The 72,089-nt window shown below is 48.8% G+C and overlaps 1 protein-coding gene and 1 non-coding gene across 2 annotated transcripts; both read right to left on the bottom strand.

Moving 5' to 3' along the window:
• Positions 1-6,937: 6,937 nt before the first annotated feature.
• On the bottom strand, positions 6,938-7,072 carry LOC147679027 (small nucleolar RNA SNORA57). The gene has a single exon (XR_015301969.1). It is a non-coding gene; the product is annotated as a small nucleolar RNA SNORA57 (small nucleolar RNA).
• A 5,228-nt stretch (positions 7,073-12,300) lies between these two features.
• Positions 12,301-49,553, bottom strand: MIF (macrophage migration inhibitory factor). Its single transcript, XM_086942760.1, has 3 exons — positions 49,224-49,553; positions 23,455-23,627; positions 12,301-12,499 (listed from the first exon to the last, which is right to left on the bottom strand). Exons 1-3 carry the CDS (start codon positions 49,329-49,331, stop codon positions 12,433-12,435), a joined length of 348 nt encoding a protein of 115 aa, XP_086798886.1. The 5' UTR covers positions 49,332-49,553; the 3' UTR covers positions 12,301-12,432.
• Positions 49,554-72,089: the final 22,536 nt, after the last annotated feature.

Raw genomic sequence — 72,089 nt, 5'->3', positions numbered from 1 at the left:
GCAGATAGGAATACTGGAGAGGGAAAGACTAGCTAAACAGCAGACGTTCTTCATAAATTGCAAAGCACGTGGCCTAGATGGAATGTTCAGAATGTTTATGGTCTCACCTATGGGAAATGCGGCCCAGAAAAGCCTGTAGTGACTGCGGTCGCCAGCTGAGTTAGAAAATGAATTTTACAAATCAGACTACCATCAATATCGCACATACCTAGAGAGAAAATGCTGACAACATGAGATTTTAGATAAACAAAATATAAGCACTTTGGAGATGCAATTAGTGGCACAAAACCAAAGCACATTTTTGACACATGAGAAGCTCAACAAGTGCAAAGAGAAAGTGAAAGGAAAGAGATAAAAAGATAAGAGGCGAGAGAAAGGAACAGGCAAAAGAAAAAGACAGATCCACGAGAGGAGTGAAAATGAAGCAGACGAGGAGGGAGTGGGAGAAGGGAGGGGGGAGGGGATCACGCGCTGTAAGGCTTGAGCCATTACATAAAGCCAGATGTTATGTTATGTTATTTATGTCTTTTATAGCGCTCGGCTACTCAAATGAGTGTCCTGGCGCTTTATTGACAACCTGAGAAAAAGCCAACACAACACAGACATTAAAAGAGAAACGGGATCAGCAGTAAAAGGCCCGCGCACGTTCACGCTCACATGCAAGCAAACTTTAGGCCAGCAAAAGCTTCTCTGGTAGCACTTTGAAAACCCGCTTACTAAAGGTCTCGCCTGAGCTAGAACATGCCCTAGCGCTCTGGCGAGACCTACCAAGTCAGCGAACTGCAAGATCAGCAAGCAGCGATGGCAATACAGCTGAATGACAATGAAGGACAGGCATGGAGAAACAACATACGCATCCTAGGTGTGCCATACCGCACAAATGGGCCTGCGGCAGAGCTCTACATTGAAGAACTCATCACAAAACACCTACAACCCAAAATACTTTTGAGCTATTTCTCTATTGACAGAGCCCATCAGGTCCCTGGGAGGGGCGTGGGGGGGCATCCTAAGCCGGTGCCCCTCCCCCACGTCCGCTCATCACCCGCGTCTTTAACTACAGAGACATAATCTTGCAGACGGCAAAAGCCAATCCTTCACTCAAAATAGACAATAATGTAGCCACATTCTTCCCAGACTTCACAGCAAAGGTCCAAGCCTAACGGCACAGTTTTTTGGCAGTGAAAAAAGAACTCTGAGAGCGTGAAGTGAAATATGCCATGCGGTTTCTGGCAAAGCTGCGGGTAGAATCGGAGGGTAAGACGTGGTTCTCCTTACTGGAGGACACTTGGGACTGGCTGGTCGGTTGGCGCAGAGTTGGGGGTCCACGTAGGGGTGGGAATGGTGGACTCCATCTGCTCAACTCCACTCAGGGGACAAAGCAGGAAGAAGGTCTATCCAGGGCTGAAAAGGGAGCATGATACTCAGTGGAACGGATTGATCCCCAGATTGGTACGGACATGTACTGTTTGCAGATAAGTGACCAATTGGGGTAGGCGAACTAGGGGGGACTTCTACACGCTTCTCCCGATTGCAGGGCTTCACAGGCCGGCTGATATGACTTAAACGGTCTGCCCTTGTTTAGTGGTGCACTGCCGGGTTTAGAAGGGACATGGGTGAAGCTAAAATGCAGGCCTCAGATACTAAATTGACTGACACAATATATCCAGCATAAGGCAAGGGTGGGAGAGCTGCCAGCCAACACCCACAAGTATTCGGGGTGGGGGGGTGTGGGGAGGAGGAAGGGGCACTCTGCCTAGTTGGGGTGGGTAGTTCTAAATCCACCAGCGGGAGGGCGGTATGGGGTGGTGGGTTTGGGGAGATTTGTTTGTCACAGGTCAAGTAATGTCGTATTTCACATCTACCATGGACAGTCACCTTAAAGGAAGGTAGCCGCAATCTGGGTTGCAACAAGGGAGTACATCTGTTCTGGCATGGATATGCATAGGAGGAAACGCCTCCAAGTTGTAGGTATCATGCCTCGGGGAACCTTTGAGTACTTAGGTCCAAGTGTACCGACATTGGATGACAGGGGTTCATATGGAAACGTCTCTCACAGTGATAACGTGGAATGGGGGACAAAATCAAAAGGGGCATAGTGCAGCAATACTTAAAAAAATAGGCCCCCGATCTGGTGCTACTGCAGGAGATGCATATGGTGGGTAATAAATGCAAAGCTCTTACACAATGGGGATATAAACTACTGGTACACGCAGACTATAGTGCCGGATCCTGTGGGACGAGTACTCTGGTCAGAAAGAACATTGCACTAACATTGACGCGCACATGGGCAGACCCACGTAGCCGGTTTGCAGTAGCAAAGGCACAATGGGATGACAGTGCTTAATGTGGTTTTGGCGTACCTCCCTCTGGTACTGGGTAAAGACGCATTGGTAGACCTAGGGAAGATATTGGCTGACCTTCCCATGGGCACACTGTTAATGGGAGGGGACTTTCATGTGACTATGGACGATTGGAGGGATAGGTATCCACCCAGGCCGGTGCCCCGACCAAATACATATATGGAAGAATTCGCCATGGCTATGGGACTCACTGATGTGTGGTGGACACTACAGCCAGATGAAATTCAGTATACTTATTACTCCAATGCCCACAAAAGCTCCTCCCACATTGATTATTTCCTAACACATTCGGTATCCATTGGACATTTTCGCAATCCCCACGCCATACCGAGAGGCATCTCAAACCACTCCCCAGTGAGAGTGGAACTCAACACATTTTGAGTACCAGTTATGTGCTACATTAAGTCTTAGCCCCTGGATACGGACGATCCCTGATTTGAAAGAGGAAGTACTTTAACAAACCTGTAACTACTTTAAAGAAAATGTGGAATCAGTAGATTCGACGCTGACAATATGGAAAGCCTTTAAGGTAGTGGTGAAAGGTCAACCCTTGGCCCTTAAGGTAGGGTATACCCAAAAAAGGCAGCAACACAATCCACATGGAGGGCGAACTTCAGCAATTAGAAAAATATATTCATGCCCCCTCGGAGGACGCCAGGCACCGCCTTACGCTTAAGCAAGAGGAATATAGATCTTGGTTGGCGAACTAATGAAGGTCTAGAAATACTCCTCCACACTACACAGTGACTGTACGAATTGGGGGACAGAGCTGGTAAACTATTGGCGAAACTGGAGAAGAGGGAACAAAGTGAGAGATGGGTGCCCAGGTTACCTCTTCGCGACGGGTAGCAGATCACACACCTGACAGACATCGCCGCTGCTTTCGCAGACCACCTGGAACAAATTTACACCTCATCCACCACATACACTACAGAGGATTCAGGCCTTCTCCTCACTGATAGTGACCTACTGGCGCTCTCCGATAGCGATAGGGAAGCATTAGACGCGGATCTGACATCGGGAAATGTAATGGGGCCTAACATGATCCCCATAGAATTCCTCAAAGTGGTGGCTACCCAGGTGGTGCTGTATTTGTGGGCCATGTTTAACAAGTGCTATGAGAAGGGGTTCCTACCAGAAGACCAGCGACTAGCATCTATCGTAGTGATCAGACAGCTGGGGAAACCCACTGACGATTGCAGCTCCTACCGCCCCATCTCTTTCATTAACGCAAAAACATAGATCCTAGCGAAAGTACTAGCCTTGCGCCTAGTCACGGTCATCTCATCGTTAGTCCACCCACATCAATCTGGCTTTCTGCCAGGGAGAAGCACAGCACTCAATATCAGACGTCTCCACGGTGTGCTCGCGCACCGAGAGTTTGAGGAAGACGCAGTGGTACTATCCCTGGGTGCCTCAATGGTGTTGGACTATCGAATGACTGTATTTGTTCGAAGTTTTGCGGCATTTGGGCTTTGGTCCGAAATTTATGGGCTGGGTGAGACTATTGTATACAGATATCCAAGGGCATGTCCGAGTAAATAATTATACATCCCAGTGGAGTGGTGTGGCTCACTGGTTAGAGGCGGCGGACCCGGAAGCAGAGAACGGCCTGGGACCAGGGTTCAATTCCCAACGCAGCAGGGTTGTGGACCAGGGTCAACGGACTCGATAATTCTCGCATCGGTGCCTACTCTAACCAGGGATCACACTCGGCAACTCTGGGCATTAAGCTTGCCTCATCTCTACAACGGCCCCCCACAGACACCGGGGATGCCTGGTTTCACCTTGGAGATACCCAGAAGGGACCATCTCACAGGGAAAGCCAGGACGGGTTCCCCAGCGGTCTTCAGCGCCAGGACACCCCGAGATGGGGTAACAGTGCGCTTTACAAGTATCATCATTACATTACATCCCAAATTTTCCCATTAAAATGAGGCACTAGACAGGGCTGACCTCTCTCCCACCCAATTTTCACTTTGATACTGGAGCCGCTGGCCTCCTGGGTCAGACGAGAAGTCATGGCGAGAGGGCTGAAGTGGGCAGAGGGGCATTATGATCAAATATCGCTATATGCCGACCTCATTTTACTCTATTTCGCCTCCCCCTACAGATCTCTACTTGGGTGTCAAATATATTCACAAACTTTGGGAAATACTCCGGCTATGCCACAAATCGATACTGTTCGTCCTCAAGGGCCAGGTTCCCCAGCTCCCACCGAGCTGCATGGTGTAGGTCACTAAGGAGGGCTTTTGCTACTTGGGGATTTTTAGAACCCCAGACCCCCAACTCTTCTAAGATCGCAATCTTGCTGCCCCACGGCTCGACTGCGTGCTGATGTTAAATACTGGCAATCTCTGCCGCTGTCCCTGGTGGGTCGAGCAGCCCTTTTCAAGATGTTGGCCCTTCCTCGATGTCTCTATATCCTCCGGGCCTTTCCTCACAGGGTCCCAGACGCATACTTCTCAGGGGTGGAGAGTGAAATCCAGACGCTACTATGGGATGGCGGATCCCCTCATTTAGCCATGAACAAGTTAACCAAGAGGTGGTACGATGGAGGCATTGCACTCCCAGACCTTCAACTTTATTTTTGGGCATCGCAGCTCATGGTGGTGAATTATTGGATCAATCGATCCCTGATTGATCCAGCTTATATGGTGGACAAGCACCAAATGGGAAGAGCAGGATACCTGGGGCACTGTACTCTAAGGCTCGGAAAGGACAATATTTTGGTCCCACACAGTGGCAATATGGCACCAGGCAAACTCTCGTTTAGGCTGGGCAAAGATCCTCACCAAAGCTACACCACTGTGGTTTACCCAAAGACTGGGACTTTTGGGTCTACATTATAGATTCGATAAATGGGACATCATCAAGTCAACAAACCGGCCTTCACTGGATCGGTGCCTCCAGGGAGTGATACCTTCCCTCAAAGGGAACATCACAGTGATTTCTTGAAGGCTGGAGGTACTCTGGGGTTCTAGGAGTACTTTCAGTACGACACAGCAGTAGCGATTGTCGAGCCCTAGGAGCAGCAGGCAGAGTTTGTGGCCTTTTCCTTCTGCAGCAGGGCTCGAGTTCTCAAGCAGTGGTTCTTCTTTGTCCCGGTCTTCTCTTGTCTGCCGAATCTGAGGTTCGGATATCGGGTTGCCACTTAAATACTGAATTTATAGGTGTTCCAAGGGGAGACAGGTAGTAGCCATAGGGCTACTTACTTTTAGGGTGTCTACACACTCTAGTTACCACTTTATGAATGGATGTTTCTGTGTCATTCCAAGACGGTGTTACTTCAGGAGAGGGGTTCACATTGCCTGCCCAGCACTAGGGGTGGTGTAGGCCGAGTGGGGACTAAAGGTCTGCAGTAGGGGGGTGACTAACCTACATCTTATGCTGTGCAGGGGAGGCTGGGAACGCAGGGCTATGTGACATGTCGACTCTTCGGATTTTCCTATACCCAGACACACAGCCAGCAATTGCAGATTGCTTTGACATGGTGAGGGGTCCCTAGGGTGGGACAATCAGTGTGGCAGCCCCAGAGGACCCTCTTCAGTACCCATACCCTAGGTACCAGGGCTACCCATTTATTAGAGACTTATAGGGGTAACTGAAATTGTGCCAATCGTGGTACAGTTTTTGGGAAAGAGATCTGGCACTGGGGACCTGATTAGCAGGGAACCGGTGCACTTTTACTTCGAAATTACATCAGACAAAAAGTGGGGGATAACCTGTCAAGAGCCACTCTCCTAAACACTCTAGATGGTGACATACATGTTAACCCTAGATTAGCCTAAAATACTTGATAAGACTAGAAAAGAGGTTATTACAGTTCAGACCTAGATAAAGGACAGGGTAAAGCCAAGAGTACTCTTCAGTGCTGTAACATTTTTCAGGTCATATAATTTTGGAAATATATTTGGAGTGGCTCAGTCTAATACCACAACCATTTCATAGAAAAGATTATTAGAATATAAAACTATATCCCAATTAACCGGTCTGTCAAGTGTAAAGTATCAGCCAAGGGACGGCAGTACCAAAGGAATCGCGAAGTCTGCAACTTGAGTTTCAGGCGAACAAACATTTTGTGGGTTTCTTGGTGGTAAAAGATGAACTTCTGAAAGGCTGAGAGAATGAGAAAATGGAGGGAAGTGCAAGGAAATGCTATCTTTAAGAATTATCCAAATTGTGTCCCAGTTAACGTTCACACAAGAGACGTTCAGGTATGTTTACATTACATAGTTTATTCGAAATTTAAATAGTAATATTCTCTGTTTCGAAGCTTTGCTGTAAACAGTTTGTCATCCAAGACTACATTTGCCTAGGAGGCTACTCACTGTTCTTATCTAAATAAACAAAATCAGCGCAATCCATGGTGTTTGCACAGTATTGTTTATCCCATTCAGGAGCGCTTATTTGCATCAGCTGAAACAGTAAGCGATCAAACACATTGAGATTTAGTTAAGAAAAGGTTGAAAGCACGAGCAATATGAACTCACGTGGAGCACAAAGATTGACAGTTTAAATGTATAGCATTAACAGCTTTATCCTCCAGGACTCTGCTAACAGTAAGAGGCATTAACTAGTGTTCCTGCGATCGAGGATAGAACCAGCCAATGGGAGCAGCGGGCACCGAAGACTTGGCACTCGGAATCATTCTGCCTCCCAAAATTAAACACCGTGGTACTGGATAACCAGCACAGGCCAAGAAATGGAGGCTCTACACAATGCAACACCCAGAGTAACACGAGATTAAGGGAACGGAAACTAAAGACACCTACTGCACTCCGCTCAAGGACTTAGAAGCCACTCTCCCTGCACCCACTGCACTCCGCTCAAGGACTTCGAAGCCACCCTCCCTGCACCCACTGCACTCCGCTCAAGGACTTAGAAGCCACTCTCCCTGCACCCACTGCACTCCGCTCAAGGACTTCGAAGCCACCCTCCCTGCACCCACTGCACTCCGCTCAAGGACTTAGAAGCCACTCTCCCTGCACCCACTGCACTCCGCTCAAGGACTTAGAAGCCACTCTCCCTGCACCCACTGCACTCCGCTCAAGGACTTAGAAGCCACTCTCCCTGCACCCACTGCACTCCGCTCAAGGACTTCGAAGCCACCCTCCCTGCACCCACTGCACTCCGCTCAAGGACTTAGAAGCCACTCTCCCTGCACCCACTGCACTCCGCTCAAGGACTTAGAAGCCACTCTCCCTGCACCCACTGCACTCCGCTCAAGGACTTAGAAGCCACTCTCCCTGCACCCACTGCACTCCGCTCAAGGACTTAGAAGCCACTCTCCCTGCACCCACTGCACTCCGCTCAAGGACTTCGAAGCCACCCTCCCTGCACCCACTGCACTCCGCTCAAGGACTTAGAAGCCACTCTCCCTGCACCCACTGCACTCCGCTCAAGGACTTCGAAGCCACCCTCCCTGCACCCACTGCACTCCGCTCAAGGACTTAGAAGCCACTCTCCCTGCACCCACTGCACTCCGCTCAAGGACTTAGAAGCCACTCTCCCTGCACCCACTGCACTCCGCTCAAGGACTTAGAAGCCACTCTCCCTGCACCCACTGCACTCCGCTCAAGGACTTCGAAGCCACCCTCCCTGCACCCACTGCACTCCGCTCAAGGACTTAGAAGCCACTCTCCCTGCACCCACTGCACTCCGCTCAAGGACTTAGAAGCCACTCTCCCTGCACCCACTGCACTCCGCTCAAGGACTTAGAAGCCACTCTCCCTGCACCCACTGCACTCCGCTCAAGGACTTAGAAGCCACTCTCCCTGCACCCACTGCACTCCGCTCAAGGACTTAGAAGCCACTCTCCCTGCACCCACTGCACTCCGCTCAAGGACTTAGAAGCCACTCTCCCTGCACCCACTGCACTCCGCTCAAGGACTTAGAAGCCACTCTCCCTGCACCCAGCTCAAGGACTTAGAAGCCACTCTCCCTGCACCCACATACTTTAACAGGCCCAGTGATCACCTGTGGAATTGCCAATCACCTGAAACAATAAGATTATGGGAAAGGAAAAAACTGACAGATGACAGACTACAGAGCGGTAGGTATGTCAAATACCGGGTGAAAGATCTGCTTTGGAGCTTTAAATGAAACATTTTTATGAAGATAATAGATCACCAACTACAATATGCGTAATCATGCAGACAACTAAGAAATGGGTCAAAGATTAGAAAACGGGGATCAGAGGCAAAGGTCAATACTCGACGAGTATGTATTTTAAATTCCACGTGGTATTAAGTCACTCACTTCCAGTGGATCTAACTTTAGGGACAATTATTCCAATAAATTGTTTTTAATTCACGTTTCCTCCCTTTGGTACAGCGCCTCTTCATACTGGTCAAGCGGTGGAGTAAAAAAATACAAACTATAAATAAGTTTTACTATTAAGGAAAATGGAAAATTAGCATTTTTTAAAATTAAAGTTTGATAAGCAGGTAACCTCTCTGAAGTCTAAGGAGGCGTGTTGACAACGCACGTGAATAGGAGTGAAAAGCTAAAATGCAGGTGATTTCACAAGGAATGCCCCTTACCAACCAAAACACCCACCTTTTAACAAAAAATACACTAATGCTTTGATACATTGTGCTACGCAACAAAGGAATAATCTGTCCAAAACTGTCCCTACAAGCAACACAATGCTTCTACCAAGCAATGCCCAGTCTTCATCGCAAGTTGTAAAATGACCCATATGTCTAAGAGTGGATATTATAGGCACGCGTAATCTCAGGTTGGTCAACTCAAGCACAGTGCGCCCACAAATGTAAAATACACACTTGCCAGCCACAACTTTAGTACCCGTAGGTACACAACATTTTAGACAGAATCACTTAAGCAAACAAGCTACATTTGTTAAACACCACGTTCAAAACACGGTCTCCAAACAAATTTAGATATGCCTACGGGACAAACCATACTCCCCGGAGTCTCTCAACAAACCGAAGTAGACGGAAAGAATGGAACGCGCCTTTGGCAGCCTTTATATAAAGGCAGAGACTGAATTTACGCATACATAGCGCTTCTATTTGGACCGATCGCAACAGGGCCAGATAGGTGATCTATGGGGATGGAGATTCAACTGGGAGCACAACTGTTGGAAAATTTCGAGGGGGTAGGGCCAGCTGCAAACAATCAGTGTTTAAGTCAGTGGGCGGCACCTGAAAATCATCAAAAATGGATCACAAAAAAAAGTTGTTATAATGTGAAAGCAAAAAATATATGCCTTAGCAAAGAGGGCAGGGAGAACGGGAGGGAGAAATAGCACCTGCATCACAGCAGACTGGCACTAATCAAGTGGGATGAATCTGTGCTTGGTCAATGCTCCACAGCTAGGAATGGAAGGGATGCATCTGCTGCGTGGACCAATTAGGAGGCAGCAAAGAAGGGCAACACTGGAGTAAACCAGTGGCCTACTGGGAATCACAAACAGTGTCTGAGACACGGTTGTACATTGCATTTGAGAACTCTTAGTTGTGGTCACAAAAAGTAGCCATTAGGAACTTGCTAAATGTTTCGTCATACATTTGGGCCTGCATCTCTGCCATATGTGCGTGCAATTGGTTGCGAGGGACATATTGTGGGCTGAACAACGAGGTTTGCAGCCTGCTCATTGCTTACCACTGGTTGGTTTTACTGTCACTCATTTGCCTGTTTCTAAGTTATGGTGTGCCTTCTCTTATCTTCCATCTCTCCCTTCCCTCGAGTATTTCATATTTACTGGTGTCCTTCCATTGCTCACTTTCAGGAAACAACTTTTTCTTGTCTTAAGCACGCCACAATCATTCAGGTTTTCTAGTTGTCTCCTTGGTGTGCTTACCTTCCTGCTCCATGTTGCTCTTTTTTGTATATGTGCTTCTCTAGCCCTTGGTTGGTTCTACACTAAGCTACACGTCGCTCCCTCTCGCCCGTTTGCTTTTCTCTTTATGTTCTTACCATTTGCTTTTCTCTGCCGCACCGGTGTTTCCCGCGTTGTTTCCCCCACCCAGTTTATAAAACAAAATAAAAATAAAAAAACACACAAAAAAACACAAAAAAGCCACAAACACAATGTGCTCTTTTTCCTTCGATCGATAAACAAGAAAAAAAAGCATCAGAGCTATTTTGTAGGTAGACACCTACAAAATGAAGCTGGTGGTTGCATCATATGCTTTTTTAGCCATGCTGCACAGCATTGGTAAAACCATTGGCCGAGCCAATAGTCTCAAAAGCGAGATCTATTAGTTTGGACAAAGCTTCCCCTCAAACCTACAAGATCAGTAAGAGACTGATCCTAACCATAATGCCGACGCTACCACTTCCCCCTTGCTTTTATGTACCCTAACGTTTACTAAAAACACCCGCCCCTTTTGCAGACTTCTTTATTCACCCATCCTTAAACCTAATCCAAACAGTCACCATATCTTTAACCGAAACAGTAACCATTATCAAAACCCCATCTATTCCATACCTCACCTCTAGCTCAATCCATCTCGAAGCCTAACCAAGAGGGTCAAGCAAACTCCTAACCATAACAAAATAGTTAATCTTAGCTGTAGATTAAGTGTAAGTTTTAGAGTTTGTACTAACAGTCACGTTTCCTCATTTAATTACCTTTGTACACTGTGTTAAACACTATTCAAAATTGTTAATGCACACGCACTTTGTAATGAAATCTATCCAATTGATTTCTGTAAAGGCTACTGACTGCTTGGTATATTCTGTTATACAGATCCTGGACAGCTGAAACTGAATACCGTTTTTAATGTTTTTTAATGAAATGACAAATGTTTATGATTGTATGCTTGTCTTTTATGGCATATATTGCAGAAATAAAGATTAATATGATATGATATTACCTTTTGTTTTGGGTTTTTACACTTTCAAATTTTGTTCGCAATTCAGTATTTTTTTTCCTTTTTAAGTTTCAAAACTTTGGTTGTTTGCACTTTTTATTTGGAAATTGACACCAGTCCAGTTTTTTTTTTAAATCTGTTACTTATACTCACAATCAGATGAATGGGACTAAAAGTACCAGAATACAAAGAAGAGACTTAAAACAAATGAACGACTCGCACAACAGCCGGGACCTGCTTCGGGCTCCTGAAATCTCTGAGGAAAGTCCTGCCCCTCTTACCCTTCAACTCCCAAAAATTGCTAATCCAAGGCCTAATAATATCGAGGCTTGATTACAGCAATGTGATTTATCTAGGCGCTCCTGAAGCGACCTTCAACAAGCTTCAGAGAATTCAGAATACCGCTGCCCGGATTATCACAAATACCCCTGCCAGAACTTCCGCTAAACCTGCTCTCAAACTCCTCCATTGGCTCCCCATAAGGGAGCGAGTCAAATTCAAGGCCTTATGCCTAGCCCATAAATTACTGCAAAATCAAGGCCCCCCAGTCCTTAGTAAACTCATTACTCCCTATAAAGCTACAAGATCCCTCCGGTCGGACACAGAAAATTTCATCATCACCCCCAGATTCAAGAAAGCCTGATCAGGAGGAAGACGTTTCTCGGTCCAAGCTGCACGCCTTTGGAACTCACTCCCCCGCGACCTGCGACTCGAATCACAATACCTGCGCTTCAGGAAGCAGCTAAAGACTCATCTTTTTCCCTAATGATTCATGCCCTCCCTTTACACTGATTCTCTGCCCCCCCCCTCCCCCACCCCTTCTGTTGCCCCATGCCCGCTGAACTGAGGAGTCAGGGTTCCTAGCACTGGGATACCTCAGGGTGACTATGCGCTCTACAAAAATAAATAATAATAATAATAATAATAATAATAATAACACTGCCATGCATACACAAAATACAACACAAACCTATTTTAAAGCACTCTGCTTTCCCTTACTGTACGTTGGTTCTACTTCTAACTCTTACATTAATAATGACTGAACAGAATCCAAACATGGGTCTGAGCGACATGTACAAAGCGATGACACAAGCAGACAACTTCTTTCTGTACTTTATTTGTGTTATGTGTTGGTTTGGTCATAAATGGAAAAAGGAGGTATGATTCTCGGCTATGGGTCTAAGTAAGGTGCTGGTCCATTTAGGGCTACAAGGCAAGCAGGGGACGCGTTATGCAAAGGTGGACCCATCCCATCCTACGTTGGCTGCGTTCAGGTCAAAAAAGTTGATGTACACCCTAGAAGAGAGAAAAAGAACAGATTTTAACAGCACAATCAGCGTACGTTTTCCAGGTACACACAGTCCATGTTTCAGCCTTGCATTCCAGAATTTATAATTCTGGTATCAGATAATAATAAATAAAAAAAACACTTATATAGCACTCCAAGCCCTAGAATGTAAATAAAGAAACTTGGACTGGACGAGTTACTCACCAAAAAATTTACTAGACGAGTTACTCAATCATGCATCTGTGAACCTTTTAATATTTCAGATATACAATACATTACGTGGTTACCACCTAGGTTTAGGGATTATACTTCAATATGAATAAACCACAACATCCGTTTTATTGTATAGATATTCTTCCAGTAGCGGTGCAGGAACAGAGGATACAGTAGTAACACCTTATATCATCCATCCTTCAGGTACCATAAAAGAGTACTGTCCCAATACTCTACACCCTCAAGAGCATAACATGAGCACCTGCGACAGCTTGTTTACCTTGTCACTTCCTTTTTGGTAAGTTATAGCCGAATGGCCCCCCATTTATCTTGTGCCCCTGCTACTTCTGGCTGTGCTGCAGTCTCCGCTTTAATATTACACCAGGTCACTTTTTGTAGCCACCTCTTCAGATGGAGTCGGTCAGGTGATGGAAGTTCGGCATTGGACAGCTGCAGCATTACAGCATTCAGTCTTCTGACTGCCTTTGGGATCCAGGCTCCCATAATCGGGAAAGGTCTCTCACGCAATACTTTGCACCTCACGCCCCATTATCCCTCATTCTTCATTTTTTGAAGAACCGACGTCAATAATGCAAATTGTGTGGACAGTGCCAAGGTAGGTCGATGAAGTGTGCAAACTTGTACCTATGACAAGAGTGACCGACTCTAGAGTCAAAATGAATCAACTGGGCTGGAGTGTGATATATTCTGTATAGGATTCTGAAGTTTAAAAGTGTGTGCCTATAGTTAATGGAAACGCCTGCTCTCTGGGCACAGTAAGGGTGAGTAAGGATATCTTCTATGTTGGGTTTCCAAACCCTCATAGCAGGGGCAAACTTTTCTTATAATATTCTTAATATACAGGGGTAGGTGGGGCGCCCTTGACATGGCTCAGACCCTTTTTGATGGGCAGATCACAATCTGTATGGATGCCGCCATTTGTGTCTGAACTCAAAGTGCTGGAATTTGTGGCCACCCAAGGCTCTGCTCCAAGTCTGACTTTGTTCAATGTATTTATCTCGCCAATGGCATCTTTAGTGGAATCCTATGGCACTCAGATAATCTCCTACGCCAATGATATTCAGAAGAGCCTGACGTGGGGACGAAAATCTCTCATGTGCCCAGGACGGATTCAAATCATGCCTGTCGGCAGTGGCATTGGATGTCCCAGAGAAACCTCCAATGTAATGCAAGCAAAACTGAGGTTCTGTTTTTTTGGATCCCCACCTCTACTGTGGGGAGGGGAGATTTGGCTCAGTTTCTCTCCACCCCCATCGCTTTTGAAAGTTGTTAGGAATTTAGGTGTGAAATTTGACAGACACCTCTCCTTTAAACCACAGGTGGACAGCATAGTCGGGACATGCTTTGGCCTTCTGCGGATGCTGAGGATCTTTTCGTTTGTGCTACCTGCTGTTTGTCAGAAGTTGGTAATAATAGCCCTTATAATGTCACGGCTGGATCTGAAAAAACCCACAGCTGACCCCACCGAACTAAAAAACTACCGCCCCATCTCGCTCCTTCCATTTCCGGCCAAAGTCATCGAGAAAGCTGTCAACAACCAGCTCGCCGCCTTCCTCGAAGCCAACAAATCCCTCGACTCCTCACAGTCCGGCTTCCGAGCCAAACACAGTACTGAGACCGCACTCATTGCAGCAACAGACGACATCCGAACTCTACTGGACAATGGAGACACAGTCGCCCTCATCCTCCTCGACCTCTCCGCAGACTTCGACACAGTCTGTCATAATACCCTGTTACAACGACTCAGAAACATCGGAATCCAAGGAAAAGCACTGGAATGGATCACCTCATTCCTTGCCGGAAGAACTCAGAGAGTACGCCTCCCACCATTCAAGTCAGAGGCCAGTGAAGTCATTTGTGGCGTGCCACAAGAATCTTCTCTCAGCCCCACCCTCTTCAACGTATACATGAGCCCCCTCGCGACCATCGCACGCCAACACAACCTCAACATCATCTCCTACGCTGATGACACTCAACTGATCCTCTCACTCACCAAAGACCCAAACATCGCCAAAACCAACCTACATGAAGGAATGAAAGAGGTAGCCGAATGGATGAAGCATAGCCGTCTGAAACTGAATTCAGACAAAACAGAAGTCCTTATCTTAGGTACCTCCCCCTCCGCCTGGGACGACACTTGGTGGCTAGAGGCCCTTGGAAAAGCACCCATCCCGACGGATCACGCACGGAATCTAGGCGTCATCCTGGATTCCTCACTCTCGATGACCAGACAAGTCAACGCCGTCTCTTCATCTTGCTTCAACACTCTTCGCATGCTCAAAAAAACATTTCGCTGGATCCCCACCGAAACTAGAAAAACGGTCACCCACGCACTGGTTACAAGCCGCCTGGACTACGGAAACACCCTCTACGCCGGTACCACCGCAAAACTTCATAAAAAACTCCAACGCATCCAGAACGCATCAGCCAGACTCATTTTAGACATCCCGCGTATAGAACACATTTCTGGTCACCTGAAAAACCTCCACTGGCTCCCCGTCAATAAGAGGATAACTTTCCGCCTCCTCACCCACGCACGCAAAGCGCTTTACGAACTTGGACCCGAATGCCTCAATACACTTCTTTCCTTCTACACCTCCCCCCCCGCCAGCTGCGCTCTTCCAACCAAGCCCTCGCTGCTGTTCCCCGCGTCAACAAAACCACCATGGGAGGAAGATCATTCTCCTACCTAGCGGCCAAAACCTGGAACTCACTTCCCTTGCACCTTCGCCTCACTCAAAACCACCTAGCATTCAGAAAGCAACTTAAAACCTGGATATTCGAGAAGTAATTCCCCACCCCTCTTCAAGCGCCTTGAGACCCTCTGGGTATGTAGCGCGCTATATAAATTTATTGACTTGACTTGACTCTACTAGGGGTCTCCTGGAGTACCTCCTAAAGAGACTCCAGCTGGCAATAAATAAAGCAGCTTGGCTCTTGCTTAGGATTTCTAAGTATGCTTCTATTCAAAGTCATCTTAAGGAATTGCACTGGCTGCCCATCAAGGTGAGAGTGCAGTTTAAAGGACTGATGTTAGCACACAGAGCTTACTATGGACTTGAACCTGAATATCTATGTAAGAGGCTCCCGCAAGATCAGCCTTCTAGACCTTCGCTCAGCAAACAGTTTGTTAACTGTTGTTTCCAAAACTAGAAGAGAAGATGGGGCGATTCCTCTTTTGCTGTGTTGGCAACAAGCGGTGGAACTCTTTGCCCAGGCATTTTCAGGCGATCAAAGATGCAGGGTCTATCAAATGTAATTTGAAAAGTGGCTTTTTAATTCAGCATTTTAAGCTACCCAACATCAATCAGCATCTGCAGACCTATAGCGCCAGGACACGGAGTACCTGTGGGCTCTATAAATTCCGGTGACTGATTGGTTGATTTTCTGTCTGTATTCATCATGACATTAGGCCTAGCTATCCAGCCGGACTTCCTCGCATTAGTGGTCCTTGGGAAGGAAGGAGCATTGTTATGCAAGATGAGGGTGTGGGGCAGGGGCAATTTAAAAAAAAAAAAAAAAGGGGGGGGGGGGGGGTTGGGAAGGACTAGTCATCAGTGCTTAGTTTGAGCCGGTGGTTGTACGTTGAGCCTACCAGCACGAATATTTGGGGACGAGCACTTACTTTATACTATCTGACAAGCCCAAAGCAAGAGCGAAAAACAAAAAAAACAAAAAAGAAAAAGGAAAAGAAAGACAGGAAAAACAGTGACAACGGGAGAAAGCAGGGGCAAAAAAGCTGTCAAATAAATTGACAGGGAGTGCATGGGATTGGTCATCACTGGCTGCCTTTCATATTTTACCCATTAATCACTGCTGGTTAAACCACCCTCTTTGAATAGTGGAAAGGGCAGGAATCTCTTGTTTAAGTATCCGTGTCCTGTACTAGTCAGTTCACCTAAATTCAGCAAATCTCTAAAATGGACCTTCAGTGGAAAGATGAGTGGAAAGATCAGGATTATTCAGGAGTAGAATCAACTGCGATTACAGGAGGGTATATCATGCCTTAATGGTGGCTGTGACAGGATATATATGGTCTCCAAAGCAGGACATTTGTATGAATAATAACAATGTTTGTTGTTTGTCTAGAAGCACAAGAGGTGGTGGATAATACAAGCATATAGCACCAAGAGGTGGTGGATAATACAAGCATATAGCACCAAGAGGTGGTGGATAATACAAGCATATAGCACCAAGAGGTGGTGGATAATACAAGCATATAGCACCAAGAGGTGGTGGATAATACAAGCATATAGCACCTGATCAACATAAAAATACTATTCCAAATAAGACCCGGAGGGCACCTACTCATAAATTAGTGTAAGGAACTTCCATTTTAATCTGTATCGTTTCTCAGCTCAAATTAGGCACAGCATTGTGGTGTGAAGGTTGATAAAGACAGTTTGTTGGCATGGAATTGGGATATTAATAAATAGGTCCAAGAATTTGGGCAATACCAGCATTTTACTTAAGGCAATCCTACCCACCATAAAAATGGGCAAGTCAGCCCGCCTATCGGCCTATACGGATTACTTAATAATAGGCCCATAAAAATCCTGACTGCAACTTCTCTGGAGTTATGGCTCTTTAGCTAATATCTAACAGAATATAAATCGAAGTTCTCAGAGAGAAAAAATATCAAAGAAATCCATCAATCTTCCTTCTTCAGATTAAAAGCATTTTATTCAATTGTCCAATTTTCGATACAATTTCACTTCCTGGTAGTGTTCTCTCCAATTGCTTTCACAAATATTGCAGGATTAAAAAAAGCAGACATCCACCCACACGTGTTTCGCAATATAATCGTTTTTTCAGTGTGGATTTCACCAATTTGCCATCTGTATCCAACCTCTCAGATCTCCTTTACAATTCAAGATTAAAACAGTAGACCAGACCGTACAATATTATCCGATTAAACTCAACAGTACACACAATCCAACATTTCCAAAGTATTCACCAATACCCCACAACAAAGGCCTCTCCTCTTTATTGCAATACCACAGACACAACACAATCTTATACAATTCTGCTATGTACTTCTTGGATATATTATTCTCGAAGAGAACTTATTCATAGTACCTTCTATGGACTTGATCTGTGTGTTAATACATGCTGTATTTTACCAACTATAGGTAAATATCAGTACTTCTACTATCCTATATTTTATAATTATCCTATTTAATTCATCCTATTTAATTTACACACTTGTGATATGTAAGCAGAATTGTCCACAGGCTCGACATATTAACCCATGCTTGCAAACTTGACGTGATTTTAGTCTGGCCAGGGAACCAGCCCTCTATTTACAATTGATATGGTTAATGTACAATTTTATTCATGCTGTGTTCACAAACCGATACAATTATTGTAAACTAACAGTCCTATTCCATTCCCATAGATGCTACTGCATACTGAGAGCATGGATATCTGGGGCTATGATTGGTGTGTAGGACCTATTGTATGACATAAAATCAAGTTTTTAAATGTAATTCTAACGTCAATAGGTAATAATAAGACGCTCCGTCTTATTATCTCCACCCAACACTTAGACGGTCATGCCTGTACATGGTCTTATGATAAAAGTACTTCCTCTCTATTACTAATATGAATAAAGTTGTTTACTCATGTTCAGCTCACTATTATATTACTCATTTTAATGTAGGTAGGACCCATACTCGGTTCCAACTTCATCTATCAGGCACAGTACGTTTTTGGCCATCTAACTATTCACACAGTCGTTAGGTAAGCGACATTGTGCCCACTTGTAATCAGTAGCCTTCTATAGATTGTATAGATCATATGTCCTAACTGGCTGTTTTTTTTTAACGATTTCACTAAACAGCTAACAACTCAAATTGTTGGCAAAAAGAAGGGTTTGATGTCTAACAACTTTTTCTGTCTCACCCAAATACAAGTAACTTTAATAAGGTGAACATCATTTGATGATTAATATGCTATGCCCTTTCTCCCGCCTTACTCTTAAACTGATGAGACTGAGCTAGTTACTCTCGTTGTACTGGTGTAACTTTTCTACCAAAGATAAGGCTCTTTAACAGGTTTTCTTTTTAGTTACAGTTTTTTTCTCCGTATGTTTCAATGAATTTTCACTTGTCACCAAATACTTGGGGTAGTTTCACTTCTCTTTTTTGATAAGTTCTCTCATAATTTTTTTTTCCAAGCACGGACAATAAGTGTATGTATCTAGAGAGATTTTACTTCGGGATCTCTTGCATTACAGATATGGACTCACCCAGAGCTGCTGAACCAGACAGATATTGGCACTCGGACGCAAGGACCATATATATGCAAGTCATCTCTTATATGCCCTTGGACCATACACTGTGGAACTAAAATAGACTATATAAATGATATGGTTTGGTCACTCTTTTCAGAGGATACCTGCTTTGGATTGATGTATTCAGACCGACATATCAACCAGCTAATTTTCCTGTAACGCTTATCCTTAAATACGTTAAACAAAGTTACAAGACAACGGGTCTACTTTTGTTAGAGACTTCGCGTCTACAAACCAACTGTATTTACGGTTAGGTTGGTTTACGTTAATTTGTACTGCATTTCAGCATGGAGTTTAGACAACTTCTTTGGACTCTCCTCTTCCTTTTATTATTTTCGCCTTCTCTTACGGTTTGCAATTTGGTTACTTTCCCATGGTGGATTGAATCTATATTACTCAGTACAAACATTTGTTCTGTGATAAGTTTCACACAAGAAAATATGTAATCACATCCTTCCTATTCAGCACTGGTCCATCAAGCTTCCTGTCTGGTTGCACGTACTAAGTTAGTTTCTGTTTCCTCACGTTTCTGACTGCTATGTATTTACATAGGATTTCACAGCCTTGAAAAAGTCACTTTGTGACGAAATAAGTGTCGGCTGTAATCCAATATTGAATTTACAGACAGTTGTCTGTTCCAATACTGAATTTGCAGAAGATTACAAAATTTCCCTTTCTTCAATAAACATACAGTTGAAGCATTGCTATGAATCTTTAATATATGGATTTTCTACTATTATATGGACTTCCATTGGAGTGCTGTGGTATCTTTTGATGCATGGTATACAAATAGGACCTTGTGGCACATCCGATAGTAGGGCGTTTGATACCAACTGAGTACTCTCCCAAAATATTTTAAGTGTTTGCTATATTATACTCTTTCCACATATACATATGTACATAGAGGTGCGATTGAAAATCACTACTACCAAGCTGTAACACAGCAGCCGGTGTTCAGAATGTTTAATAACGAGTGAGACAGATTTGGGCTTCTATTGGTAAACGCCAATCACCTATTGGAGTGATATTCTGTAAATCAACAAGCCAGCAGTTCCATTGCAATCGCACACAGAAGCAGTGATAGTGAGCAACCTGGTTTAGTGCATTTACAAAAGAAAGAGGACAGGAGATATATGTGTCACTCTTGAGTGAGCTTTACTGTGGTTCTAGGTTTAATGCGTAATTAATCAATAAATTGACCCACATAATTTTGTATCCCTAGTCTGCTCAGTATTGTCTTCAAAAAGACCCACTCCAAGGAATCAAATGCATTCAGCGTCCAAAAACACAGAGGCAGCACCAACTCTCGGTTTATCGGAGGCAGCAGTGTAAACCGAGCAGATGGTCTGTGTGTTGTCATTCTATCCAGGGCAGAGCCTGTCTGATCTGCAAGTACTGGGTCCCACATTCCATCTGGAAAACTTGAGATCCGTCGAGATGGTATTTACAAAGTGTTCTATAGATTTACTCAGAACACTATCAGTGCACCCAAGTCAGACATGCAGCATCCCAGGTATTCCTGCGGTGGGGACCTTCACTGCATCCCTGCTACCTCAATCTTGACCAGCAGTACCCTATTCTACAATTCACAGACTACCACAGAACTGCCAATGCACCTCAAAACTGATCAGCATATTCTCTGCTCTGCCACAATTTAGACCGAACACAATACTATTAAGACACTTCAATCCAGACCTGCAGCACATGGCTTATGCCAGTACAGAACCTGCAAAGCGTTGTCAATACACCTTAGTCCAAGAACATCAGCTGTTCGAGTAAGACACGCATGTAACTTTGCCTACACATATCAATGCTAACATGTTGCACACCAAGCAGTCTGAACATCTATGGCAATACACCTCACCCCCTATGATCAGGACCTTTCCTCTTCCAGCAGCAAGATCAACACAGAGACAAGGCACCTACGTGCAGCACACAGGGTTTTCTGGAATCCTGACCTCCTCCGCCTCTCTCCTCCCATCGCTTTTACTTCTCGGTCATTGCCCTCATTCTTTCCCTTACTGACCCACTTTCCTGTCCTACTTCCTTACTCCTCACCTCATTCCCGTTCCATTGAGTCCTCTATCCACCCCGTGTCCACCATTTCCATCCTTCCCCACTCTGCATCTCTCCAGCCACTGCATCAATTTTCTTTCTCCTTTCTCTGTCCTCATCAAACTTTGTTTCCTGGGTTTGCAGCTAACACAATACAGGGTTAGAGTTGAAACTACGAGTTCTCAACACAGTCAAGGGCCAACAACATTAGTCTGCAAAGGTTAGCCATGAATGTCTTGGTTTCTTCGACTCTCCAGTGGCATCTGTGGTGGAGTCGTCAAGACTTTCTCAGAGGACGTGGTGTAGAGGTTACTTTCAAATACAATAATCAGCTAGGTTATCACACTGAAAGGCCAATGTCCAGTCAGAAGTATTTATTTGAAAATGATTAAGGGCCTGATTTTGATATTGGCCGACGTGTTACTCGATCACAACGGGAACAGATATACCGTCACTCGAAATCTAAATCCCATAATATTCTATAGGATTTAGATTTCAGTAGATGGGAAATCCTTTCCTTTTGTGACGGAGTAACCCATCCGCCAACTTCGAAAGCCGGCCCCAAGCCTTGATTGCATAGTTAAAAACTTGAAAGAAAAAAGTAAAACGACAGTGGCGGCTCCTCCACTAAGGCAAAGGAGAATTCCCCCACTGCTTTTTCACAGTGAAAGAAAAAAGAAAAAAAAAAAATTCAAATGATGACTACATTATTATCATTTTATTTGTTCCTGCTGTGGCATCTTGGTGGGGCAGATCTGCTCTGCTCTCAGAGCAAGGGGAGGAGGTGTGCTCACTATGTAAGTGCGCATGAATGTTTGGCCGGCCCTTTTGGGGTGGCTGAACATTCATGAGCACTTTGCATGTGCCTCGGCCAGGCTGCTTCACAGTGTGGGTGGCGAACATGCCCAGGCCCCCATTCCCTGGCTGAGCGCCGAACCACGGCACTCACACAAATTACAACGCTGCCTTCAGCATTGTGTTTGGCTATGTGGAACCTGGGAGCACATGTGCTTCCGGCATTTAGAAAAGAAGCCATGAAAAGTAAATGTAAATGTAAATGTGGCGTATTTGTATAGCGCGAACAGTGACCCGGAGGCATCCCGGCGCTTGTAATCCTACCACAAGGGAACCCCTCCTGGCTTTTCCTTGTGGGGTGTCCACTCCTGGGCATCCCATGGTGAAACCAGGCATCCCTTGTGCATCGGGGGCCTTTGTGGAGACTAAGCAAGCCATTGCCCAGAGTTGCAGCGTGGGACCCAAGCTTAGACTCGGCACTGAGGCGAGAATATCCGGTCAGTGGAATTTAAGCCCGAAACCCGCTGACGCAGGAATCGAACCCTGGTCCCTGGCCAGCGTTCTGCATCAAGGTCTGCCGCTCTAAGCATTGAGCCACACTCCTCCACGGATACAGGAGAGGCAGCAGCCAAGTGTTTTTTTTTCCAACCTCCTCCCTGCCTTCTGCTGCCTCCCAAGAGCAGCTGCCAGTGGCAACCGCAGGTGCAGTACCACCATTAGGGCTCAGGGGCTATTCCCCTCTGAAATTCCAACACATTTACAGAAAAAAAGTAGTAGATCAATTTATTTAGAGATACGATCGTGTCTCTAAATGAATTGATGTATTTAAATCTAGGCTGTTTGTTTCGGGCTGCCTGTCCCTCTTCGCTCTGAAGCAGGAGACTGAAGCCAGGCAGTAAATCAACTTTCTGAACTGTGAAACACGACAAAGGGCTTTCTGTCCAAATGTCCCAAAGCAAGCCAACATTTTCCTGCAAATAAGATGGGAATGTTCTCCACTAGCATGGAGTCACTATGCTCTTAAGATTGAGTTTTCCCTGAGGAAGACTGTCAAACAATCACGAGAGGGCAGAAACATTGACAGTATACTAGCAGATTGCTTGATTGATTATGGATACTCCAACATCTTAGGTTTAGTGAATTTCACTAGATATGGTCCTGCAACGATGCTAGAATTGCTTTTTGTCTACTTTCAAAATTTGCAGCATGCACTTGAACACCAAGCACATCATTGCCCACCTCTAAGTACAAGTTATTAGCAACTGTTGAGATTTATTTAATCTGCTCCACATATTAAGACCATTAGGAATAAACTAATTCTCTCACTTTACCACAAGCCTCTATGGAGGTTTAGATTTCTTACTTGGCCAAAGTGTGACAGATTACCCTAACATTTGGATGGGGTACATTTACCCTTCTACAGACCTATGAAAGTATTTGTTTATGCCCTTGAAATTCTACCAACCATGTAGTAACCTGGTGCTGGCTCTTACCACTTTACAGGTACACAGTGGTTTTTCGGGTCATTGCGAGTATTGTGGCCAGGCCTTACCAATCCACAGGCACACTGAGGGGATCAAATACCTGTCAGAGGGTATATGCAGCTCCTTGTGGAGGATGTCACACAGCATCTTGGAATAAGTCTTATTCTGGGATGCACCAATTTTCCCGATGCTGGATAGGCTGCAGACTGCACATGGGTCTGTGGTTCCCCCGAAAGACATCATCTGATCGGGCACAATATGGATTGCGATGTACTGAAAAGGGAAGGAAATAGATACAGAAAAGTTATGTATATACACATATATAAATTCTCTGAGTATTATAGAGTCGTGCAATTACGTACTGTCAACAATTTACCTAGTAAGTGGTTCTTGTAAAAATCTGGCACTGTTCATCCTTCCTTTCCCTCTCTGCAAAGGACCAATGCGGACAACTCTCGTTTAAAAAGGCTGTGAAGATGGTGCAGAATCTCATGCAGGTAGTAGGGCTTTCTTTCGAAGAAAAAGGTAACATACCTGTAACCAGCGATTTACGGCTTGTTCAGCATGTGGTAGATTCACACAATGTGCACTCTTCTGCAAACTAGTGTTGGATTTGGATTAGAAGTTGACCTGTCTTCAGCATGTGTCAAATCCTAGCTTTGCCTTGACCATCTCAATTAGACCAATCCTTAAAGCGATCATAAGATGTCAATATAGAGAACAAGGGGCTGGAAATGAAAGATTCCAATACTGCGGGGAAGCATATTATGCGCTTGGGCAACTCACGACCCTGAAGCAGACTGAAGATTATGAAGCTTCGTCAATGCACGGCGACCAGATATCAATTTAATGACACGCATTACTGAATTCTTGGTTTCACCCACTGCTCTGAAATTATTGTAAGACTACATGAGGAATTCTGTAAAAGGCTCTAAATGAACTTAAAAGACCCAGACCGAGAGGTAGAAGCAGACCAGCAACCAGACCGATGGCATAGAATCCCACTGCAATAGCAGGAGGCAATATCTGAAAGAACAGGAATTTGTTAGGGACCACGTCACTCTTAAAAGTTACCCTAGAAATACTTTGTGCTTTTCATCAGTCTTGGTGCATGTGTCTGTGTGCCATCGCCCTCCAAGCATTCCCTAGGGAGGATTCCCCCTGGTGATGCTTCATTCAAGTATGAACCCTGCTCCGAGGGAAGGATACATCGAGAAACCAACAAGGGTTATTAGTATTTACCGAGATGGAGGTGCCATGCAGGTGGACATCCTGGAGACCTTACATGTATTGCAATACACACTGTGCAACATGTCTAAGGGCTTCGCTAGCAATACCATTCCATCTGGGAGAGGTGTACTATGCTCTGGCTGTCCCTTACTATTCAGTATTCAGTGCCTTGTTGTAAATAGTCTGATCTCAGACTTCAAATCGGACTCATCAGCTCTCTAGCCTTGTGTGGCACAGAACAGAGGCTACTATCTTATGCCCTTTTCTGAGAGTGTATTTCTGGAATTAAACAAACATTGGCAAAGCCAGGAGGTGATGGATGCAAGTGCTTTAAAGTTACTATATACCAATTACCTGATAGGCCTACATAGAGCTGGGTTGATCGCTTTTTTGTATGGGTCATTGAGGGATACATTAATTTATGTAACCATGTTTACATGGACTAATCGCTTTGGTGATAGGTCTGGCAACTGCCATGCACTACAATCCAATTAATGCTACAATGTATGCAAGAACCATCACCATGTAAATTCTGATTGTATGCACAGAAAGCTAAAGTACAGTCATATATAGGTTTATTGCCTGTATGATAGTAAATCCTACTTTTTAAGTGAATTTAAAAATAAAAGTGACTACAGATATACTGTAGTTCGTCTGACTCATGGGTGCTTCGCGGGTACTAGCATTTTAGAGGCAGAGTCTTCCCTCATACAGTCTGCTCAAATAGTGCTCTTGCTCTGTACGGGACTGCTTGCAGGTTCAAAGGTTTGGTGTATGTGCTTCGCTGAGGAGCTAGTGGTGCGAAGAAACCATCTGTGGGATTACTACAAAGTGTCTTGTATGGCCACCTGGTTTCCATCCACCCAACCACCAATCCCCACTAGAGCTCTACCGGTTTCTAAGAAGTTGAGGCCTGGATAGAACAGTACCGATGTCTATATCCTGTTGCTTTCACTGTACATCATCTTCAATTATTTCTAAAGTAAATGTGATCTAGGAGGCTGCACTTTCTTTGGCAGGGATAGTTAGTGCTCAAGTCCTTTCTGCACAGGGCACTTTAAGCCAGTTATCTTGCGAATGCCTTTGCTGCTCCTGTTATGGGACAAGTTCACACCTTCTTCTTGGATTGTTGAATTAGTAAGTTTTCTGTGCTCTATGTTGCTTTAAGAGTAGAGAGTAAAGTAGCATGATGGTCGGGACGGACAACCTGGATTCCAGGATTGGCTTTTCGCATGTGCTCGAGACCTTCGCTCAAAAGGAGAAGACAACCACGTCTTTAATATAAATGCTGAGACAACAATTGCCATGGTAGGTTTGTATTCAGTGATATTTCACTTCTCACTGCATAGTGTCCCTTTCATGTTTTCAAAAAATGCATAATTTGTCACAATTTAGGATTGAAAATCGGGACCAGACTTGGTTTCTAGATAGTCTCACCTCCATTTAGATGGCTATTGCACCTCTAGAATGTTCTCTCCTTTCTCATTTACAGATCTGGAATTTTCGAAGCCTAGTTGCCCCTTGACAGAATGCTCTGGTGTTGCTTCCTCACCCTACCAACCCCAAATAATCGGTCATGAAAACTTGTGACTGAGCCATGGCTGTGGTGTGGGCTTCAAGTGATGGGCTAGACTGCACCCTGGCAAGACAGCACACAAATGCAGGTCAACACCTCTATACATTTTGTTGTTCAATATGGACTTGTTGCACCTGGTGGGCTTTCCCAGTTTACCAGCCTTTCACCTACCTTTTGGGGAGTGGGGGAGGGGGGAAATGTGCTCATGAACGACTGCATACTTTTGACGTCAGTTGTTTAGTTTTGCCTCATTCAATCAATCAGGGAATTTAAAAGCGCGCTTCTCAACCGTGAGGGTCTCAAGGCGCTAGGGGTGGGTGGGGAGGAATGTACGCAGCTTTAATTTAGTCGAAGAGGCAGGTTTTGAGCGTCTTCCTGAAGATGTTCATTGAGGGGGCACGTCAGTTGTCACCTGGGAGCTCGTTCCAGGTCTTGGCCACTATGTAGGAGATGGCCCTCCACCTTTTCTGGTTCTGCAGGTGCGCAGGGTTTCGGCGGTGTCTTGTGTATGTGAAAGAAGATTCTCTCGTTGAGGTATCGGGGGTCCGGTGTTGTGGAGGCATTTGAAGGCTTGGGTGAGTATTTTGAAGGTTACTCTCTTCTAGACTGGGAGCCTTTGGAGGTCTCGGAGGTGTTGGGTGATGTGTTCTTGTCGAGGCATGCGGAGGACGAGTCTGGTGGCGGTGTTCTGAATGGTCTGGAGCTTGGGGAGCAGAGACTTGTTGATTCCGGTGTAGAGGGCATTTCCGTAGTCCAATCTGCTGGTTATAAGTGCGTGAATGATGGTTTTTCTTGATTCGGGTTGGGGGAGAAGAGATCCATTTGAAGGTCTTGCTAAGGATGCAGAGGGTGTTGAAACAGGTGGCGGTGACGACTTGGACCGGTCTGGTCATAGCAAGGGAGGAGTAAAGTACGAGGCAGAGGTTCCAGGCGTGGTCGGTGGGGTGTCAAGCGCGGTGGGCCATCAGGTGCTGTCCCATGCGGTGGGAGGAGGCTCCGAGGACGAGGACCTCCGTCTTCTCAGAGTGGAGTTTCATCTCATCCAGGATGCAACTTCCTTCATTACTTCCCAAAAGCAGAGTCTGGTTGCGACGGGGTGCTGGGTGAGGGAGAGGAAGAGCTGGGTGTTGTTGGTGTAGGAGACTATGCTGAGTTTGTGCTGTCCGACTATGGCGGTGAGGGGAGCCATGTAGATGTTAAAGAGCGTAGGATGTAGTGATGATCCGTGAGGCACTCCGCAGTGGATCTCTGTGGGTTCGGAGAGAAAGGGAGGCAGTCTGATTCTTTGCGTCTTGCCGCTGAGGAAGGAGCAGAGCCATTCGAGGGGGGTACCCCGTCTGCCGGCGAGTACGTGGTGGGAGACGGTGTTGAAGGCTGTGGATGGGTTGAGTAGGATCAGGACCGCGGTGTGGCCTTGGTCAAGGAGGGACATGGATGCCATATGTAGAGCAAGTAGGGCAGTTTTGGAGCGGTGAAATCTAGATTGGGGGGGGGGGGGGGGAGAGTCAAGGATAGAGTTCTCTTCAATGAATTTTGTAAGTTGGTCATTGACGGTCTTCTCTGGGACTTTGGTCGTGAAGGGGAGTGAGGGAAATGGGTCATAGTTCTTGAGGTCCAAAGGGTCTGCCTAGGGCTTCCTGAGCAGGGGCTTGACTTCTGTGCGTTTCCAGTTGTCGGGGGAAGGTGCCGGTTTCGAAGGTGGTGTTGATGATGCGTTGTATGTCCGGTGGGATGGAGGCGGCGACAAAACATGTGGAGGGCCTGGGTCCATGGGTGCTTCCAGGTTGGTGCATTTCATGGTCGATTCGGTGTTGGTGATGGCTGGGGTACAGGCAGAGATGGAGAGTTGGTTGGCGTTGTTGGAAGGGGGGGGGGGGGGGGGGGGGGGGGTTCGGATTCCAGAGTTTGTTCAAGTTGTCGTAGAGGGCCTTGATTTTCAGATGGAAGTAGGAGCAGAGCTTGTTGCAGAGGTCCGGCAAAGGGGTGATGTCCGTGTCCTCTCAGGGGGGGTTTGGTGAATTCTTGTATGATTCTGAAGAGTTCCTTAGAGTCGCAGGCATTGGCGGAGCTCTTGTTCTGGATGAAGGTTTGTTTGATCGGATGAGATGATGTTGTTCCATCATGGCGTTCTTGTATGTGGTGCGGTCTTCCAGCGTTTTGCTGTTGCACCAATTCTTCGAGATGTCAGGTGCACCTGGATTCTCGAAGATCAGAGGTGAACCAGGTGGGCTTCCTGGGGCATTGTCTGTCGGGGTTCCGGAGGGTGGCAAGTTAGTCTGTGCAGTTGGAGATCCATCTGGAAGTTCTTTGGCTGCAAAGTTGGCATCGAAGTGGAGGGGGCAATCGCTGTTGAGGTGCTCCTCGGTGACCTTGCCCCAGTTCCTTCACGGAGGGTGGGGTGCAGGTTTGGGGGCCGTGGGTTTGTCAATGTGGAAGTGTACACAGTGGTGTACCTTCCAGAGGGGTTGCGAGGTGTGGCTGAAGTGGATGTTGTTCCCTCCTGCAAAGATGGGGTCAAGGGTGTGTCCTGCCTTGTGGGTGGGGTGGTGACGAGCTGTTTCAGTCCAAGGTTGTGCAGGAGGGTGGAGGAGTTGGGGTCGTCTAGATCTGGAAATGGAGATGGTCGGTGGTGGACAGGGAGTTGTTCGTGGCGGAGGTGGTGAGTCAGAGGGAGTTCTTGAAAGCGATAGCAAGTCCTCCTCCTGGGCGGTTGGGGCAGTCTTTCTTTTGGATCTTGTATGAGTCAGGGATGGTAGTGGCGATGTCGGGGGCATAGGAGGCCTTGGTCCAGGCTTCTGTGAGGAAATCAATGTCTGACGAGTGTCTTGAGGAGGTCCCAGGTCTTTATGGCGTGTCTGTGCAGGAAGCACATGCTGAGGAGTATGCACTTCAGGGCTTCTTTGGTATTGGTGTCCAGCGTGAGTGTGGTGTCCGTGGGGGTGCAGAGGGTGGCAAAGCACTGGCGGCAGTAGAACTGGCCGTGGTTGGTGTTCAGAGTGAACAGCTGGCAGCTGTTCCTTCGGGGTGGAGTGCAACGAGGGCCGCTGAGTCGTAGCGGTGGCTGGTCTGAGATACAGGGTTCCTGGCGCTGGTCGGGCTTGCCTTTGGCACGCCCGCCATTAAATAGGCAAGGGGGAGGGAGGTGCAGCTGGGAGGCGGGGATTGGCAGGGGTTACAGGGGCAGGAAAGGGAATCTGGCTGAGAAGCACCACACATAGAAAGGCACAATAAGGCAAGGCAACAATTACAACCAAGGAAAACAGGGCACAATAAACATAAGGAAACAAATATCAACTACAGTACAGAGCACAAATATAGGGGGGAAAAAAACAGGCAAAACCCAATCCAGGCAGTGCCTCGAACACCTACTTGTACCAAGCACAGGTCAGCGGTAGAGCAGCGGAGCTGCAAAGGGAGAGATCAGGTCTCTGGCCAAGGGGTTGGAGGTCTTTCTGATGCAATTTGTTTTTCTAATGCATCCAGGACCTTCCACATCAACAGAAACTTGGAAGCTTGGGGGGCGGAGCTAGCTGGCGTCCATGCTGGACGTGTGAGCTCTGAGCTCCCGGCCAAGGTCCCGGCATTATCCTGTCTAACATATCCTACTGGTGCCTAAACTACTGCTGCGGAGGTGGGGTGCTCCCCCGCTGTTGCTGGCACGCCTGGACGGACCGGACCTGAGCTGCGCGGCTGCCAAGTGAAGTGTCCCGGAGGAGGTCGCTCGAGGTAGCGGACCAGGCCAGCAGCCGCGGGCTTGCCTGGCGGTGCAGCCCGCCGACGTCACTCGACGTGCGGCTCAGGGGGCCCCGTGCGACCCGGAGACTCGGGACAGACGCCGGAGGGTGGAGAGCCTGAACCCCGCCGCAAGCCGATACCAGGGCTGCACACCGCATCGGCGGAGGAGATTTGCGGCACGGCGGCTCGGGATCCGGGTGAGTGACGCTAACGGGGCTGAAGCAAATTGCCCAGGAGCGCACCCGCTGGTGCCCCGCATCGCCGCCCCCCCCCCCCCCCCCCGAGCGAACACCGGCCCCCCCCAGTCCTGACTGGGCTGCAGGTGAAGTTGGGCAAACGCTGAGACCTGCTGGGTGCTTGCCACACTTCAAGGGACCCGGTGGCCATAGAGGTATGGAGACCAGACCTTGAGCAGCGGACCATCGGCGATCGGACCCCGGGGGGGCCTGGCAGACACGCGGCGCTGGGGGAGGGCCTGCTCTTACCAGGCCAGGATTCCTGCTGTGCTCCACGCGTCAACGGCCCTATTGTGCGTGTACCCGGTATTGGACTCGGTACTGCGGCGCTTTCTAAAGGTGTTCTGCTGGTACTTCCCCATACACTAGCTTGCCGCCATTTTGCAGTCGGGATTGGAACTGCGGCGGCCATTTGCCCCATACTCGGAAACGCCAGAGATTGCGCTGCTGAGACACGTACAGTGTGGAGACCAAGGAGGCCGCGGATAGTTGGGAGAAAACTGAACTACTGCATTTGAGGCGCGTGGGTCACTGCTTGGTCGCAGAGAGGTAGAGTGAAGTCGTGGATTCCCCGCCTGGCACACCATATGGGTTCTCTACACGCCAAGCTGCGCACTGGGGGGGACACATCACCTAAGACCAGCGGTCTGTCAGTGTGCTGGGGCCCTGGGAGGTGCCAATATCCGCTTCAACCTATGAGGTGCGGGTCGCTGTACGGACCTCTCCTGCTATCCGGACAAGGTGTGACAACTTTGTACCAACGCCTGGAACTTACGGTACACGTGGAGACCGACAGGCCCCAGGTACGACGCGGCGAATTGCGGCCGCCTGCGGTGAGGTTCACCTAAATGTCCACCAGGCTAGCCATGGGCAAGAACGACAAGTCACAACCAAAACTTACCTTTGAACAGCGCAGGACCAAGGGACCCGACATGCCGGCCCCGGCGACTTCCCCGAAGGGGGCAGCTGCTGAGAGCTCCATCAGCTCAGATATTCGCGAACTGCTGGTCGCAATGGAGAAGGGAATACAAGACAGTATCGCAGCAGTCGGGTCAAAAATCGACGCCCTGTCCTATCGCATGGACCGCATGTCGGAACGTGTGGACAAACACGCTGAGCGCCTCGAAATGGCGGAGCGACGACTGACCGAGGCGGAGGAGGCCCAAACGGAGTGGGACAAGGATCGCAAGCAATTTGGCAGGCTTCTGCAGGTGATCCAGGACAAGTCCGAGGACTTGGAGGCAAGATCGCGAAGATCCAACATTCGCATTACTGGTGTTGCAGAGACTACACAGACCGGCAAGATGGAGCTCTTCGTGGAGGAACTACTGAAAGCCCTGCTCTGGGACGAGGCCTTCTCCCCGATGTTTATAGTGGAGAGAGCCCATCGCACGCTGGGACCCAGACCTAAACCGGGGGCGAATCCGAGGCCCATCATAGCGAAGCTCCTGAACTACAGGGACAGAGACACTGCGCTTCGCCTGGATAGGGACAAGGGTAAGCTGCAGTACGAGGGGATGGACATCTCACTATACCCGGACTTTACAGCAAAGGTCCAGGAGGAGAGGAAACAATTTGCACCTTACAAGAAGCAGTTGCGCGACCTGGAGCTGGACTATGCGATGCTATACCCTGCCAACCTTCGTATCAACAGACAAGGGCATTCGCACTTCTTTACGGACCCCAGGGAACTGCAGAAATCGCTGAAGGAGTGGTCCAAAGAACGTAGAACCGGCCCGAGGAGAGACCAGGGGGACCCTGATGCCTCCTCGCTGTTGGAGGAGCAAGACTGAGTAAAGTTCTGGACACTGCTTCCTGGATTTCCAGATGGGTGAGATCTTACTGGTTTAACTTAGGGAGTGCAGGGAGCCGGGTGTGTTCCTTCCCTAAAACAGCGGCAAACAGACACAGTACTTGTTAGCCGAGCTGAGGCATTGTGATGCTGCTGAGACTTGAAGGGGGGTGGCACCGTTGAGGATGGGGGGCGCCACACTTTGTTATTTGTGCATTGTTTTTGTATTAAGGCACGGAAAGTGAGAAAGGGGCTGGGTGCTGGGGGGCAGTAGTGGAGCGGATTTGATTTGTTCGATACCTGTTTTGCCAGCAACGTCTGCCCCTGCGCTTCTGGCTCACAGACTCTGGAGAGAGTTGCTTTGGGAATTGCTTCCGTGGGTTGACGGGGGTGTTTGGGGAGCGGCAGGGAGTTCTAATGCCAATGGGTGGGAGTGAGTCCTGTCAGGCCAGGTTGGGGGAGGTCTGCTGTGGGAGGGGGGGGATAACATTGGGAATTGTGATGGTTACTTTAACTGTGGACCCACTGTTTTTGGGCGAGGGGGGGTTCTGTGTTGGGGGTTGTAATTGCTGTAGTGACAGCAGGGTTCTGAACCAAATGCCGAGCAAAGTGTTGCCTGATTTTCAATCTAGAGTGAGTACACGGAGGGGTAAAACAGCTTACAGTGCTCTATGGTGGTTACCGATGGGATGACTAATTCCGATGGTGGGAATGCCCCGCGCACCATGCAGGAACTGAAAATATTGACATGGAATGTGAGAGGGCTCAATGATCATCGGAAGTTGCGGAAGGTACTTAGTTACTTACATAGACACCACGTCGACCTGGCTCTCCTCCAGGAGACTCACCTTCCGCTTAATAGCAAGATGCTGCAGGCCAGGGGTCTGGGGGGACACATAGTGGCAGCAGGGTTTACGACACATTCCAGGGGCGTACTCACCTGGGCCAACCCTACCTCTCAACTAAAGCTGGTACCGCTGGTGTCAGACAAGGAGGGTCGTTTAGTCATCTCCAGATGCGTGGGAAGGGGTCTCGATTTGCTTGTGATTAATGTGTATGGACCAAACTATGATTGCCCGGACTTCTACACAAAGCTGTCTACAAAGTGCAGAACGTACGCCTCCGCGAGAATGCTATGGGGGGTGATTTCAACTTTATATTTGACCCTGATCTGGATAGATCGATGGGTCCTGTTCGAAGACCAGTGGCCTCGGCCCTCCACATGAAGGCTGAACTGATTAAATTGGACCTGGTGGATGTTTGGAGATACAAGCACCCCACGAAAGGTGGTTTCACACATTACTCTGCTTTTCATAATACCCAGACCAGAATTGACTACTGGCTAGTGTCTCAAGCCTTAATAGGTAGTATTAGGAGATGCAAAGTGCTCCCTCGCACCCTGTCGGACCACTCCCCCGTACTACTACACCTGGTGCTCCCGAAGAAAGTTATCCCCCCCTTTACTTGGAGATTTCCTCCCTACTCCCTACTGGATAAAGCTTTTCGTGGTGACCTGGCGGCCGACAGACACGTATTTTGAAACAAATTTGGGTACTGTCGACAGTTTTCAGACTGTGAGGGGTGCTTTTAAGGCCTACATCAGGGGTATGGCGATGTCTTAACACTCGAGTATGCTTACATCCAGAAGACGTGATTTGCTACAGCTTGAATCCCGACTGGCCGAGTTGGAGGGTCATCTCCCGATGGGCCTGACTAACGCCGACTCCCAAATTAGGCTCCTCCTGACGGAATACCACGAACTAGCTGACAGGGAAGTGCAGCATATGAGCAAATTCGCTACAGCGCGTACCTACGGTGAAGGTGAAAGGCCGGTCGCGTTGCTAGCCAGAATGGTACGCAGTACCAGGAAACCTCTAGTTGTGGACGAACTGCTTGCTCCAGGGGGTGGGGTAATCTCGGATGAGGAAGAGATCCTCCAAACGTTTCAGAGGTACTATGCGGAGCTGTACAGGTCCAGATCGCTGCATGTAGAGGAGGAGATAGATGACTACCTCGAGCATATAGCCATGCCATTTTTGCCCGACTCAGACAGAGTTCCTGAGGTCTCCCATACAGGAGGACGAGATTCTAGAAGTGCTGGCGAGCATGCGATCAGGTAGTGCCCCGGGAGCTGACGGTAGGCTTTTATAAGTCGTTTAAGGACAAGCTGGCCCCCCATCTGATTACCCTCTTTGATGATATCTGTGAAGAGGGGAGCATGCCCCTCTCGATGAGGGAGGCCATACTTGTCACCATCTTAAAGACTGGGAAACCGCTGGAGTGCTGCAGTTCCTACAGGCCGCTTTCGTTACTAAATGTGGACGCGAAAATCTTTGCCAAGGTGCTGGCCACACGGCTGGCGCTCCTGGTACCGGATCTAGTAGCTCCAGAGCAGGCAGGTTTCGTTCCTAACAGGAACCTGACATACAATATACGCACAGTACTTGGGACGATGCAGCACGTGCGCCAGGAAAACACTGCCCTGACAGTTTTTCTAGACATGGAAAAAGCCTTCGACTCTGGAGTGGCCTTTCATGATCAGAGTCCTCAGGAAGTTGGGCCTGGGAGAACCTTTCCTGCAGATGTTGGGGGCTCTGTATTACCAACCCACGGCGAGACTGAAGATAGGGGATAGAGTAACGGACTCATTTGATATTAGCAGAGGTACTAGACAGGGATGCCCCCTTTCGCCCCTTTTATATGAGCTGTTGGCGGAGCCCCTGGCTTGTGCACTAAGGGAATATCACAGCTTGGAAGGCATTAGTTTCCAGACGTACAAAATAGGCATTTCAACGTATGCCGATGATACTCTCCTATATGTCCGTAACCCGGAAGTGAACTTCTCATCCGTCCTGCGAGAGGTCGTGCGTTTTGGCGCTCTCTCTGGGTTGAAGGTGAACTGGGATAAGTCCATTGCCTTCCCACTAATGCCTGTGACTCAGCCCTTTGAAATGGAGTACCCCCTGAAATGGACTACTGACTCAGTCAGATACCTTGGCATACAACTACATACCAATCCTGACGTTTTAGTTAGAGAAAACTATGGCGTGGCATTCACTAGACTGGACGAGGATGTGGACGCATGGTGTAAACTACCACTGTCCCCGATAGGCAGGATAGCTCTCATGAAAATGATAGTACTGCCTAGGTTTCTCTTCCTCTTCACCAATATACCGGTGGTCCTATCAAAGGCCTTCTTCAAACAACTCACGCAGGTGCTTACCCGGCTGGCATGGTGTGGTAAACAACCTAGAGTTAAGTGGACGACGCTGATGCTTCCTTGTGACCGGGGGGGACTGGGGGCCCCCGATATGGAACGATACTATTGTATTGCGCAGGCTTCCCATTTGCACGCGTGGATCCACGGGGACCCGCGTATACCTCATGTGACTCTAGAACGCTTGTTCGCGGAGCCTCTTCCCCTACCGGCCACGGTCTGTCTCCCGGAGGATCGAGCCATCGGCCGACTAGATTCCCTCAAATCTACTAATCATGCATGGCACGCACTGGCCCGAGCACGAAATAGTGGTCTCATGTACTCACCGCAAATGCAGATCGACTGGGCGCTGTGGCTGGGTCCACTCAAGGAAAAGGGAGTTACAGAGGCATTGCAAGCACTGGGTCTCACGAAAATGGAAGATCTGTTTACTGCAGGGGTCGTGAAGACCTGGGAACAGCTCCCTCCTGCTCCAACGGGACCCACGCTCTTGCAGAGGTTCCAGTTTCATAGAGTCCGATGCGCGCTCAAGGACGTGCTGGGCCCGGACATGGAGGAACCCCCTGAGGTACCGGAGCTCACTTATGTCATTAAATCTACGTCATCTCGTAAACTGATCTCTAGTATGAACAAACTGGGTGTTGCACATCAGCAGATCCAGCACCCCAAGGCCAGAGAGGAGTGGCAAAGAGATCTGCAGATGCAGATTAATGACGACATGTGGAGATACTGCTGCTCTAACACGAGAAAGCTCTCCCTTAATGGTAGGCATAGACTGGTACACTTTAAGTTTCCTCAGCGAGTGTACTATACTCCGGAGAGGCTGCATCGATATGGCCTCAGACAGTCCGCAGAGTGTGAACGGTGTCATGCGCCAGTCGCTGACTTCATTCATGTGGCATGGTACTGCCCTGGTGTTCAGAGATTCTGGGCAGAGGTCTTCTCAGAACTTAACACGATTCTGGGCTCGGAATTGTCTAACGGACAAGCGCTGGCGCTACTGGGATACTCTAGGCCGCTTCCGACTGCTCTGCGCCGGCCCGTAGATATGGCACTGTTAGTAGCCAGAAGGGTGGTGGCCCAGTGCTGGATGAGAGGGCCACTGCCTACCAAGAAGAGATGGGCGAGCGACTTGCTATATTGCTGTACCCAGTCGGAACTCTACAGTGAACTACTCCCCCCCCCCCCCCAGGAGCAGACCCAAAAACTTCTGGGGCCTATTCCAAGCACACACACAACAGAATGAGGAAGTGAACCCTGATGACGACGACTCGTCGGTTGCCCTGGATTCCCCGGGGGGCAGGCAGAACTGTGGATGTAGGTTTCTTTGGGGGGGGGGGGGGGGGGGGGGAAAGAGGGGATGAATATTGGCACCAGTGTAGTTCCTTCCAAGTCACCCAGGTCACGCCCTTAGACTACCAGAGAGATAGTTGTGGGCAATGTAGTAGACACCTGTAGATAACACTGATTGGAGTATGTCACTGGGCACATTTTTGCTGGCACACGGGGGTGGGTTGGGGTAGTTTACTTGTTCCTAGACCTCTCACATGTAAATAAGGCTTTCGGGCGTGAGTGTCAACTTCTTCTTTGCAACCCTCATGGTTATACACACTTTATTGCAGAGCCGAGACTACGCAATGTTGATTCTGGCAGCTTACTGCACTGTATGCCGCCGGGCCCCCGGGATGCCGGCTAAATGGCTGTGTTTAATATCACTAAGCTTGACGAACAGGATGCGTTGCTCTGAACCACTGCATATCGTTAAGCGCCATGTACTGCTTGCTATGTGTTATGTGAAATAAAGGTCTTTTAATAAAAAAAAATAAAAAGAAATTTGGAAGTTCATATGCTTGTATTTTGGGTGTTGCTTTCCTCCATCCTGCATTGATTTGGTGCTTGAAGAGTTCTCTGGCTCCTTGTTTTCATTTATTCATGGGTGATCTGAAAAGCCAGTTACACATTCCCTAGTGAAGCAATCATCACATTTTTCCTGTTTATTACCTTTTTGCATTTCATATATTAATGTATTTATGTGCACACTCTTAAATTATGTTATGTTAGTTACATTTCTAACACGCGCAGATACAACAAGAGTGTCCCGGCGCGAGCCTAGCTTGAGAGAGGGGAGCAGAATTAGATGAATAAGTGAGTTTTCCGTTTTTTCTTGAACACATTGATGTCCTGAGTGCAACGGAGAGCCAGAGGCAGCGCATTCCAGCAAAGGGCGGCCTTAGTGGTCAGAGAGCTACCGCCCATCCTTTGCAGCCGGAAATGCGGAACTTGAGCCAGATTGGGAAGAAGAGAGCAGGTGTCTTGCAGGGGTGTAGAAGGAGAACCATTTCTGGAGATAGCCAGGTACTGTGGCGTACAGAGCACAGTGGGCAATGACTAAGGTCTTGAACCGGACTCTCTCTCGGTCATAGAAAGCCAGTATGGAGTGCAAAGATGTTGTTTCACACTACATCCGACTGAAATGTTCAGGGGCAGCCTGGCAGCCGCGGTCTGCATTACTTGCAGTTTATTTAACAAGTAACTCAGGAAGCCCGCATAAAGTGCATTGGCGTAGTCCAACCGAGAGAGAAGAAGGGCATGGTTGACTGTCTCTTTGGCTGCCTGAGAAAGAAGAAGAAGGAACTACCTGAGAATTTTTAGAAGTCCAAAGCATGTCCCTGCCAACCTCTTGATCTGGGTTGCGAACAGGATGTTCTCCTCGAACCAGACCCCCAAGTTCTTGGAAGAATTCCCAGAGGAGACCGGAAGTACAGAGTTGGATGGTCAGTGTGTTTCCCTGAAGCTGGAGATGAATTATCTAAATAAGATGATATCTGATTTCTCCTCATTGCATTTCAATTCAGCCGCGGCCAACCATCTGAAGACTGCTGTCAAACACTCTTTGGCAGTAGAGAAGGAGCACTCGTCCCTTCCCCAAGTGACCAAGAGCTGGGTATCATCGGCATAAGCGATTACCTTCGCGCCCAAGTCCTCAGCCAATTGAGCCAGTGGGGTAACATAAATGTTGAAAAGCAGAGGGCTCAGGGATGAGCCCTGCGGGTGCCCTGTTTTAACTTTCTTTGGTGAGTAGGAGAACGGTGGGAGTCAAACCTGCTGTGTCCGATCCTTCAAAAAGGATTCAATCCAGGCCCAGGCACTTCCTGATCAACCGACTGGCTGAGATCGGGCTGGCAGCAGAGCATGGGGGACCGTATCAAATGCAGCCGAGAGGTCCAGCAGGTTCAGGGCGGCCCTCCTGCCGGCATCCAGGCAGTCTCTGATAGCTTCAGAGATTTCTACCAGCGCTGCCTCAGCACTAAGAGAGGCCCTGAAGCCCGACTGGGCGGGATGGAGGAGGCCTGAACTTTCAACAAATTCGGTCAGTTGTTTGGTAACAACTTTCTCACAAACTTTAGCCATGCAGAGCAGAAGGGAGATCGGCCGGTAATTGGCTGGACACAGGGGGTGTGATGGTTTCTTTAGGAGAGGCAGTATCAACGCCCACTTCCAAGCAACAGGAACACGCTCTTACATGAGGGACATAGAAATAAGTCTGTCGACTTAAATGTTAACTTTATCAGCCACTTCCGCCATAAGTCTGGCAGCGCATGGGTCTGGTGGAGAATCAGATTTCAGTCCCTTAAGGAGTTTGAGAGCCGATAGATCTATAGGGGTGAAGGCACTCAACAGGTGGAGGGGCAGGGCCTGTAAGGTTCTACCACATAATGCATTAAGTATTGTTAGAAACCATATATTGTTTGCCTCAGATATAATTTGATAGACCAGCAATGGTTTATATATTCAATTCAAACAGTCAAGAATGTTTCATAGAAGCAGAAATAAGTGATGGTGCACATAAAAAAAAAAAGTGTTGGGGACAGAGGAGTCTTTGCACTTCAGGAAGAAATTGGCCTTGTGCAGACAGGAGCTGTAAACACCTTTTCGACAGCCAGGTGCTGGGACTTCAGGCCGCCTGACATGCCTTACCGACTTGTTGGTACACTAGATGAGTTCATGCAGAACAATAGCTCAGTAGTTCCATCACGGTATGTGGGTGAAAAGCAACACCATCTAAGAAAATTGCACAGGCTCCTTCGGGTGCTAAGATAGCTTAGAGGGAATAAGGAAGATTTGAAAAATACTATTAATGAGCTCCTATTGTCACTACTATTCTTTTTAAAATCAAAACTATAGACATAATATGCAGTAGAATATGATTTAGATACAAGTATATTCTTAGTGTATATGCTGGAGTGTGTCTATTCATGGAGAAGAAAGGTTTTCCACCTACTAACAAATACGCCTGTGGATCTCACAGGACCAATCATTCCCCAAAACATACCATCCTCCTGTAGTGCTTCGATGGTTTGTGGGTTACATCCACAGGGTTCCTCTCTCAAATGTTGGTATGTTTACCGACTGTGCTATGAAAAGATCTAAAGATTGCAGAGTTCGGGCCATGTTCGGACTACGTTTTGTAGACCTTCCTCTATTCGTGCGGGGTTGTTCTGGACAAGGGGAGAGCTTGCTTTCTTGGTTCTCGTGGGGTGCACCCTGGACATGCATCACTCTGCTAAAGCCAGGAGTAACTCAGTGATATCCTCCAAGTGCATGTTGCTCTTACTTTGCATCGTAAGGTCTGGCTTGACAGCGCAGCGGCCCGAAAGACCTATGGCAGGCAATTATTTAAGATAAAGTGTGGGCTCCAGTACCACTCAAGAGTACTAATTCCCTGTCACTGTATGCTACTGGCTGATTGATATATCATTCCTATCCAGAGGGACTATTTTACATCTCAAAACTATACTGAACCATGACACATTAAAGTATGTATCCCATGCACGCACTGTATTCACAAAGCAATCCCTTTTGTGTTGTCCCCCCCCCCCCTTCAGTACAACAGGGTTTTCTAAAGAGTCAGGTCGTCGCGTATACATTTTCCTGGTCGGTCTTTCCCATGCTGGTTTTCCCTCTGTGCCTTTCCTACAGACTTCCCATTTACATTTATCCCTCCTTATTGCTCTCCTGTACGAGCTTTCACATTGTTTCCTCCATCTGCATCATCCATTGTGCTCACTGCTTTGTTTTTATACAATAACAGCATTGATGAAGCAGGTCAGTTTGCATTTGAGATAACACATGCAAATGAAGCATTCATAAACAATGTGTGTGTGTTTGCACCTGAAAGCCAGGCCTGTTAGCTTGGCTAATGCTAGGATGTGACAACCACCTACGGTTGGATTCATTACTCAGACTTTTAATCTTTTGGATGATAACTGTTAACACATTGAAGTTATGCAAAATGGATGGTTTCCATGTCTTTCCCTAGTAATGAGCATGCTCTTAGTGGGCAGGTCTTCACCTCACGGTCCTTCAGCTGTAGTTCCAGCATCTGCATTGGTATGAATATTCTGGTTTTTGGTTGATTTGTAATCTACTGCCACTGCTATAATCTGCCTGTGATGCTTTTCTTATTTCAGACTACAGGCATAAGCGACAGCCTGCCGTGACCATAAATGGATTGGTTCTGGCAGTGTAATTTTAATTTGGGGTACCTGGTCAAGAAATATTTTGGGGGCCCCGGTTTAGAGCAACTTTGAATTGTTTTACCCATTTTCTCCTAATTGAAGCCCCATGATTCCAAACAATATTGAATTATATGTTAAAGGTTGAGACACAGAAACAAGCACAAGTCCCAAGAGCAAAAGTTCATTTTAGCAAGGGGCCCCAATCAATTGCCCTCTTTGTAATGCTGTATGCCAGTCACCACAGACGTGATAAGGCATGGGGAAAGTCTTTGTATTTCCATGTAGACTGCCCCACCTCTAGTTGCTATAGCTACAGGGAGTCCAAGGGTCAGCTTTTGCAGGCTTGGCATGCCTCCAGCCATGCCAGGAGCTGCCTGTTCCAATTCTTCTTCAGTGGCGCCTGGCCCAGCTAAAGGCGCACCCCAAGTACAGCAGAGTGAGCCAACTGCTCCAGGCCCTGGAGGTCTTCCTACAGATGCTCAGATGAAAACCCACAGCAGTTCTTTGGTTGATCGCCTGTTTTCAAGAATGAAAACAAATGATAAAAGAAGAGTGCAAGCGCACCCCCGGCCATGACAACATGGTGCAAGTTGGAAACCTAGACTGTTTGGAAATGCCGCAGCCATGTCAGTTAGGCATTTAACTTTCTTCTTTGTACCACATGCACTTTCCTACACACACACACACAATGGTCACATACCATTCTCCATTGCACCACAAGCACATATCCTTTAGAGGTCAGACGCAGAGAAGGATGCTTCACCGTAGTTTAAGGATCCGAGTAATTCGATGCTCAAGTGCCTGGCAGGCATGCATCCCCTCACTATACACTAACAGCGCACCCTCCTCTCCACCACAGGCATGCATCCCCTCACTATACACTAACGGCGCACCCTCCTCTCCACCACAGGCATGCATCCCCTCACTATACACTAACGGCGCACCCTCCTCTCCACCACAGGCATGCATCCCCTCACTATACACTAACAGCGCACCCTCCTCTCCACCACAGGCATGCATACCCTCACTATACACTAACAGCGCACCCTCCTCTCCACCACAGGCATGCATCCCCTCACTATACACTAACAGCGCACCCTCCTCTCCACCACAGGCATGCATACCCTCACTATACACTAACAGCGCACCCTCCTCTCCACCACAGGCATGCATACCCTCACTATACACTAACAGTGCACCCTCCTCTCCACCACAGGCATGCATCCCCTCACAATACACTAACAGCGCACCCTCCTCTCCACCACAGGCATGCATACCCTCACTATACACTAACAGCGCACCCTCCTCTCCACCACAGGCATGCATACCCTCACTATACACTAACAGCGCACCCTCCTCTCCACCACAGGCATGCATCCCCTCACAATACACTAACAGCGCACCCTCCTCTCCACCACAGGCATGCATCCCCTCACCATACACTAACAGCGCACACACCTCTCCACCACAGGCATGCATCCCCTCACTATACACTAACAGCGCACCCTCCTCTCCACCACAGGCATGCATCCCCTCACAATACACTAACAGCGCACCCTCCTCTCCACCACAGGCATGCATCCCCTCACCATACACTAACAGCGCACACACCTCTCCACCACAGGCATGCATCCCCTCACTATACACTAACAGCGCACCCTCCTCTCCACCACAGGCATGCATCCCCTCACCATACACTAACAGCGCACCCTCCTCTCCACCACAGGCATGCATTCCCTCACTATACACTAACAGCGCACCCTCCTCTCCACCACAGGCATGCATCGCCTCACAATACACTAACAGCGCACCCTCATATCCACCACAGGCATGCATCCCCTCACTATACACTAACAGCGCACCCTCCTCTCCACCACAGGCATGCATCCCCTCACAATACACTAACAGCGCACCCTCCTCTCCACCACAGGCATGCATCCCCTCACTATACACTAACAGCGCACACACCTCTCCACCACAGGCATGCATTCTTCTTCGTACAAGGGTATGTATACCCTTCTCCAAACACTATTTATTCGCCTTTGCGCCAAAAGCATGTTCCCAGCTTCAAACGTGATTTTCTGTGCCCTATATGCAGTACCTTTGACTTACACACATTCCAGCACAAGTTCCTTTCCAGAGGACCCTCCTGTATTACAATTCAGCTTATCTGCCTTTAAAGTGATCTATACACTTCCTTTCAAGACCCTACTCGCACCCATCACCCCCTAACCTTCACAACTTCCTTTCTAACCTGCTCCCAAATGCCCCTGGAGGATCTCCCTCCCTGACCTGCAGACACACACTAGAAGATAGTATTTTTTTTCAGCCCTCGATAGCATTGGTCCCCAGGCTGCGCTGTAGGAGACCATGTCTCACAGAAATTGATCCGATCGAGACAGCCTTGACTTAAGGGAGATAGGAGTACCCAGAAAAAAGATGCCTCCTGGGACTGCCTGATGCAAGGAACAAGAGTCTTTGCAGCTTCAAGCGACACCACTCCTCAAATATTTATTTTGGGAGGAGTAGAAGATAATGAATTACGGACGGTTATTTATCGTTTCATCTTTGTTAATCATGGGACTAGGGTGTCCCCATCCACTCTCTTCCATCCAAAGTTGGCCAGAAGCCTGTGCAAATTTTGAGCCAAACTTGGCTCTAAAGTGAATTTAGAAAATCACTGATGGCATCTAAAAGGATACGAGCAACGACACAAAGTTTAGTAAAATGGAGCTACACAGGGGGCTGCGAAAGGCCACATCCTGGATTCAGTCCCCACCGTGTACAGCCAAAGAATGTGCACGGCTGGTACTATGGACTCTCAGTTCTGTGGGTTAATGAAAGCAAAAATGGATAGCTGCCCACGGCTCTATGCACTGGGATATGTCCATGGTGGGTTGGGCACATGTCACGGCCACTGGCCAGGCTCAAAACAAGAGGACATGGTAGAGGTCACAGAGTGTACATCTGCCCCTGCACAGGGACAAAAGCAGTGTCTGATATCCACATGCGAGCTAGGCACAGGGCTTGTGCTCAACCCTCGCTGGGTACAGCTGAAGGCCACGTGAAGTGAATTATACCCACAGGAGAAATCAGTATAGACGTTATGTACCTCCAGGGTCAATGCATACACTCTGCATCATACATTATCCACGTTCATACACTGATGACAACAAAGAGGATCTTGTTTATATCAATGATTTAAATAGGAGATCACGAGCAGCAGACAGCAGGGGTGTGAGATATAGTTTGTCCAGCCTAGTAAAACTGTGGAATTTCAGTGTTTTAAGTTTTACAAAAAATACATACAACGTCAGTAGAGATGTAGTTTAAGTTTTGAGTTCGAGGTTTTCCCCACACAAATAATGTAATAGGAGGAAAGGTAACTAACTAATCTTGCACAGGGGTTTTGTTATTTGAGATATACTAGAACCACCCCTATTGCTCTAAAGCATACACCTCAGCAGTGTGGGGCCGCCAAGCCTGATCCAGGGCCGAAGCCTACCACAAGGAACCAGCTGTGCTCAGCGACGCAATCTCAGAGTATATGGATTGTGCTAATATTTCCAGGCCCCTTGCCACCCATCTGAGGTCCATGCACCCTTTTTGTGGAAGATCTGTGATCTAGTTCGAAATGTCCAATTAAACAACTGTGCAAATTCCACAAGAAAGGGGGGGGCTTTTATTTTTGGGGTCTGGCTAGTCTTCTCCAAAACCCAACCTCACCCAACCCCCATCCTCACTGGGCCTTAGCATGCTACAATACCCCCCTCATGGATTCATTTTTTTTCCCCTAAGATGCAGACTCTAGTGTCTGGCTGTGCGGTTGTTGCTGCAGGAAAGTTTTTCAGTTACTGATACTAATCAATTGCTCGGGTGCAGGGAGGCTTCTACAGTCTTAGCATTGGACCAAGGGAAACATTATCTCGCCTGATTCCAGTCTTGGGAAATCCAACATGGTGGCCCAGCTTTCAAGAGTGGGTGTGTTTCTCACCAAGCCACACAAGGATCCAGAGGTGGGGAGGCCGCCTCACCTCAGCCAAGTTTTGTCTGCACCCATTAAACCCTTTTTTGCTGTCGATGCTACAGAAATCTACTCATGTAAATAGAGACGTGGTGCAGCGCTTTTGGGACGCTCCATAACTTGAAATACTCTTCACAAAACATCTCAGGAACAATTTCATGTCGACGAATCAAACTTCACACGAGTTGTGTTCAGTTCTGTCAAAGTTATTATTAAACGAGATCAAAATTTTCTGGGAAGAGCTATACAACGCTAACTAATAAATCACCTCTGAAACACCATGAAATGAAATTGGATTTGTAAAGCGCATGGCTGCCCGTAAGCGTCCCAGCGCTGCCTGACAAATAACAGAAACTCTAAAAGGGATAGGAGTTCTTTTAAAGAATTTTAGGGAGAAGAAAAAATTTGAGAAGCTTTCGAAATTTGACGAGGGATGGTTCAGTGCGAATGTGTCTTGGGAGGGCGTTCCAGTTTTTTGCCGCATTTACAGAAAAGCAGCGGCCTCCCGTGCGGGCTTTTCTAACTCTGGGAACTATGGCCAAGTTTTCAAGATCCGATCGGAGGGCACGTGGAGGTCTGTATGGGCAAATCAGGCTCCTTAGTGCCTGGGGGCCTTTGCCTTGGAGTGCTTTATGGACCATACATGATGATTTGAAAGATATTCGCTCGCGTACTGGGAGCCAATGAAGGGCTCTCAGCAATGGTTTAGCGGATGCTCTTTTTGGGGCGCCCATAAGCATCCTGGCAGCAGCATTTTGTACCCGTTGTAAGGTGTTAATGGTGGCTTCTGGAGCTGCCAGGAGCAGCGCATTACTGTAGTCCAGTCTGGACAAAATCAGTCCCTGGATCAATAATTTCCTGGATTGAAAGGGTAACAGCGGGAGGACTTTCCGCACTGTTCGGAGCAAGCCAAAGCATATGCCCGCCACTTCCTGGGCATGCGACCTAAAGGTTAGTTCAGGCTCGAATCATACCCCCAGGCTTTAAATTTTGTCTTTCGGTGGGGGCACCTCACCATGCGCATATGTACTGCTGCTGTGATATAAAAGTTTATGAACCCCGGAGGTATGTTTATATTTCCCTATATGAAATTTCTCAAATTATATATTTTTCACAGGAAGACGTTTATAATTGTATTGTGATATATATGTGCTGCTGAGTTATGTTATTGTGGTAGTCAGCGGTGTTGCTCTATTGAAATATTATGCAGCATTTTTTTTTTCTAATACACATTTTATTTGGTTTTCCTGATGCAATATGGGCCATAGCCCTACAAGTACCTGTAACAAACAAGAGGAATCAGTAGTACCAAAGTATTTAAACAGTTGTAACTCCTGCAGGAAAAACAATACAAACAGTGCAGACAATCCTAGATCCCAATGATTGCGTAAAAGTTACATATGAGCTAAGGCAGACAATTATTGTGTTTTTTGTGTTGCATTGTGATCTAACTTGCTTTGGCGTTTGTTTGTTTTTGTGTTGCACTAGGTGGGGCTATACTATGCTGTTGACATGTGTGTAGGCTTGCCGTTTTATAAGATCCCCAAAAACATTTTTCCATCTGTAGGAAAATATTGCAAAACTGATAACTGGCAGGCGACCACGAGCGGGATGATATAAAGTTACCTACTGGCACTTGCCAGTAGGTAGTTATAGTTAGTTTCCATAGGAAAAGCTTTTTTCATTTTTATATACATACATGATAGTAGTCAAATATTTGCTTACTATAATACCAAATATGTAAGTGCAGGGCCTTACATACTCGTGCAGTTTCTACCCCTCCACCACACTCCTGGAGGAGAAGTGAAGTGGAGAAGTGTGGCTCAATGGTTAGAGCGGCAGACCTTGATGCAGAGCGCTGGCCAGGGACCAGGGTTCGATTCCCACCTCGGCGGGATCAGGCTTAAATTCCTCTGACCGGATATTCTCGCCTCAGTGCCGAATCTAAGCATGGGCCCCACGCTGCAACTCTGGGCAATAGCTTGCTTAGTCTCCACAATGGACCCTGATACACAAGGGATGCCTGGTTTCACCATGGGATGCCCAGGAGTGGACACCTCACAAGGAAAAGCCAGGAGGGGTTCCCTTGTGGTAGGAGTACAAGCGCCGGGATGCTTACGGGTTACTGTTCGCGCTATACAAATACAACACATTTACATTTACTCCTGCCATTGCAGTGTCCACCACAGCATGCACAACACGCATGACCGGCCTCCAATCCTTCCTGGGCATGCAGACCTTGCCCATGAACTAACAATGTGGCATGAAAAGACACCCCCCCCCAAAAAAAAGTCTCCTTCCTGCCCTGGATGGAGACCATCAAGCACCACAGCGATGACTCCATCCTTCCCGCCCCGACTGTATAGAAGGCTGCTGCTGTGCAAAGGCTTCTTGGCACAACCGCCTTACAATGCCACCAGAAATAGCCACAAGAGGGCACCATGTTAAAACACATGGCCTAAAAAATGGCTATACTGTTATGGAAGAGGGCGGAACCAAATGGCAAAATGTTTTTGCCTAGAGCTCTGAAAATACCTGCATGCATTTGAAATTACACTTCTAATCAGTGAATGAAATTATACTTATAAAGCGCAGCTGCTGCTTCTTGAAACACGCCCTGGCACTGAAATACAACAAAGAGAGAGGTACCAAGGTTCAGGGAACAAGAACGTTTTCAGCTGGACTAGAAGTATATTTATACTGTGAAGATACATGGAAGAGAATTTCAAATAGTGGCGGCAAGCAGGGGCGGCTCTAGGCTCATGGCGGCCCTGGGCTGGGAGTGTAGGTAGGGGGCCCTGGAACAGGGTGTTTGGAAGTGGAACAGAGCTGGAGGCCGCCAAATCCCGGTCAGGGGCCGCCACGCAAATATGTAGCCATCCTCAGAGGATTATTATATTAAGGATATATATTGGCGTGGTGGCCCCTGGGGTTTGATGGCCCTGTGTAGGTGCAAAGCTTGCACATGCCTAAGGCCGCCCCTGCGGCAAGAAAGGAAAAGGATCAGATTTTGCTTTGCCGAGTGAAGCGCTGTGGAAGGTACTTATTTAATAACTTATGATTTTCTTTTAGAATTTTTTTTTAGGGAGGTTTGGAGAAAATCGGGCAAATTGTATTTTACCCATTAACTAGTGTTGCAGTGGAGGAAGTTTAAGTCATTAAAAAATGCAGGGGTGTTGCTTAAATTGAGTGTGGGTGCACATGCATAGATTTGGGCTTTATCTGAATGAGTACATGGCCTGCCCTGAAAAAGGACCCCATAAAGTGTTCTGAACCACCACCTACAAACTAGAATGGTGTGCGGGGTAGCTAAATACTTGGGTAGTGCATGGCAGACACGTACAAGGAGGGCTAAGCCCACCCCCCATCTAACCTAAATCGCCAGATGGCCCCATGGCAGGATGTTCATTATGGTTTTTATCTATCTGTTTTTAGTGTATATTTTATAGATTTTAGAATTTGGGGAGTATGTGAGGTTTTATGTATATAAGGATTGGTGGGTTCCTGTCTTATCTTTTTAATGTACTGTATAAATTGTATACTTTTATGATGACATTTTTTATCGAATAAAGTACATCACACAGAATGTAATAATTCTTACAGATGTTACAAAGATGTTTTGTAGAACACCTCTCGACTCCTCTCAGCCATTCTGGGTGTGCCCTCACGCATAGCAGATTATTTACACTAGCTCCCATTCTGAACACGTGCACACTAGTCACCAATCCCGGCTCCGAGCTGGAAACCAAGCAAACATTACAGCTAGAATGTCTCAGTGAACTAAACGCTCATTGCTTAGCTACGCAGGTTCCAAGTTTAAATCGTATTGCTTAGCTATGCAGGTTCCAAGTTTAAATCTCAGCTCGGCCTACTCGGCAAGCCAGCCTTCTGAGGTAGGTAAACTGAGTACTATTAAATTAATCAACAGTGAAACTATTATCTAAATCTGGGGCAAGTCATTTTTATACGCCAAGTTTATTGTAGTTTTTATATTACAGTAATAATACTGTTGTCGCAGAATGCGTTTTTTTTGTACATAACACCGTCACACTCTCCCATCTTCAGTGCTGTGACTAGCACGTGCTGCATCATTCAACTCAACAGTACTCATTAGATCAACTTCAAAAGCATGGCTCAGAATTTATTTTTTCGGGTCTGTGGGTCCAAGTGAACTAAACCTCGACTACGATTCCCAGAATGCACTCGTGTGTAATGAAAATAAAGGGACTGGTTTTCAGACTTTTAATAGAAAACTACAATCACATACATTTGCTGTGTGTGTTCAAACGTTTTGTAATTTATGATGCTGGGGCGCTGCAAGCTCGTTCTGCATCCCATATATTAATTACTTCATCAATATGTGGTACTGTTCCCATATGTACCTCATCTATTCTAAACTGCATTAATGCGAGGCGCACTGACGCCCGAGGGGGCATGTCCTCGCCACAATGAAACTACAAGACAAATAAATAAATAAACAAACATTCGTGTACTCTCGAGAGAGGCATGCTTCTGCGCGCCCAGCCCTGCCTGCACTCACCGAGGCCGGCTTGCCCGTGGCTTTGGCCAGCTGCTGGGTGAGCTCGCCCAGCATGTTTTCGGGCACGGCGTCCTTGCAGACGTTGGTGTGCACTACGAAGGTGGGCATCTCGGAGAGGTGACGCGGGCCTCACTGGTGCTGTATGGGCGGGGACGGCCTCTCTGCTGCGACGCTGCTTCAGGGGAGATCACCGACAGCCTCTGTCTGTCCTGCGGTTATGCTGCTGGAGGGACAGAGGAGCGCGAGCCTGTGCTGTGAGATGAAAGATGGAGGGCGGCTGCAGCCTCTTGTACTGTTTCCAGCTCCCAGGGGCGGTACATGTGACTGGACGTCTTAAAGAGACAAACACCATTTTTGTTCCCGCATTTTGTCCCGTCGCAGCCGGGAGGCGTCAGAGCTGTCCACAATGCTTTGGCCTGAAAAACAAATTAACAATTTGAGGACTTCACAGGGCGTGATGTTATGTTGCATCAGCATGTTCTACTTATGACATTGCAGAAACATTCGTCAGTAACATTACGAAAAAGCTCAAAACAATTCTTAGATCAATATTACCGTATCAAAACCACATATGTGAGAATTACATTGAGTGAATAACTATTAATAACACAAAAAATTAATTATTTGGAGCATATTACTCCTGTGTGCCAAGCAGCCCTTGAGTGGTCTTCTCCATTAGGGAAGGGCGTCCTCCAGCCTTTTAAACTGCACGGAGCTGCTCTAAACACAGCATGTGCTTAATCAAGGACCCATTTGATTTGTGGTCCCAGCCAATATTTTTGCATAATGAAGAATTCAAAGGAAATTACATCATATGATATGTAACCTGACCATGAAACCACAGGAAATTACCACACATTAATGGTGACTTGTACCCGCTCGCAAGACATGGCTTTTATACAGAGGGCAATGCCATGGGGTTGAGATAGTGGGCCTACAGTGACCGAGATATATTTCTGCAGCTCAATGTGGCATGCAGATGAGGGCTGGCGCAGTATTACAGTGAAAATACCAAAAGGGCTTGTAGTCAAAAGAAAAGGTGCACTGCCTAATAATCAACACACTGGATATATAGTAAGTTCGTATCTGGTCGTGCAAAGGGTGAGTGGAGAGCCCTTAGAACCACTCAAAGTGAGTAGTGAAACTACCAACTGCAGAAATAACGGGGTTACCCAATGCACTCAAGACAGTAACACATTTGTTAAGTAACAAAGAACGATTCTCTACAAATAAAAGAACAGAGCAACAGAAGGTGTCTAGGAATCTCCAGAGGGGGAGTTGTCCATTGGAGTCCTCTATTGTGTCAAACAGCCAGCCGACACGTGTTTCATCGCTACTGCGAATCCTCACGGCTCATAGGGCTGTACAAATACTAGTAGGTCGCACAGCTGGTGATACTTCCGACCCAGCCAGGGCCGTGACCATCAATAAGGTAAATTTTAGAAACTGGTCTCAACACACAATATGTGATAAGCGTGAGTGGAAGCTTCAAATGTCTTAAAATGTTAGCCGTCCGAGTGGTTCCAAGAAGAAGCTCTGGAACCAGAAAAGCGAGTGTATCGTCCAACACTCGAGAGCCTCCAGTCGGGTACGACCATTACCAGTACTGAGGACGCCAAACTCTATTCAATACCGAGTGCGGTACTTAGCGTGTCCTCCCTCCGGGCCGTGTTCCTGTTTGGACCAGTTTCTATAATCTCCAATGGACAACTCCCCCTCTGGAGATTCCTAGACACCTTCTGTTTCTTTGTTCTTTTATTTGTACAGAATCATTATTTGTTACTTAACAAATGTGTTACTGTCTTGAGTGCATTGGGTAACCCCGTTATGGCGCAGTATTACAGCCCATTATTATTCATGCAGTGTGTCTTCGGCCATCCATTGCCATTCACCTCCTCATCAGAACATTTCTGGACCTCTTGCACCCAGTGGTGGTTGGTTACATATCAAATCGGAGAGGCAATTTATTTTTTTTACACAAAAAAAAATTACTTACCTTACACTGCCACTCGATGTTCTGCAGTATGACCTTGATGTTCTGCAGCACGTCCTCCGAGCGCAAAGCCTACAGTCAACACTCTCATTCAATCACAACGCTGTTCTCATGCTGCTAAGGAGCATGAGCGAAGAATGTTAGTTGGCTAGAGCGAGATGGCTCTGCGCTTCAAACGGCACTATAGACCTGTTCCTGCTCTCCAACCCAGCTGTCCAAGACAGCCAGATTGGAGAGTTTGGAATTATGCATGTTGGTTTGGCCGTAGCAAGGTAGACGGCCAAACGGACATGAGCCCTTGAAACTTAAGTGGCCAATCCTCGGCAGCAGTGACACACTGGCCAGCCCAGCCCTCACACTTTGTTTGCTGACAGAGAGTAAAAAATAATTTGATTACCATTTTATTTTTTACGCTTTCTGTGCAGCAGTGGGTGAGGGGTGGGGGTGACGCTCTTCCACTCCCATGGAGGAACCGCCGCTCCTTGGATCCACGAAGAATCATCAATGAAAGAAGACTCTGCCTGACTGCCAGAAGAATGATGGCACAAGAGCTCTTGACTCTGGACTAGAACTGCTTTTCAAAGGTCGAGTGGTTGGACTCCTATTGCTGCTACAGTTACAAAGTGCGTAGACCCAGCACGCGAAGCATGCAACTCTGGGGCGGAACCATAATCGAGCGGAGAGTCCCCAGAAGGCAACTCTGAAAATGTCGGGCTGCTCAAAACAATGGTTAAGGCAGGTGGCCCTTGATACACCCCCAACACACACATAGCACAATAAAGGCCAAGGCCACACTGCTTCAAAGTGGGACTAGAGGCTGGGAGCGCAAAAAGTATTACACCTGGTTGAGCAAGGGACTGGCTACCTTCGAACGGCTCGACAGAGGATTAGCAAACGGCGAATAAAAAGGGGAAGTTCACGGACTAGCAGGTCAACTCAGGTCCTGCATATGCAACGCAAGGTGATAGGATTTCAGTGCATCATGGAGGCAATAAGGAGAAAGACTCACTGTATTAATCGGTAACAGGTCTCTCCGTTCAACTCCGACCACCTCCTCCTGCCCCCGGTGTGTGGCAGAAGACAAAAGGACAAGGTCTACATGCCAGGAGCAGCGTTCCGTTGGCATAGTGTTGCCAAAGTGGGTTTGGGGGGCAGCTGCTCGAAGAGAAGTCTGCCCCCATGGCAGATTGGAAGGGTAGTGCAGTCCTGTGACTGCAATTTTGTATTGGTCTAGGTTATAGCCCAAAAGTAGCCCACAGAATATACAGGGAGTCCGGTTGGGCTACCAGCCTCCATTTTAGGTTTAGGTGACCTGGTGGCTGGTAGCGTCAATCAATCAACCAGGGTTTTGTAAAGTGCACTACTCACCTTTGAGGGTCTCAAGGCGCTGGGGGTGGGTGTGAGCAGCTCCGTAGGGGTCATTTGAAGAGCCAGGTCTTGAGGTCCTTCCTAAATTGGTGCAGTGTCGGGCTCGGTCGGAGGGGAAGGAGAGTTCGTACCAGGTCTTAGCTACGAGGTAGGAGAAGGATCTTCCACCTGCTCTGGTCTCATAAAAACCTGGGACGGTGTTTAGGGAGAGGTCAGCTAAGCAGAGGTATCTCTTGGGGCCGTGGAAGGAGATTCGTTTGTTGAGGTATTGGGGTCTGGTGTTGTAGAGGGCCTTGTAAGCATGTGAGAGCAACTTGAACGTTATTCTTTTTTTTACTGGGAGCCAGTGGAGGTCGCCGAGGAGCTTGGTGATGTGGTTGTGCCGTGGGATAGTGAGGATAATCCTCGCTTGAGAGTAGGATTGTAATAGTTTGTGTCGCAGTTGTCATAGTTTGGTTCGAGGCCTTAATAGTGCTTAAAAAAGTGTACTCACAATTTAAGAGACTTGATGGTAGCTGAGGCGCTGAGGCTGCTGAAGGAGGCTTGGAGGTTGGACCTCGTGGTGGGTGGAGAGGCGTTTGCCGCTCCTGCATGCCCACCTCGCTGGGCCTCTGCGGGAGTGGCCACGGCCGTCGTAGCATGCTCCCAGCCGTGATCATGGCGTTGGCGTGGGCTGCGAGTTGTGAGGTGAGGTGATCCCCTGGGGCTGCTTCGTGTTGAGGGGAGCAGCATCATCGGTGGCGGGGGCAGGGTGTAACATGGTGGTGTCTGGCTCTGTGAGCAAGGCCGCGTCAGGGCGGGTCCTGAGGGCCTGAGGCTACCATAGCGGTAGAAGGACGGGGAGTGTCTGGGCCTGCCGAATGTGCTAGCATGGCGATGTGAGGTGGCACCGTCGTGTGGTAGGCTCGTGTACGGAGCCGATGGCAGGAAGGTCGTCATGAAGCGGATAGCGTCTGAGGAGCTGCCCTCGTTTGACAACAGGCGGGGGGGCTCCCTCAAGCATGCAGCATAGTGCCAATATCGGCCCATCACCAGCCCGCTCACAGTAACATGCATGTTGCAGAAATAAGCAGACAAGACAACTTTTTTGTTGGAGAAAAGTAGCTGCAGGTATATTAGCATATACACATGCCAACAAGGTGGGTTATCTTACAGACGATCCAAAGGCAAGCCGCCCCTCGCGACCCACCACGTGATGGGCCAATTTGCAACGTGGCCTTAGCCAATCGTTGCTTAGCGGTTGAGGTGAGGAGATAGCCCCTCCCATTTCCGGTGAACCATTGGTCCACCCTCTTGCTCACGCCCCCCCCCCTACGAGGGGCGGAGCGTTCAAGCGACCCCCGGTTGTACAGGTTTCCAACCGCCCGTAGGATAGCGGGGCGCCGTCGCACCCCCAGGGTCCACCGCACAGACTTCCTGGGGATATTAGGCCTCAGCATCCTTTGTGCTCCTGAAGAGGGTACTCCCGGGTACCTTTCCGCCTCTGGATCGCCCTGTAACTCCGCCTGCAACACAAATGAGAAAACATTAGAAGACATTTCCCCCCCCACCCTGAAAACACCGGGTAAGCGGTAGGGAGTAAACGGCGTCAGGGTGAGGGGACGGCGGACAAAGAGGCCGCTCGGTGGGCGGGGGAGGAATATATACCCTCCCCCGCCCACACCAGACCTGAAGTGACGCGCGGGACCCTCCGGGATCTCGTAGCGCTGGGCTGCCCCGTGTGCCATCTTGTGGCACTAAGGGGGCCGCCCTCTTACTAGTGTCCCCTGCGGGGACGTGTCGGTCGGCCGCATAGTGCCAATATCGGCCCACTCACCAGCCCGCTCACAGTAACATGCATGTCACAGAAATAAGCAGACAAGACAACTTTTTTGTTGGAGAAAAGTAGCTGCAGGTTTATTAGCATATACACATGCCAACAAGGTGGGTTATCTTACAGACGATCCAAAGGCAAGCCGCCCCTCGCGACCTATCACCTGATGGGCCAATTTGCAACATGGCCTTAGCCAATCGTTGCTTAGAGGTTGAGGTGAGGAGATAGCCCCTCCCATTTCCGGTGAACCATTGGTCCACCCTCTTGCTCACGCCCCCCCCCACGAGGGGCAGAGCGTTCAAGCGACCCCCGGTTGTACAGGTTTCCAACCGCCCGTAGGATAGCAGGGCGCCGTCGCACCCCCAGGGTCCACCGCACAGACTTCCTGGGATATTAGGCCTCAGCATCCTTTGTGCTCCTGAAGAGGGTACTCTCGGGTACCTTTCCGCCTCTGGATCGCCCTGTAACTCCGCCACGGCCCTGGGTGTGGTGACAGTCGCAGCCAGGGCCCGCCACCAAGGCCGGCATTCCTCCTACTATTTCTAGCGCGTTATTTCTAGGGCCTCTCCCCTAACCAGCCTGATCCAGTCCAAGTATAAATCGGGCAGGATTGACAAACTATCCTCCCAAGCCCCTTGCGCTTAGCGTAAGGTCTCCCAGGTCTAATGACGTCCTGTCTCCTCTGCCCTTTGAATACACACAGCGCAGGACTTCCTGCGCATTGGCTCCAGCGCCTCCCTAGACGAGCGCCTTGCCTACAGAGCTAGAGACATGTCTGGCCACTGAAATTTACCTGACCCCCACTGGTGGCAGAAACCCCACCGTGAGTTAAAGTGGTTGTTCAATCAGTGGGAACACATATAAGGTCCCCGGGAGGATGCTTCAAAAACCAGGGAATGGGACACAGGGGCTTAAGGCTATGCATACATAGGCGGGGGTTGGTCTCTGCAATGGGGAGTGTTGGGGCAGGTTTGGGAGGGGGAAGGAGTTCCTGAAGAGGCAGGAGGGGGCAGGGAGGGGCCAGCATCCACAATAGTTGCAGCTGTGCTAGATTGGAGTGAAGCAGAGGACACTTTAGAGCAGGATGGTTTAGTGGATGAAGGTTTTGGGTTGCTGAGGTGACCTCCTGTTGGACTTGGCCCGTCTGGCAGGTCCACCCCTGAAGTTTTGTGCTCATTGTGTGTGTCCGGGGAATGGTGGTTCCCCTTCTGAGTGGGTGTGTGGTGAGAGAGACCTGCCTCCCATAGGAATGCATGGGGAATGTATGTGGCTCGAGTAGTTTCTGGTGTGTGGGGCGTGCCGGGTCATGTTTGGTATGTATGCGCTCGTGAGGTTGAATGCTACGAGATGATGTATGCGGCCTGTGTGTGACTAGAAGGGAAGTGCCACTTCTAGACTTTGGTGTGTGTGTGCAGTCGGTGGGCTGGCACCTGATTGGCTGAAGCTGGCCGGGCCGTCCCTCACCAGGCTGGCTCCACCCCCCCTGGGGTGCGTCCAGTGTCCCTGGCCTGGCCAGTAACCTGAAACCCCTTATAACCAGTTCTGGCTGGTTCGCTCCCTGCCTGCCCCTTTGGGAGACAAAGGAAGCCCCTGTATAAAAGGAGGGTGGGCCCTCTTCTCGCTCTCTTCGTCTTCCTGCTTGGGACCCTGCCTGGGTCGTGCTGCTGCGTGGGCTCAGGGTTGGCTGGCCTCCCTGGGCCCTGCCCCTGAACTATGGACTCCCTGAACTTCTTATGGATTCTGTTTTCCCTACTACTAGCCCGTGGGAGCGCTTCCCCCCGGTCCTAGCGCCCCGGGGCGCTTCATCTGTGCTCCTAGCGCTCGGGGCGCTTTCCTGCTTGCCTAGCGCCTTGGGGGCACTTCATCCAGGCCCTCGCGCTATACTCAACCGGACCGGTGCCTACCCGGCGTCTGCCTCGTGCGACAGAGGCTCTGCAGCCCCAGCGAGTGCTACCTCGTTTTATCCCCTCCCTGGCTGCCTTATCGAGGGAGCCGAGCCCTCGTCAATTTCCCCTGTGTTTCACCGCCGCAGCCCGGGACCCCGCGTGAAGCCCGCCCCCGGTCCGCGCTCTGATTGGCTGTCGGCCCGGGCTGAGCTGATGACGTTTCCCCGGGCCGCGCTCTGATTGGCCGGCGGCCCGGGGGAACTGTGCCGACGCTGCGCCCCTGCGTCCCCCCACCAGAAGTGCCGTTTCCCCCCGGGGCCCCCAGGAGCGAACGGGAGCCCCGGAGAGCGAAGAAAGACCGGCGCGACCAGCCGGTGAGTGGTGAGTGTGCCGGAGGGGAGGCGGGCGTCGGAGCACATTGTCGGTGCTCGCCCCTCCCCTCCAGCGCGAGCATGCCTGCCTCCATTCTTGCCCTGAGCCCCGTGAGGCTCCGTCACGGCCCCTGGGGCCCCCAGTGATGCCGGGTCCCCCGAGGGGGGCCCCGCCTGCCTGCAGTTCTTGTTCCGAGCCCCGCGAGGCTCCATCATGGCCCCCAGTGGCCCCACCACGTGTCCCTAGCCCTGCCTGGGCCCCCAGTGGCCCCACCACGTGTCCCTAGCCCTGCCTGGGCCCCGAGTGGCCCCACCACGTGTCCCTGGCCCTGCCTGGGCCCCGAGTGGCCCCACCACGTGTCCCGGACCCTGCTATGTCCAAGTCCCCCAGCGGCCCAGCACTTAGTGGGCCGCTGCCACGTTTAGGGTTGCCCTGGGCCCCCTTGCAGCCCACTCGGGACATCGAGACTCTAAGGCGCCCCTTGCCTCAGGAAGGCCATCTGGCCTGGGGGGTGCTACTGACTAACATCAACGTGATACGGAGAACTCTTAAGTGTTGCCCTGCTGATAGGGGCCTCTGTGTGTTGTGTACCTTGCCTCATGTAAGTCTATGCTGGTTAGAGCGAGTTCTATTGCTAGACCTATGTCCTGGTGATTATGTGTTCTAGTCCTAGTCCGAGGAAGCTCCCAATTGTTATATGTCTACAATATCAGTACCGTCATGTGCATCTTTCTGGCAGTGGCCCCTTGGCCCTGCCCTGTACCTTTGTCCTGGTGACCCCTGCCGTGCCTCGAGCACATTGTAAAGTGTATGTTCCTATGTGTCCTTCTTAATATAAAGACTATTCTCATATATACTTTGCGTGGAGTTCCTTTTGTGGGAGGCCTGGGAGGTTGCTGTTGGTGGGTGCGTGCGCAAATGCTTTACACATGTCCTCCGAGATAGGCCTGACTGCCCGCGCCGCGTTACCTAGAGGGCGAGCAGGGGTCGACTTTACATAGGAGTGGCGGTCTCTGACTGGCTGTGGCGCAAGCCCTGGCCGGCCGGGGGTCCCATTTCCTACACTGGTGGCAGCGGTGGGATCCGGACTTGTGTTTGCGCAGTACCACAACGATAACTGGCCTCCCTACAAAACTCTGCAGTGTAAATGGTAGCGAAGAAAGGAGATTAGTGGTTTTAAGAGGTTACTTAAATGTCGGTTCTGTGAAAAATGTATTCTGGTACGCTATGAGTTAGGTGGCCCTAGCTCGGGAGGGTAGATCAACTCCCTAGCGCAATGTGGTTTCTGGATTCCCCAGAAGGGTGGGATCCAGTGGTGGCAGCGTAATTGTGTTCAATGTGTATGGTCCCTGTCCCTTCCCTGGAGTAATGGTGCCTGCGCCACATGGGCCAGGTCAGGTTGCTAAAAAATGTCTGTTCTGTGGAAATGTTTAATGATTAATGGAAATACCCGTTCTGTGGAAAGTTTTTTAAGGTTACTTAAATGTCCGTTCTGTGGAAAAATGTGTGCGTATGCACTGAGAGTTAGGTGTCCCTAGCTTGGGAGGGTAAATCATCTCCCTAGTGAAATTTGGTTTCCTGGATTCACCAGGAGGGTGGGATCCAGGGGTGGTTGTGTAATTATTTTCAAATGTGTGTGGTCCTTGTCCCTTCCCTAGAGTAATGGTACCTGTGCCACAAGGGTCAGGTTGAGGAATCAGGGGCGGTGGGAAACTGTCTTACCAGTCTAGGGGAAGGAGTGTGGATGAATGTTGAGGTGTGCTGAGTAATGGAGTGTAAGTTCTCTGGGATGGGGAGCTTGCTGAATCAACGGTAATAGTGTCCTTCCTTGCCCCGCTGAATGTGTTGGATGCATCGTGTGTCCCCTTTTCCCCGCTAAATGTGTTTGACGCTCATGTCTTCCTTACCCCGCGGAATGTGTTTTAGGCGTCAGGTGTCGCCCTGGCTGAATTTATGTTGAGTTGTATCCCGGACAAGGAAGACCTGCTGGCGCTGCCGCGGCTTGCCTTGGGGAGAGCTGAACACTGAGACTCATCTTGTTGCATTTTAGGCGTCAGGTGTCGCCCTGGCTGAATTTATGTTAAGTTGTATCCCGGACAAGGAAGACCTGCTGGCGCTGCCGCGGCTTGCCTTGGGGAGAGCTGAACACTGAAACTCATCTTGTTGCGTTTTAGGCGTCAGGTGTCGCCCTGGCTGAATTTATGTTAAGTTGTATCCCGGACAAGGAAGACCTGCTGGCGCTGCCGCGGCTTGCCTTGGGGAGAGCTGAACACTGAGACTCTTGTTGCGTTTTAGGCGTCAGGTGTCGCCCTGGCTGAATTTATGTTAAGTTGTATCCCGGACAAGGAAGACCTGCTGGCGCTGCCGCGGCTTGCCTTGGGGAGAGCTGAACACTGAGACTCATCTTGTTGCGTTTTAGGCGTCAGGTGTCGCCCTGGCTGAATTTATCTTAAGTGGTATCCCTGTTGTGTTTTAGGCGTCAGGTGTCGCCCTGGCTGAATGTATGTTAAGTTGTATCCCGGACAAGGAAGACCTGCTGGCGCTGCCGCGGCTTGCCTTGGGGAGAGCTGAACGCTTAGTTCCCAGGTGGAAGACCAGTGGAGGGAGGAAGCTCCAAGACTGGTAGGAGAGTGTGTTCTGAGGGTGTTTCTCCTGGGAGAACGCGGAACCTCAGAAGTAGAGGTAGGGTGGGGCATTCTTGCCCGTGACCTCTGGCAAACCTGAGGGTGCGGACCCTAGGTGGAAGGAACAGTGGTAGTCGTGGCTACACTGAGAATGGGAGTGGAGAATGGCTATTGTGGGCCAGGGGTTACCACCCCCCACTTCGGATTAGCAGGGACCAGTGGTATCTGGATGGCTTAGGGCCTGGTCCTAGTCATGGACAACTAAGGAGTACCAGGTGGGTAGCCTGGTTGGGCCTATGTCTTCATTTTTTTTTATATTATTTTTTTTTGTTGTTGTTTTGTTGTTGTAACTTTTATTATTTTCAGTCGGTGTATGTCTATCGGTCCGGCGGTGCGGGCCGCGTCCTCGTTCTATCGCCCTGCAGCAGGGAAGTCCATCACGGTAGTGATTGGTCTGCCCTGCGTTTGGGCTGGGAGGGGCATGTGTTGGACTTGGCCCGTCTGGCAGGTCCACCCCTGAAGTTTTGTGCTCATTGTGTGTGTCCGGGGAATGGTGGTTCCCCTTCTGAGTGGGTGTGTGGTGAGAGAGACCTGCCTCCCATAGGAATGCATGGGGAATGTATGTGGCTCGAGTAGTTTCTGGTGTGTGGGGCGTGCCGGGTCATGTTTGGTATGTATGCGCTCGTGAGGTTGAATGCTACGAGATGATGTATGCGGCCTGTGTGTGACTAGAAGGGAAGTGCCACTTCGAGACTTTGGTGTGTGTGTGCAGTCGGTGGGCTGGCACCTGATTGGCTGAAGCTGGCCGGGCCGTCCCTCACCAGGCTGGCTCCACCCCCCCTGGGGTGCGTCCAGTGTCCCTGGCCTGGCCAGTAACCTGAAACCCCTTATAACCAGTTCTGGCTGGTTCGCTCCCTGCCTGCCCCTTTGGGAGACAAAGGAAGCCCCTGTATAAAAGGAGGGTGGGCCCTCTTCTCGCTCTCTTCGTCTTCCTGCTTGGGACCCTGCCTGGGTCGTGCTGCTGCGTGGGCTCAGGGTTGGCTGGCCTCCCTGGGCCCTGCCCCTGAACTATGGACTCCCTGAACTTCTTATGGATTCTGTTTTCCCTACTACTAGCCCGTGGGAGCGCTTCCCCCCGGTCCTAGCGCCCCGGGGCGCTTCATCTGTGCTCCTAGCGCTCGGGGCGCTTTCCTGCTTGCCTAGCGCCTTGGGGGCACTTCATCCAGGCCCTCGCGCTATACTCAACCGGACCGGTGCCTACCCGGCGTCTGCCTCGTGCGACAGAGGCTCTGCAGCCCCAGCGAGTGCTACCTCGTTTTATCCCCTCCCTGGCTGCCTTATCGAGGGAGCCGAGCCCTCGTCAATTTCCCCTGTGTTTCACCGCCGCAGCCCGGGACCCCGCGTGAAGCCCGCCCCCGGTCCGCGCTCTGATTGGCTGTCGGCCCGGGCTGAGCTGATGACGTTTCCCCGGGCCGCGCTCTGATTGGCCGGCGGCCCGGGGGAACTGTGCCGACGCTGCGCCCCTGCGTCCCCCCACCAGAAGTGCCGTTTCCCCCCGGGGCCCCCAGGAGCGAACGGGAGCCCCGGAGAGCGAAGAAAGACCGGCGCGACCAGCCGGTGAGTGGTGAGTGTGCCGGAGGGGAGGCGGGCGTCGGAGCACATTGTCGGTGCTCGCCCCTCCCCTCCAGCGCGAGCATGCCTGCCTCCATTCTTGCCCTGAGCCCCGTGAGGCTCCGTCACGGCCCCTGGGGCCCCCAGTGATGCCGGGTCCCCCGAGGGGGGCCCCGCCTGCCTGCAGTTCTTGTTCCGAGCCCCGCGAGGCTCCATCATGGCCCCCAGTGGCCCCACCACGTGTCCCTAGCCCTGCCTGGGCCCCCAGTGGCCCCACCACGTGTCCCTAGCCCTGCCTGGGCCCCGAGTGGCCCCACCACGTGTCCCTGGCCCTGCCTGGGCCCCGAGTGGCCCCACCACGTGTCCCGGACCCTGCTATGTCCAAGTCCCCCAGCGGCCCAGCACTTAGTGGGCCGCTGCCACGTTTAGGGTTGCCCTGGGCCCCCTTGCAGCCCACTCGGGACATCGAGACTCTAAGGCGCCCCTTGCCTCAGGAAGGCCATCTGGCCTGGGGGGTGCTACTGACTAACATCAACGTGATACGGAGAACTCTTAAGTGTTGCCCTGCTGATAGGGGCCTCTGTGTGTTGTGTACCTTGCCTCATGTAAGTCTATGCTGGTTAGAGCGAGTTCTATTGCTAGACCTATGTCCTGGTGATTATGTGTTCTAGTCCTAGTCCGAGGAAGCTCCCAATTGTTATATGTCTACAATATCAGTACCGTCATGTGCATCTTTCTGGCAGTGGCCCCTTGGCCCTGCCCTGTACCTTTGTCCTGGTGACCCCTGCCGTGCCTCGAGCACATTGTAAAGTGTATGTTCCTATGTGTCCTTCTTAATATAAAGACTATTCTCATATATACTTTGCGTGGAGTTCCTTTTGTGGGAGGCCTGGGAGGTTGCTGTTGGTGGGTGCGTGCGCAAATGCTTTACACATGTCCTCCGAGATAGGCCTGACTGCCCGCGCCGCGTTACCTAGAGGGCGAGCAGGGGTCGACTTTACATAGGAGTGGCGGTCTCTGACTGGCTGTGGCGCAAGCCCTGGCCGGCCGGGGGTCCCATTTCCTACACCTCCCATCCCGAGATAGGATCTTGGGGGACGGGATTCCTTTGGGGTGCCTTCAGGTCACACGGAGAAGAAGTGGGAGGGTGAGAGAATACTATAGGGTGCCAGCACACCAGTCCTGTCTTGTTTTTCCCAGGTGTGGAAACAGCGCAACGTTATTGATTCAGTAGAGCTGGAAGCAGCTCAACAGCACAGAGAAGAAGAGAGGGCTAGGCCTAACAGGGTGTGCCTAACACCAGTGTGGAATCCCAATGCAGCCAATGCATGAAAGTCCAGGATGACCTCATTGGCCCCAGCGACTGGTAGGTCTCAAATGGTATCTGGCACATGAGAAGCAGTGACGGGGCGAGTGGTGGCAGTGGACGGGCAGGTTCTCTTTGGCCTCCTCAAGTGCTTGGCATTTGGATTGGATAATGCACAGGGGAATTACTGGGTTTCAGTTGGGACCTTTTGAAAGACCCGTTAGGGGTAGTCACTTTGAATTATGAAGAGGATAGCATGGAAGAAGGGGAACTTCGTGAGGAGGAATTGGAAGTCAGCTGGTGGGGGGGATAAGGCCTACTAATGAGGTGCAGAATATGTAACAGGTGTGCAAAGAATGCGCCATCACAAGCGGAAAGGAGGAGAAAACACTGGTGAAATGGACTGCATCGACACTGGCCCTGACTTTGGTCCTAGGTAAATGTTAGGGACAGGATTATGCTCCTAAAAGGGGATCCATGGGAGTGGACGCTTGCACTTGGTCTGAAGTTGGGGAGAGGTTGCGCAAAGGAAAGTAAGTGGCAGACGTGAGTACAGATTAGAAAGATGGAGCTCGCAGCCAGGCGGGAGTGAAAGCAAAACGGAGGCCACATGAGTTACTACAAGGGGGTCAGTAGAGAATGTACAAAAGAAGAAAGTGCCTGAAAGTAAGGAATTGAAGATAAAGAAATTGATTTCATGGGGGTGAAGAAACCATTGGGGGTGCATTTAATGTTAGCCACAACTTTGGAAAGGGAAATACATAGAGATGCTAAAACTCTTACATAGAGAGGTGCTGCCAATAGAGGGATCTAAAGAGAAGGCATATGAGTTGGCCTAGCGACTGAGAGTTCCCCTCATGATAGAAAATGGACAATGGCGTTAATGATATATGCTGGTCTGTACTGCGGGAAGTATCTGGACCGTTTGATTGCAATGTTCAAATACATAGACGTGATTAAGAAAGCCCAGATCACAGCGGGGTGGAGGGTGGGGTATGCATGAGCACAGTATGACGAGGAGTTTCGGGCACAGCTGGCATGAGATCCGGATGCAAAATGGGGAGAACTGAACTTGGATTTATGGCAACACACGTTGGGGGCGGTGAAACTGGGGAAGACTATCTTCACTGCAAGTGGTCTGCAAATTGTCTATCGCCCCTTTCAGGGATGTCCCACCCGGACAGGGGTAGGGAGGGGGTTTCAAAGGCACTACCCCAGTCCAGGGTCACTTGCTGGGATTTCAACCAAGTGATGTGCATGTGCATGCAAATTCCACCACTAATGTCGAAATGCGCAAGGCGACACCCCCTTGTCAACTGCTATGTGACAGGAGGTGCATCACACAGCCAGGGTACGAGACAGTGGCAGAAGTACAGGGATGGTGAGGGTCGGCACCAGAAGCAATTCTCAGTCCCAAGAGGGGGATGGGGGGCCAAGGACTGCGTGAAAAAGGCTCATACTCCGGTTAACCTCAACATGTTGGAGTACTGGCTGGGTTTTTACGAGCGGGCAGAGGAGGCAGTCTTGTTGCAGGACATGTTTTGTTACGGTTTTCGGTTGGGAAATGAAGGTCCGAGTATGCAGTGGTGGGCTGATAACTTATGTTCTGCATCAGAGCACAGGCAGGCAGGTAGGGGTAAGCTGGTGAAAGAGCTTACGGCTTAGAGTGGATTGACATCAGAGTTCAGTGGCAGTGAGTGCAGTGTTACAGAGTAGACTGTCAGAGTGCAGTGATGTACAGCATAGTGGCGTAGAGTGCATTGGCGTAGAGTGCAGAGGCGTTGAGTGGTGCAGAGTAAAATTGCATAGCGAGCATTTGCATCACGTACAGTGGTGCAGTGTAGAATAGAGAGGCATAGAGTGCTGTAACTTAGAGTGCAGTGGCATAAAGTGTTGCAGAGTAGAGTATAGTGGCATAGAATGCAGTGGTCCAGAGTAGATTGGTATAGAGCGAACTAGTTTTAAGTAAAGCGGTGTACAGTGCATTGGTGTAGAGTACAGTAGTGCAGAGTAGAGTGGAGTGGTACACAGTAGAGTGGAGTGGCACAGAGTAGAGTGCAGTGGTGCAGAGAAGAGTGGCATAGAGTTCAGTGGCAGAGAGTGTAGTTTGCAGAGTAGAGTGGCATAGAGTGCAGGGGAGTAGAGTGGTGTGATGCAGAGTGTAGTGGCGTAAAGTGCATTGGCGTGGAGTGGCGCAGAGTAGAGTGGTGCAGAGTAGAGTGCAGTGGCATACAGCAGAGTGGTGTAGAATTCAGTGGCAGAGAGTGCAGGGTTACAGAGTAGATTGTCAGAGTGCAGTGGTGTATAGCAGAGTGGAGTAGAGCACATTGACGTAGACTGCAGTGGCATAGAGTGGTGCAGAGTAGAATGGCATAGAGAGCAGTTGCATAGAGTACAGTGGTGCAGAGTAAAATAAGGTGAAATAGAGTGCACTAACATAGAATACAATGGCAAAGAGTGCAGTGGTGCAGAGTAGATTGCCAGGGAGTGCACTGGGTTTGAATAAAGCGCTGTACAGTGAATTGATGTAGAGTGCAGTGGTGCAGAATAGAGTAAAGTGGAATGACACCAAGTGGAGTGGCGTAGATTGTTTTATAGTAGAGTGCAGTGGCATAGAATTGTGTAGCTTAGAGTGCAAAGTAGATTAGAGTGGCTTACAGTGTAGTAGTACAGAGTAGAGTGCATTGGCATAGAGTGCAGTGGCATATAGTGAGTGGCATAGAGCGAAGTGGAGCAGAGTGAAGTGGCATAGAGTAGAGTGGTGCAGAGTAGAGAGGCGTACAGTGAAGTGGCATAGAGTGAAGCCATGCAGTGAGGCAGCATGGAGTGGCATGGAGTGAATTGGCGAAGTGTGAAGTGGTGTGGAATGGTGCAGAGCAGAGTGGAATGGAGTGAAGTATGCATGGTGTGGTAGCGTACTGCCATTACAGACCACAAATCTTCAATGGAAATGACCATTTCATTCGCACAAACATACAGTTTTACTTATAAAACGATATAGCGCAAATGATAATGTGTGGAAATGTCACCACCATGTGTATTAATTTTATTAAAAATCATATTAAAATATTTGTGTACACCACACTTTAGAATTATCCCAAAATCTGCTTCATTTGTGCTTTTCTAATTCTGATATATTCTGAAATACCTGCACAGTTCATTTTCATACACGTTAAGTTTGTTGTGTGCTGATAAAAAATAACCTCGTATAGCCTTCCTCAAGCACACGCCCAGCATCCACCATGATCGTCACATAAACCCTCTCACTTTGAAGTCAGAGAAAGAAAAGTAAACATCAAGCTCCCGCAAAACAGAGTTTGACAGTTGACTTCTGTCTTTGAATGCACAGCAAATGGGTCAAGATAAGAACACTATTTAAAGGCCTGTTTACAGAAATCCAGTAATGTTGGAAGAATACAATAAACAGGGGTTGGGCAATGGAAGGGACAAAATCAAATGGACAGCCAAAACAAACAGAGCCAGCAAATAGAAAGCAAGAAAATGTGAGTTACAAACCACAAAGCAATTGGTAAGCAATGGGCGTTATTCATTCCCAGGGAAGATTTCTAAATGTCCACATGATGTCCTTAGCAAACCAGACCCAACCTAAAAAGCATTAAGCCTGAGATGAAACTGTGTCCTTGGGCAGAATAATTTTTATGCCCCTTATCTTGTGTGACCCCAGGAAAATGTCTGGCTCTGCCAGGATGCCGGTGTCTGCCTGTGTGCGGTCAATGTCTTACGAAAGATTCATCAATGAAAGCAAGATCTGCAAACGTCTCTGGTCCATCTATCTAGAGAGCAACACTGCACCTGGGCCAGATTGACTACACTCACCGGGAAACATCATTTACCACGAAGGCATTACCACTACTAACGTTTACCACGTGACACTTACCACGCAAACGTCTTTACAACGAGGGTGCCTTCCACGACGTCTTTACCACGGAGCTGGGGGGGAGACGTGGTATTCCTTCAAGTCGACCAAGCCCTGTGAAACCAGCTGTAACAGCTGTGCACGTTACTGGCGGGATTATTAATACTGGACTGTTCCTTGTTCCACAGCCCACCACAAACCACAGTTCGGCACATTTGCCTCAGCGCACACAATGCCTTTTGTGAACACCGAAAGTCGTAAAGTAAGACTTTCGCCTCAATTTACCTTTGTGAATCGGGCCCACTATTCATACTAATACCACTCATTTTATTAAACACCGAAGGTGATAGGCTGAGTTATCCTGGAGATATTAAAACCTACCTCTGACCATCAGCTCAAACTCAACCCACGCCTGAGCAATTTTACCCATTTGCAAAATTTGTATGGCAAATAGAGTATTTTTATTCTGCATTACTTTGTATAATAGAATAATCCTCACATTTTGAGTTTATACAGATATCAATATACCTATTTGAGAAAAAAAAAATTAGGTAAATAATCTGATGAGGCCAGAACACTTCACATCAGACTAACAGTGAGTACCATGAGCACAGCATTTTCTCTTCATGGCTGCTTATAGAGAAAGGATGACAGAGGACTTTTTTCTGTGGTTCATCTATGCAGGGCATCTGGAATTATCCAACAGGAGAGGCCATCTAATTCTGCAGGGTTGACTAAATTATGCAGTAAGAAATGGAACGTTATGTAGCTTCATGCTGCACATTCTGCAGCAGTATTTTTTCACTATTTAGTCCTTTTAACATCCATTAAAACTGTATGGGCAAAGAAGGTACCCCAGTCATACCAGTTTGACACCTGTATATACAGTGCTTAATTTGTAAACTAATAAATGCAGGTGCCCAAAGTTGTGCTCAGGAGCCTATGACCGGTGCTATCGAAAGCCGGGGTGCCGAATATTAAGTCGGCATAGTCTTGATTCCATACCATGCCTCTTTCATCTTCGACCAGACACTTCCTAACCCTTTATCTTATTCTTGCAGTTTCTTTTTCATCCCTGCTTTCATTCTTTTTCACTGTTTTCCTTTCTGTCTCCTGCTATTTCTTCCCCCCTTTATGCTTTTATCTCGCTCGCTCTGGCTTTAAGTCTGATGAATAAAAATAAGTGCAGTCCCCAAAATGAACATGTGACAAGTGCCAGAAATCCTTAAGGATGCAGAAATCGCCTCAGCCGCACAATTACAAATGACCAGTTGACCTGCATTAATGTGGTACAAGCGTTAAAGCAACTATTGTCTGTGAAGCTGCAAATAAGTAAGCACCATATAAATATTGGAAATAATGAATATAGTGTCACGTGCAAGTATTTTTTTTTACATAAATATTTGTGGATGGAAAAGGAAAGTTATAACTTTATCAGTGCCAGGTTTGATGTTGGTATTTGTTAACAACACAAGAGTCTATTTTTGTTACCCGCAGTTCATTTTTGTCTGGCTCTTTCTTTTTCTGTGACTGTTTACTGTTCCTTTTACTTAGTACAACCTTCGGGCTGGAAGAGCTGCTAGTAGAAAAGACAGACAGGTCAACACTCAGGGCCTGATTCACAAAGGTAAACTTGCACACTAGTGTAAGTTTACAATGTTTTGTAATTCAAAAAGTAATTCTATGCGTAGTATCTTTACAACTACCTACCTTTTTAAGTGCCGAGCCTCCGGCACGAGTGCGGAGACTCCGCAGTCGTAAAGATACTACTCGTAAAATGTTCTTGTAAATTGCAAAAAATCGCAAACTTATACATAAATCTATGTTTACCTTTGTGAATCAGGCACGCAGTGTAAATGTTTAGCTTTTTATGTAGCTTATACTACAGCTACATAACCTGCGTCTAAGAGCTCTGAAAATATGTCAGTTTATTGAAAGGATAAGCAGAATGCTCAATGACCATTTTCAGATTTTTTGCGAACTAATGGTCCTTTTAGGTGCACATAAAACTTGTCTGTCACAATTTCAGATATTGTGAATCCAAGAATCGTGATGTGCTGAGATATACACAGGAATATCAAAATTCTGACAACTACACAAACATGGCGGATTTATGCAATCAAAAGGTTAGAGTAAAGGCAGAAAAATGGCGTGTTGTGGGGTGACCAGGCAAAACGCTATCAACATTCAAAAACGTGTATGTTTCTGTGCACTCACAAATATTTTGCTTCAACAACAACAGGTAGCATCTTTCTTTGGCACGCACACAGGTGTGCACAAACACCATGAACACTCTAATGAGAGGGCAGCAGTGGGTAGAAACTGTCTCCATGGAACTTCCGTCTTTCAAAACAGCAACACACTCCTCTGTTATGGCGGAGGAGCGTCACCCCCCCACCCCCTGCCAGCACAGATGCAAAACTTGTCAAATAAAATAATAACATTGGCTTATTATGATTTCATTTTACTTCACAGGGCCGAGTCTAGGGCTGAGTCTAGGGGCCTGGGCCATTGTGATGACGGTATAGGAGGAGAGGTGGGCACTGCTGCTCAGTGCGCACATGCACTGATATGTCTCTAACCCCAGATGTGCTGGTGGGTTGGAGACAGCAGGCACAGGCTTCCAGTCCCCGTGGGAGTGCAAACCCATGGTGCAAATCCAGGGCAATTCCAGCGCTTCTCTCATGCTGCCAAAATGACTTTATGAATAGGAATGTGCCACATTGGGCCAAAGAGGGGTGCAGCACAGACCACAGACTAGCTTGTTGGTGTGAAAAAGGCCGCTTTTATTGGATACAGGTTCACCTTACAACAAATTCCTTGGCCTCTGCCGTACAAAATGTAACCTCGCTAAATATTTTCTTCCTACCTTACCCCCTCCCCTAAAGTTTTCCCCCCTGCAAACATTTTAAAACCCCCCAAATTTGCAACTTCTAAACCTTTTTTCACAAACCTATCTATGTACCCTTCTTTTGCTCCTTCCCCTTCCTGCGTGCTCCCGGAGTGACCTTCCCAACCAATAAACTGTAACTGTAAACCGCTGAACCAACTATTAACCAGAAAAAATTCCCCATGACGATCATCGCTAGCCACACCAGCTCCTGCTTCAAGCGACAACCAAAATACATGCTTCCAATCAAAACTGCCAAAATCTGACGTCAAAATGAATGGCCCTCTAACCCCTTGAAAACCTACAAGAAGCTCCATTGACCCATAGGGTGGGTGAGAGGGACAGAAAAGCTTACACTGCCAGAACCTCCAGCCAGCTGTCGTGTCACTGCCACCAAAATGATGGCCCATGACCTAAGATGGCCGGCTATATAAACACACAGCCCCAAACATATCCCAAAGAAGCCCACCCTAGCCCAAGGCAGTCCAACAAGCCCAATTGGGCTCTGGCTGCCCCCTGGCCCAAAATCCCCCAAGGGGGGCATGCCTCCCGGTGATCGGCCGCGTCCCACCCCCTAAAGCCCTATTGGGCCAAAGAGGGGTGCAGCACAGACCACAGAATAACTTGTCGGTGTGAAAAAGGTTGCTTTTATTGAAAACAGGTGCACCTTACAACAAATATCCTTGGCCTCTGCCGTACAAAACTAAACCTCGCTAAATATTTTCTTTCTACCTTACCCCCTCCCCCTCCCCTAAAGTTTTTCCCCCTGCAAACATTTCAAAACCCCCAAAATGTGCAACTTCTTAACCTTTCTTCACCTATCTATGTACCCTTCCTATGCTCCTTCCCCCTCCTGCGTGCTCCTGGAGTGACCTTCCCAACCAATAAATAAACTGTAACTCTAAACCGCTGTACCAACTATTAACCAGAAAAAACGCCACTCAGAAAAGTCTGACCCACATACTTTACTGACCCCCCACTAGGGCTCCTGTCGTTTTGGGTATCTAAATATGCCTAAAGCCGTTTCCAGAACCTCCTTAAGCTGAACTATGTACAACTCCATCCCATAACGGGACAAGTGTACCCCATCTTTCCCTACAGAAATATACTGCCGCATAACACAGTTCTGTGTGCTCCATCCTCCCAAAACCTTCCCTGCCGAAAATGTGCATGTCCCTGTTAATCTTCCTTCGTGCCTTATCCATCGCAGCCGGGCACTCTGCCCCTCTCCAATGCCGCCGCGGAACACACTCTGACCATATCACATGGCACCTCAACCTCTGCTGTTGAATCTCCAAAATGTCCCTCTTCCTTTGTTTTCACAAAGTCAAACCTTTCCACTGCATGAGATCATTCTCTCCCAAATGAAGAACCACCACTTCTGGGCAAATCCCACCTCTGATCGACCTGTTCAATGCTGGAAACAACTTGTGCCATCTCGTGCCCCCTTTACCCTGCCAATGACAGAGAAACAACCTAGGGTCCTACCCCCAATTTTAAACTGTTATGTTTCCCCCACTCGTAACGGTCTGCCCTCTACACAAAAGAATGTCCCATGAGGAAGATGGACAACTCCGCCACCGCAGGCCCTGCCACCACACCTGAAAAGACACATATGTGAGAAAAGAGAAGGAAAATCATGTCTCTCCCTCCGCGGAGCCTCGCAGCCTGATGTAAGTCTTAAAAAAATCAGATATCCAGCGCCCCAATGACCACCCACTTCCCTGCTCCCCGCTGCTCCGTCTTTGAGCGCCTGTGAAGTACTGCCACCTCGAGACCCCGCAGGTCACTGCTGCATCCGAGAATATAGTGACGTCCCATTCCCATTCTTTTGCGGTTGCCATTGGAATACCATTAAAGTGACCCAAGAATGTCCGCCACATGCGCAGGCCCTCCTTCGTGCCCGCTGCCAATCGCATATGGTGATGTCGCAGTGTCAAACCGGACTAGGATAAACCTAATCTCTTGCAAAACGTATGCTCTGCCCGCACCACCCTGCATGCAAAATTTGAGTGCCCTAGGAGTACCTGCACTCCCCGAACCGTCACCTTCTGTTTTGCCAGCAAGCTGTCAATCAAAATCTGCATTTCCACCTTCTTATCTGTAGGCAAACGGACTTCCATTAAACCCGTAACCCAGCTCAATACCAAGAAATGACAACACTGTACGGGGACCCTGTGCCTTCTCTGGCACCAGGGGCACACCCAAGTAGCCCATGAGCTCTTTAAAACTAGCCAACTGTTGCTGACAGTCCGCAGAACCAGGCAGTCCCACCAGGAAACAGTCTTACAGGTAGTGTGTCACCGTCTCTTTACCAGTGTGCCACTAGAAAATCCACCGCAGGAATGTACTGAAGCACTCAACAAGGCACAAGATGTGGAACAACCCATTGGCTTTGTCCACGAAAATGGACCCTTCAAACTAGATACCCAACTGCTGCTAATCCTCTGGGTGCACCGGGAGCAATCTGAATGCTGATTTTATATTGCATTTTGCCGTGAGGGTGCCCGCCCCTACGGTCGCGACCCAACTGCCGCGCTACGTCCACCGATAATTAGGAGACTGACGACAGCTCGGCCGCAATTACTGATGCTCCCTCTGGCCGGGACAAGTGCTGAATCAGCCTGTATTGTCCGTGTTCTTACTTTGGAACTACCCCGATAGGGGAAATAATAAACTCTCGAATGGGGCTAGTCTGAAAAGGCCCCGCCATACGCCCTTCCTGGACTTCTTTCAACAATTGTTCCCCCACCACCGTGCCGTGCACTCTGGCGGATTTCAAATTCTCAGCCCACCACGCGGCCCTCGGCCCCCCATATCCCAGTCAGAAATCTTCTTGAAAACCCTGTTGCAAAAGCGCTGCATCCTCTGTCCGTGGAAAAGATGCCAAAAAGTCCTCCAGACGGTCCTGTTTAATAGGAGAGTGAGCCTTTTCCCAAATTCCCCTGTCCTCCCCTACCTCCCCTCACCCCTGCTTGCTGCCCTGCCTGGGTAGGCTGCAGACCATGACCGCCGGCTCCCGTCCCCCAGCATTGTACAACTGGATGTCAACCCGCACACTCTGAACATTTGTGCTGAAACTTACAATATTGCCTCGTGCACGTGCCCTCGTTGAAATCCCAACAT

Source organism: Lissotriton vulgaris, chromosome 11 (assembly GCF_964263255.1).
Source record: "Lissotriton vulgaris chromosome 11, aLisVul1.2, whole genome shotgun sequence".
Lineage (NCBI taxonomy): Eukaryota > Metazoa > Chordata > Amphibia > Caudata > Salamandridae > Lissotriton > Lissotriton vulgaris.
Note: the sequence above shows the minus strand (reverse complement) of the source record. Positions and strands in the feature narration are given on the sequence as shown.

Excerpts from the sequence above, each read along its gene's own strand:
- MIF (XM_086942760.1), bottom strand. The coding sequence starts at position 49,331 with ATGCCCACCTTCGTAGTGCACACCAACGTCTGCAAGGACGCCGTGCCC. Across the intron at positions 23,628-49,223 it reads CCACGGGCAAGCCGGCCTCG|TACATCGCAATCCATATTGT; the intron begins GTGAGTGCAGGC and ends TTCCCTTTTCAG. Across the intron at positions 12,500-23,454 it reads CTGCATATACCCTCTGACAG|GGTGTACATCAACTTTTTTG; the intron begins GTATTTGATCCC and ends TCTCTCTTCTAG.